This window comes from Talpa europaea, assembly GCF_964194135.1.
Source record: "Talpa europaea genome assembly, chromosome: 4".
In the NCBI taxonomy this organism is placed as follows: Eukaryota; Metazoa; Chordata; class Mammalia; order Eulipotyphla; family Talpidae; genus Talpa; species Talpa europaea.
In genome coordinates, this window is record NC_140070.1 from 46,383,907 (window position 1) to 46,455,661 (window position 71,755).

The window sequence follows — 71,755 nt, forward strand, 5'->3', positions numbered from 1 at the left end:
AGGAGTCTGTAGACAGGGATGTCCTTTCCTAGTTATTTGGAGGCGACTATTTAGTATGTCATAATTTAACAGTCTTTTTAATCAACAGCCACATTAAGAAACTCAGCCCTCTATTATTTTGCCTTTGAAAGGACTGATTGATGGCCATTTCAAAAATTTGCCGATCACTTATTCTACGTGCAGGATACTTTTTAATCAGGAGGAACCAAGAGGGGAAGTAAGGAGGAAGCTGCTTTCTATCAAAGTAGTCACAGAACTATGAAGGCTGCCTTTGGGGCACACACCCCTTCTGTGCAGAGGCAGCCAAGCCTGGAAACTGCCCCTGTCCCTTGGACAAGCTGTTTGGAGAAAGCTCACCAGTGATCACTGGATTCCAGATGGCTGTGGGATGAGCTAGCCTCACCCCCAGAATCTTTTCCCAGCCAGTCTTTTCTGAATCCTCAGTGACACAGCCAAATGCACACCTTTGTGGCAGACCTGGATATATCCTGCACAGATTTCCCTTCAAGAGAAAACTTGCTGATTGCCTGCAAGGAGAGCAGGGACTGCCTTAGCTTTTATGCATTGTTGGGTTTGATTAGCTAATATTTTTGTGGAGGATTTCTACCTCTATGTTTATGAGAGATATTAGTCTGTTTTTTTTCTTTCCTTGTAATGTTTTTGTGTGGTTTTGGTATTAAGGTAATGCTGGCCTCAGAATGAGGACATAATCTCTCTGCTTCTATCTACTGAAAGAGATTGTAGAGAATTCATATGATTTTTTTTTTCCTTAAATGTTTGCCATAATTCACCATCTGGACCTGGCTTTCTGTGTAGAATGTTATTAAATATTGATTCTATTTCTTTAACAGATATAAGCCTATTCAAATCACCCATTCCTTCTTGTGTGAGTTTTGGTAGATTGTTGTCTTTCAAGAAATTGGACCACTTCACATAAAGTTATCAGATTTGTGGGCATAGAGTTATTCAGTGTATTCCTTGATTATCCATGGTATCTGTAGTCCCCTGGTTTATTTCTGATATTAGTATTTTTTGTCCTCTCTCTTTTTTTTTCTTAGCCTGTCTAGATAGAGGCTTATTGGTTTTATTGATCCTTTCAAAGAACCAGCTTTTGATTTTGTTGACTTTCCACTACTGATTTCCTGTTTTAATTTCATTGATTTTGTTCTAATTTTTATTTCTTTTCTTTTGTTTACTTTGCATTTACTTTGTTCTTCTTTTTCTAGCTTCTTAAAGTGGGAGCTTATTGATTTTAGATCTGTCTTTTTTCCCTAGTAAGTGCATTCAATACTATAAATGTCCCTCTAAGCACAACTTTCACTGCACCCGGCAAATTTTGGTAAGTTGTGTTTTCATTTTCATGTAGTTCAAAATATTTTAAAATTTCCCTTGAGATTTCCTTTTTGACCCATGTATTAGTTAGAAATGTGTTTTTGAGATCCAAGTTTTTTTGGATTTTCCAACGATCTTTCTGTTATTGACTACTAGTCTATGTCTATTGTAGACAGAGAGCACGTTCCATTCTTTTAAATTGATTGAGGAATATATTTTGGCCCAGAATATTATGGAACTTGATGACTATTCCACGTGAGTTTGGGAAGATTGTGTACTCTGTTGTCAGTAGTCTAAAAATGTCAATTATATACAGTTGATTGGTGGTACTGTCCTTACTGATTCTCTGCCTATAGGTTTATTTCCCCACCTTGCCACTAAAACCATGAGGGATTTTTTTCCTCTTTTGCTCAGATGTTCACCGTGAGAACCAGGTATAGATCCAGGAACTAAAACTAAAATGTGGGGTCTCCCTGATGAGTGGATCCCCTTGGAGTTTTCAACTCTCAAAGTTGTTCACACTGAGCCTCCACCAATCCATCAGTTACAGTTCAGGTTTTTCTACCCAGATATTGGTTCCCATGGAGATTTCTCCACAATGAGTTGTGAGTCTATGTATTTGCCTGTTTGTGTCTCTAGTTTTGTGGGTTGAAACCTCACTTCTCTTACAGACCTAACAAGAATTTTTAATTTTTCAGTTGGTCCACCTTTTGACATGTTCAGAATGGAGTAATGCCTTCTGAGCTTCTTGAATGCTAGACTTAAAACCAGAAGTCTGCCTTAGTTTTTTAACTGAGGCAAAGTTCTTCCTAGGCTGATCCCAGCCACTGACTGAGTAGAGTTGGTTCACAAGGGCCTGGCTGTTTCTGTACAACTCGGGACTCTTAGGTTGGCCAAGATGTGCATCACTGTCTGAGGTTCTCTCTGCCTAATCCTGCTTTCTTCCTCTTTATCTGTTATATATTAGCCTCTAATGTACTGTGTGCATTACCAAGCTGGTCTCAGCACCTTCTTCCTAGGGAATCCAGTTGGCACACTTGAAAAATGATCAATACTGTTGTAGGTTCCAGGACAATGGAGAAATCATCTGTGAGCTATGGATGTGGATAAACTGATATACCAGGTATAACTTGCTCAACTTCAGTCCAGACTTCACCACTCACCCTGTCACAAGTCCCTATGCGACTTACAGCCACCCTATATACTAGCATCTTTGACTGCAGACCTCAGCCTCTTGCCTTTTTAAGAGTCCAGAAAAAGGGAGAGACTATGAACTTCTTCCTGATTCCCTGTTAAGACCAGTTTTTGTTCGAATACCTAACTTTTTGACTAGTGCCTGCCTGATACAAATTTGTCTTCTGCAGAGATGCCATGCCTCTTTTGGAAGGCCTTCATGGATATCTTGTCTTAACATAACTAATAGTCCTGGTATACATACGGAAGAACGTAGAGAGTCATGAGTCAGTGGGGGGCTCTTGTCATCACGGGAAGCAATCATAACGGTGTATCTGAATTATAGCAAAGGCTGTGGTGATGGAGTGGACAAGGGTTTGAAAAGTAGGTCAGGTATGAGACAAGACATAATGGATCAGATTTCACCATTACAAAGAAAGAAGGAGTCACTCATGGCTGCCATGAACCTGACTTAGCTACCTGGGGATGGGGATGCATTTACTGCATTGGGGGCCAGAAAGGGATGTGTTTACTGCACTGGGGGCCAGGAGGGGATGCATTTACTGGGGGCCAGGAGGTGTTGGATGGGACTTGAGGGGAGAAAAGTGAGTTAGGTTCAGGCTTCGGGCTTTGGAAGGCCTGTGGATATCCAAGTGAGGTATTGCTGTTGCTTGACTTTTAATTTTCTTTATTTTTTCTTGCAAATCAGAGAAAAGCAGCATCCTGTCAGGCCTGGTGCTTCCCTCTGGTCCCTCTGCTGGGTTTTCTCCAGCCCCTTGCCCTCAGGCAAGAGAGAAGCCAGCAGCGCAGGCTGCTGGGGGCTGCAGGGCAGGCTCTTAACACAGCAGGGCCCTTCACATGTTCCACATCTGACAATCCCAGGTCTACCGCCTGCTAGCATCTGTTCACGAAGACACAGCATCACAAACTCTCTGGACTGGAAGGGACGTTAGAGGTCATCCCTTCCATTCCAGCCTCGGGGGTGGCGTTTTCAGTTTGTTCTAATGAGTCAAGTTCCTTCTTCTCTTAAGTGAGGGACTATTTCTTCTACTTCCTCTTACTATGTTGTTAAAGATAGGGTCCGCTGTTGGCCTTCTTCCTGAGGAAGCCTCTTGAGTCTTGTGTTTGTGGATGGAGCAGCAAGGGACAAGATGAGGGCAGATTTGGGGACAAAGTTCTTTTTGTCCTTCACACTATAAGCTATGGGAATGGTCTCCATGGTTACAGCAGCTTCTTAGAGGTATCTAGAATTTAATTTTCTGTATTCCCCTAAATGTCTAATTTATGAATAACCTGCTTAGGTAACCTGCTGGAAAGTTTCCACACGTCTGTGAATATCAAGAAATGTATATATTTATCCGAATTCCAAACAACAACTGAAAGGTAGACGGACACATTTTTGTTGCATTTTTTCCTTTTCATTAAAAACAGAAGTTAAGATTAACTTAAAAAATTTCAAGTTAAACAACATTCAATTAAACAAACAAACAAACATGGCCATTATGCCCTTCAAAGGCATGTGAGCCAGAGAGGGGCTGGAATTAACCTAATTATGTTTTCTTTAATGTTAAATAGCTATTTGCCTGACATTTCATTTGCATCTCACCATCACATTCAAATGACTGGGACATTGATTTTTTTTTTTTCTAGGGCTCTCTTTGAACATGAAAGTGTTTTTTCCTGTTTGTCCCCCCCTTGTGAGAGCGGTGATAAGAATGGATCGATAATTACATTGTTGGATAAAAATGAATATAAATTTTATTGAAAAACAACACCAGCAACAACGTGGGGAAAGCATACTCAGCAGCCACCACCGGCCCACACAACTCAATACACACGTTATGAAAAGTAATCACCTCTTAAGATTTCCAACTACTTCCCCAAATGAAAAGAAACTCTAGACCTCAGAGAAACTAATGTGGGACACAGATGCACACCCCCTTTGAGTACTTTGCCCATAGCAAAGGATGAGGCAAGTTCAGCCTGTGTTTGCTGTGGCTGATCCAGTGTAGTTCAAGGAGTAGTTGGTTTGGGGAGAACATAATCCTTCCGGTCAGCATGGCATCTAAACCCCTAGACCACTGGGAATACGTTCCTCCTTTCAAGTGTTTTGAGAAGAGGATTTCACAAACTTTTTTGGCAACTTGTCCCTCCTGCTTAACAACAGGAAATAGTTCTTTATGTCTATGGTAAATCCTTCATGCTTCAGTTAATCTATTTATTTCGTTTTAATCTCAGCAGGTTGTGTGTGAGGAATATGCCCTGGTGGGACAATGTAGCATATGGAAAACTCACAATGATCATAATCAGATTGAAAACAGAGTCCAGCTGTGTCGGTGGTGCTTCACAAACAAGCCAAAAAGAAGTTAATTACAGTTATGGTCAAAGACCACTTGCTTCTCCACCCCCTCACTCTCTCCGACTTTCCAGAACCACAGGGCTCTGCTTTTGGGCTCAGGCTGCCAATTCAGGACTTGCTAGCAAGAGATTTTGAGATTGATAAATTTCAACTCTTCATTGGCATAGTAATGAGTATTATCAAAGCTGTCCTGTCCATTTCTAGATCATGTTTCTGTTTTAAGAAGGGATTTCTGGGGCAAAATACTCCTAAATCGTATTATGTTCCATGCCTTGTCACCAGGCCAGGCAGTCCCCCAGGCTCGCCTCACAGTCCGTATGTGGCGAAGATGTTCTCTGTGTGCATACGAGGAAGTGCTGAGAAGTCACGAGAAAGCACCCGGTGAATGTAACTTAAACATCTCAGCAGCATTTTTCAAATTCTGCTAACAAAACCTGGGTGATAGATTCAGCCTCGCAGAGGTTTGCAGCACAGAAGATCCGCACTTTGGACACCAGGGGGCGCCCTTGCCATTCCACCGACCTGCAGGGCTCCACCACCAGGAAACAAAGATGGGGATTTGAATAAAAGACTTCAAAATACAACTCCGAATTTCTACCCTGAGCAGCATGCGTGTAAAAATTCATGAAGATTGGATTTCATTTCATATATTTTTACTTCAGTGGAAATAAATGCAGGTGATTTTCTGACTGTGCCCACAGCTGTCCTTACAAAGGGGGTGCCTGGTTAAACAAGAGGGAGGGACTCTGGGAGGCTCTGCAGATGCTTGGAGAGACTGGTCTCTGTCGCTGTGCTCGGGACAGCTCCTATTTTGCAGAGTGGCATCCTCTGCACACTCCACAATGAATTGATTAATTATATAGGCATCTAAAAAGATGCCTGTCATTCTCGGCAGGACTAGAGTGGCTGCCAGCCCTGGGCCTGTGAGTGACATGAGTTATAGAAGGCGCTTATTATTTTGATGAAACACATTTCTTTCAGTCCATGAAATCAAAGGTGTGAGAAAAGGTTGCTTTGAGGGTGTGGAAACTCCCCTTGTTTCCCTGTTGTGCACAGCAGTTTGACCGCTGGGACTTTTGTGCATTTTCCAGGCTTAATGGGATGGATGTCTGGGGGCCAGTCTGCTAGAGGGCGCTGGTGCAGGCAGGGCTGCTCAGCCCCCCTATGGCTTGCAGCCTCCCAGCCCCACCTGGGGGACTATGGACACCGTATTAAATTGCTGGGGGCCAGGTGCATGCTGGGTGGTACAGGGGAGCTTCTAGGGAGGAGACCTAAAGGGATGCTGGACTGATGTGCCGAGAGAGAGGCTGAGGAGGTAAAGCTGCTGCCACCACCCCGAGGTCTGGCAGGGACAGGGCTCCTTGGTTTCCCTCTGTGGTCCGTGTCTACTGTGATGCCTGGTGCTGCAGGTGCCCCTTGAACATTGTTTGAATACGTGATGTGCGGGTGAAGGCAGAGCAGGCTGTGAGGGTCCCCGGCCGGTTCTGTCTGTAGCTGAGCCTGGAGGCATTTGTAGCAGCCATGAGGGAACGTGCTGGGCAGGGCGGGCTCTCGGGGATGACAGAGACAGCAGAGGTAGAGAAGCCTGGAAGTCACCAGGATCCACCTCGAAGAGTGGTCGGGATGGTGTTGCGGAGGCCATGCTGGGCCTCTCCATCCTTCCCTCCTGGCTGCTCTCGCTGAGCCAGCCCATCTGCTGTTGCCATGGCAACACTGACCGGAGGTGCTGCTGAGGGCCAGCTGGGCAGCCAAGGCTTCTCAGACCTGAGCAAGCAAGAGGTTCTGAACTGTCCCCACAGAAGGTGGGGCGCAGGAGCCCTCTCATCTCAGAGGAAGGGAGGAAGAGAGATGAAATAGGTTCAAGCCCAAAACCTGCTCCCAGGGCAGGCCCAGGACCCCCATCTGCGGATTTGCTCTTGGGGGCCAGCAGAGCTTTAGTATCGCGGGAATCCCCTCAGCACTAAAGCATTTGCACTACTCCTCGCCTCACCTCGATCTTTGGGCATGGTGACTGACACGGCTCCTCAAAGGCCTGCTAAGGTTTTCTGGGTAGGGTGCAGGCAGGGGCCTGAGACTTGGAAGGTCACCCCCAGGCCTTAGACTGAGGTAACTGAGCTACAGGCTCCTCTGAGGGCACAGTCAGAGGTTGCACACCTTTAGAATCGGGTTGCAGGAGTACTAAGGTGTACTTCCTCCCCAGCCTCCCATCCAGGGCATCCCAGAGTGGGCACTGGCTGCTCTTTGCTTTGGAGTCATGTCCTGTTTGCCATCCCCAGTAACAAAGTCTGTGGAGGCCATCTGCGCTAGCAATTGGGGGTTGGCTGGCTTCCTCTCACACCTTTCATCTTGAAGAGCAAGAAGCGACTAATGAAGTGGCAGCAGGAATGCAGAAGATGGTTAGGTCTGCAAAAATTGATGGTCCCACCTTCCCTGGGGTCCAGGAGTTGGTGAGAAACACTTGGATGCCATGTGAAAGGGACCGATGACGCAAGATGACTCAGCCTTGCAAATCAGGTCCCTGTTGGGCTTGAGGGAGCGGAGGATAAGGGTCCTCATCATGCGAAAAGCTTTCAGCCGGGACAATCTCTCTGTTTTCCCACATCAACCCTATGACAACCACAACAGCATTAATATGAGAAGGGGAGCATCTGGGCAGTGGGGTACAGTTTACAATACCTTGGATTTAAATAGCACCTTTTTCTTCTAAAGGGCCTTTGCCTCTGTCCCCTCGGCCAGTGCCACTGAGAGAAGCCATCAGAACACAGCTCCCATGACAGGGCAGGGAGACTGAGGCAGAGGCATAGAAGAGATTTCATGCAGACTCAGTGGTGTCCAGGGCCCTCTGCACTTCCCTCGGGCCCTCCCTGTGCAGGGTTGGCCGTGGGCCTCTGGGGGGTGCGTCTGGGCCAGGCCCTCACTGGGTGTTCACTTTGTACTTCAGGATGTAGGAGTAGAAGTTGTGGTTGGCGTTCTCCAGCACCATGACGTAGACCTCCTGGCAGCCGGCTGTGTTGCAGCTGCCCTCCCAGTAGCCGTCGCGGTTCAGGGTCAGTGGCCACGTATCCTGCCCCTTCACCAGGGCCTTGGCGATGCCATGCAACTTCAATTTGAATGGGACATTTCGGTTGGCAGGAAGCACGCCCGACAGAGGCTCCAGCAGCTCATTGTCCTGCCCCCAGTTGCCGAAGCTCTCGGGGAACACGGGCCAGTTCACCTTGGTATTGGTGCAGCACAGGAGATAATTGAAGACAAAGATGTAGTTGCCTGGTTCCTGCCTCTTCTTGACAAAGATCTTGAGTGCAAACTTGCCGGCATGGGGCAGCTGGACTTTCAGCTCTGTCCGCTTCTCCCGGTGCAGCTGGAAGATGTAGCGCCGCTGCGTCTCCTCGGTGAAGGGCCCATCATCCCCATGCAGGGACGCCAGGACGCTGATGCCCTCCTCTACACTGAAGCTGACGGAGCAGCGCCCGTCCCTGGTGTGGATGATGGGGTCAGGGTGGGAGGGCTTCACGATGCCCATCTGCTCGGAGAACCAGCTGGGGCCCACGGGCTGGTGCAGCTCTGCTGGCAGCTGTACACCGAAGTCCACATAGTTGCACTTGAGTGTGTACTCCAGCACTGAGCTGTAGATGTCGGAGTTGCCTTTGGCGAAGATTTGCAGCTTGTGGGTGCCCATGGCCGGAGGATACACTTCCAGCTTCATCCCGTTCTTCCTGAGGCTCAGCAGACCGTGCTCCTGCTTACCATTGAGCATAAACATGAAGAGCGTTGGGGTGCAGCTCTCGATGGTGACCGTGGCCTTCCCATTCACTGTGGAGAGAAGGCCAAGGTCAGGCAAGAGAAGTCCAGCGTGTGCTGGTCAATGTTTGACAACTGGTTTTCCAAAGGGAAAACCCCGACTTGTAGCATCTGCCCATTTCTGTGGTGTAAATACTTTCACCACAATTGATTTTAAGCAAGTAACATGACACCACTGGACATTATATAAGCCGGTTGCAGCACACTGCTGTCCCTGCCCCATTCAGGAAGTTTGCCTCATGTGAGTTAAAATCTGGGTGGGGGGGTTCCCAAGAAAAAAAAATCTGTTCCCAGCTGCACACACTCACCCTACCTACCTGATTCCAGTTAGTGAAGGCTGCATGGAAGTGCAACCTGATCCCAGACCCAGGGAGATGGAGGGTCAAGGTGCAAGGAGGACCTATGGCCCAGGCTGGAGAGCATCTCTGTGATGCTTCCTCCAGGTTGCAAGTGTTGCTTTTGCTGCTCTCTCTAGCATCTGCTCATTAGTGCTGATAGCTGTCGTGTCAACACATTACCTGAAAAGTCAGTTGGGATCTCTTCACTCCTAGAGACTGTGATCAGGCATGGGGCTGCTCCTCACGCCCCGACTCCCCACTCCCCTGCCACACTTCTCACATTGGCTTGTCTTGGCCACTATTCTAGGAAGAAGGGCCAGTGAGTGCAGAGGAGGGTCTGTTACAGCCATACACTCATGCCTCCCCTCCCCACCCCGCCTCTAACTTAGCCTGGTATTTTCATCTTCTTCTGTTCCTCTATCCTGGTCATTGTTTTCTGGGGACAGTCGGTCAGTTCTCTGGTCTTCGTAACCCATGAGCTCTCCCACAGAGAAATGGCTTCTCTGAGAACCTTACTGCGCCTTCCTCTCAGAAACTGATCACCTGCTTCCAATGCCAGCTGCCCTCCCTGCCTCAGCATGGAGGTGCACAAGGAGTGTCAGGCTGTCTGCTCCATGCTTACCAGTAAGTAACCTTTCTCCTGTCTGGGGCCCAAGGCTTTTGCTGGGGAGGCAGACAACCGTACCTGGGCTCTAAGACAGATGCACCTGAGACTTCCCACCTAGTCTGCTGATTTCCATACTCCAGGCTGCCCAGCTACTGCATTGGGGGCAGCTCCCTACAGGGGAATGAGATTTCCCCATGTGGGCAAGGATCAGGGATGCAAGTTAGCTAGCCCAGCCCCTCCCTTCTGCCTTCTTCTGGGTTCCTCCATTTGAAAACTTTCCCTGCCTGCTCAGGTATAGCCAGCTCCTCTCCTGCCTTCTGCTACCTGCTGTGGTCTCTGCCATCCATCTACCTTTGAAACTGGGCCTCTGACTCTGCTCTCCCAAGTCTGCAGAATCCAGGCTGCTGGCCATGTCTTTCTGGACATCATCTCCGCCCCTGTGTCCACCACTTGTTTAGTCTTCACAGTGGCTGTCTTCCTTCCCTTTTTTTAACACAAGTTGTGGGGTTCTTTGTGCTTATGTGCTACGTTCTTCATCTACACTCTCTCCCCCCTGCTGTCAGTCACCACGGGACACCGGTCCCCTGTAACCTCCAAAGGAAAGTGATCAAGAACAACAGACATGTTATATTTTCTTGCTTGAAACCCTCCCTCCACTGAATCAAGCTGGTTCTGTGGGCAAAACTGTCTCCCCCATCAGTGCTCATGGTCCTGTCCTGTTCCATCATCATCAGAGTTGTTATGAGGTCCCCAAGCAATTCACCTGTGGTGCGTGAAGTGCTGCCCAGGGCCTCCACATGGCCACCAAGTCTCCTGTGGAAACAGCCCCCAGCACTCCCAGCTCATTCTGTAGGTCACCATCAAGCTGGAGAGCAGTGGAGAGGCCTCCAGGCCCTCCTCGCTGGGGCCTCACATCCTCTAGGGGCACAGCCCTCCCATCCCTCTACTACTTCCCTGAACCCAGGTAAGATGTCAACTGAATGTTTTGATTGCAAAGAAGCCTTTCCCAGTGCCTGGCTGAGACTGCACCCTGGAAGCTGCTCTCTTTATTCTGTGTCTTTTTTGGGGAACTTAGCAACGCTGCAGTGAGTGAGTGATAGTAATGTCTGCTCTCTCTGCTGTCCTGTGGGTCCTGGGAGAAGGGGCCCACATGTCCCCAGTCCTGCCATGTCCCAGGTCTGGCTCTGATGCCTGGCCCTGGGGTTTCTTAAAAAAGCAGAGCTGAATGGCTGAGAAGACTTAAAGGGCTGCAACCCCTGGGAAACTCTGTAACCTCTTCTGTCCCCCACTTCTTGCCCATTCTGACCTCTCTTCCCTTTCAATGACTTTCACATCCTCTTTCTTCCCTCTTCTACTTCTTTCCCATCCCCACTCTTAACTAGCCCCAGCAGAGAACTATTCTCTATTTATCATGAGTATGGAGTCAGATTCTCAATTACTGTATATTAAGAAACCTGGTGTTTACATTTTATGTCTCTTGAAAAGGCAAACAACTGATGGCCTGGTTCATTCTTCCCTGGGGTTCCATGTCCCTCCCACCCCCGACAGCACAGACTGAGGTACAGCCCATGGAAGCCCAGGAAACACAGGCCCAAAGACAGCAACCTCAAGCTGTTATTTCAGTAGCAGGTGCCACCAGGTATTTGTAGTTATTGAAAAATATGTGAGAGCTCAGCACCCTAGTTAAGGAAACCTTTGTCAGCTGAAGCCATAAGTCAGCTGCAAGTACTGCGGGGGCACCTGTGTCCCCACCACCCGCCAAGTTGGCTGGGGCTCCCGCTGGTTCTGGGCCCACTCTCAGACCACCCTGTGCTAACAGCCAATGTGAGCTCAGGCCTTCCATCCTGCAAGCACAGGCCCCCCGAGACTGAGGCAGGGTGCATAGGCAGTTCTTGGCTGAAGAGCGGGGGTGCACAGTTCTAGCTATGCTGAGGCCTGCAGCATGAGTCTGCAGAAGACATAGCCAGCTGGTGGTAGACCTGCCAGCCCCATGGCCACAGTTCTGGACCCTGGAGTCTGGTCTCCCACATCTCATAGAGTGTGAACATATTGTGCCTGCTGCCCCCGTGGACAAAGAGAGAGAAAGTGTCAGTCCAGACTCTCCATGAGATAGTCCAGCGTGGTGCTCTGTACCCCCAGCTTCAGGGTACAGACTGGTCCTCTCTCTCTCCTGGAGAGCAGCAAGTATCCGTAGCTGACAAAAGGGGTTTCAGGAGGCCGGGCTGTGCTCCCAGGAGTCCGGCCCTTGTTTAGGGGTCCTGGAGCTCAGAGATTGGAAGGCTTTCTGTGCCCTTCCTGAAACATGTCTCTCTCCTGTTCTCTCCCAGCTGCCAGACCCAGCTCTGCCATCATCCCCCACAACAAAGCCTCCCAGCACCCTCTGTCCTGGGAGGTCCTTACTGTTACCTCACTAACTGGTTAGACCACTGACTCACAGACACCAGCCCTGCTGGGCCCCCTGATGCTCTCCGCAGGAAGCTGGGGAGAACACCACAGGCTAGTGAGCTTCCGTTGGGCACCTGAGCTGGGAGTTTGGTGGAGCCGGACTGAGGCTGTCCTGTCATTGCTGTGAGAACTGTGTGCGCTGAGCCTCACTTGCTTGGACTTTCAGGCCTAGCTCCCTGATGGGCTGGGCTGTAGGTGCAGCCCCCTGGAATGAGGGAAACTCGTGGACTTCCTAGGTATCCCTTTCTTGGTTTATGCTGGTGCAAGTGGGCTCTTGTCCCTGCAAATGTGACCTATGGCTACATTCCACCTGAGAGCCTGATGACCTTGTCTGCCTCAGCAACCCCCACAGGCCCACATACACGGCCTACACCAAGTCCCCCGGCCCTGGGGGGCCCCACGGGCTGTTCCCGTGGACTCAGACTCCCAGAGGCCCACAGGGGGCTGCCTGGCCTGCGGAAGCTCCATGGTTACCTGTTCTGATCATGGGCATATCCGGGTGGGCACTCAGCATCCCCTTGTTGTAGAATTCACTTTTGTGATACATGTTGTTCTCAAATTGCCTCAGGGATTGAGGAGGCTTTAGCAGTTGCCAGTTCTTGTTGTCTGGGAAGTGGTCCTCGATGAACAGTGCGGGATGGGTGAGGAAGTAGAATTCATTATAGCTAGAGCAGAGGAGGAGCTGGTCAATAATCATGTGAGGTGGTAGGTGGACCCCAGCTCTGCAGAGGGGCAGGTGGGACTCATTGGGGCAGTTTGGGGCTTTCTTTTGCCTAATACTCCCAATAGCAGGGCCCAGTTGATACCACAAACGGGAAAGTCACCATCTCCAATTCTAATGTGGGTACTGGAGACTCCCTTTCAGCATCTGCTTCTAGAAATAGGAGCCTGGGCAGGATATCTGAGGCCCCTTCTAAGACAAAGCCTGCAAGTATGTCCAGGTGGGAGTGGGAAGTACAGAGTGGAGAGGACAGAAGGCAAGGAGGGAGGGGGCTTGTCTTCACTACCTCCATCCACCCACACCTGGGCAGCTGTGTGGATGGGAGGCCCTTCTGTGGTCTCTGGGGGCAAGTTAGGCTGTCTGGGGGGCAGTGATGGGGATTGAGAATGAGGAGACTCGTCAGATTGAGGAGGTTTGCTCAGCTTCAGGCAAGCAGTGCCCAAAGCTGACAGAGACCAAGGAGGTGAGCAAGGGCAGAGGCCTGCGTGCAGGTGTCTGCCACACCCATGTTTTTGTCTTGTGTAGGGGACTGTCAGGGTTTAAACTGCAGAATTCAGAGACAATGCTCTTGTTTTGTTTTGTTTTTTTGAATAAAAGGAATCTGGACTGTGGATGGACATTATGGTCTAGGACAAATGTCATGCCCTTAAGTTAAGGCCAGAACTTGGGGACAGAGATGCTCCATCCCCTGCATCATCAGCCTGCCCCACTATGGCCCAGAGTGACTCTACAAACCAACAGAGACCTCTGTCTCAAAACCACAACCCTTCCTCAGGGATCTGACATGGCCACACTTAGCCCAGAGAGGAGGAGGTACCCAGGGATCTGGGGAAAGCAGCAGGAGAGATTCTGCTCTCTGTGCATGGTACACAGTAACATATAGAACCTGGGCCAAAGGCCTGAAGGGAACCTACAGACAATTAAAGGGTTTCTCAGTCCTGCCTTCTGGGCAAATGCTAGAGGCTTTTAGCACTTGGGTAGAGGGAGAGATAGGGAGCCAGAGGAGGAATTTAGTCAGTGGGGGCAGAGGGGCAAGATGATAAAAGGATCTGGGCCTTTATAATTGGTCTGGAGCTAGCTCACTTCAGAGCTGGAGGAAAGGGTGGGGTGGCACCAGCAGGTTGAGGCCACCCTGCCTCTTCTTCCCCTCCTGCCTGGTGTTCTTCAACTGCTATCTCTTTTAACCTTGAACACCCCATTTCCACCCACCTGACACCCAGCAGAACTGAGCCTTGTACTTACAGGAAGGTGAATTTGGAAGTGGTAGAGTCCACCAGGCCACTGCCCCAGGTGCTGTCCAAGAGGTGCCATCTCCCCTCCAGGAACACTGCGTTCCAGGCATGGTCAAACTCCCCAGAGAAGCTCTGCCCTGTCTGGTAGCCGAAGCCCTTGGAGTAGCCGGCCACAGTCATGCATTGCACTCCAGCGATCCTGCGGGTGGCACGGGGGTCAGAGAGGTGGTCCTGTGGGGGCCTGTCTCTCACATCAGCCTGTCACCCAGGCCTCATCAAGTCTGCTATCCATCAGTCCTTTCGTGTTTCTCCTCTTCCCTACATTTCACACAGTCATATATAGGCAGCCTGAGGTTTTGTATATCCAGGGCTGGACACAGGGCTGACCGGTCCTGCCAGTGGACAGGCTGCTGTCCCTGTCGTCTGCTTCTCCCTGGAGACTGTACAGGTCACTCCTGCCACGACTCTCCCCAGAGCCTGCATGTGTGTTCTGGGAGCAGTTCTTCAGGAACATGTGGGGGCGCCAGGAGGACTGCCTTGAGAACAAGGAAACCGGCACGTGATGATGACCGGGAAGAGCCAGAGAGACTCTGAACACAGGACTGAGGAGAGGGGCCGAATGACAATGGCGGGGTCTCAGGGTACAGAAGAAAGCTAAGCCTTACTCCCTGTGCTATGTCTTGCACAAAGACAGCTGTAAGGGAACTCCTGGGGCAGGCCAATTGGTGCCTCCAGTCCTGACCCGGGGAGGACTGGCCATTGCATTTGACCAGCTGGGCCACTGGGGTATAGTAGGGCCATTTGTGGACTGATGGCCCTGACCTCTCTCCCGAGTCCCTGGGAGCTGTGCTTTGGGAGGGAAATGTTGGCCAGTCAACCTGAGCTTTTGGGTCCCTTGGCAATATGCCTCTTTCCCCAACATACTGCAACTGCTCACAGCCTGGGCAAGGGGAATGAAATCAAGTGACACTCTGGACACTTGTAGCTGATCTCCTGAGGCCCAGACCTGGACTATGGCCATGACCCCAAGACCTAAGCAAGAGACCTAAGTGACCTGTCAGGGCCTTTGTGTGAAATAGAAAAAGGTGCCCCTTTTTCAACACACTTCTCTATCCCTGGTGGAAGATGGGCGCAATAAAAAACACAAGTCTATGTTATCCAGGATGGGCCGGTAGGTGGGGCCCTCTGAGCGCTGCGGCCTGCTCAACCCTCTGCAGCACTGACCCCAGGCTCCCATGCTCCACTACATGCCAGCCTGCATGCCAGATGTGGGCCAGGCCTGGGCCAGGGAGGTGGCTTCCGGGGCCCGGGATATCTTCCAAGGGCGAGGTCTGTCTGCAGCCTGTGCTGCTCAAGATAAGAGGGTTGTGGAGTCTTTCAGGGTAATGGGTGAAATGACCACACCTACACTCTAGGAGCATATGTTTGTGTGTGTGGAATTTTTCCTCTAAAATAGATATTTAACAAATAGCAGAATATTGGGTTAAGTATTGCTTATCCATATTGTTGAAATGAGGCAAAGTATGGAGCCTGCAGGAGACCAGACTCTAGTTCCTGCTGCTTCAAGTGCACCTGATGACCTCATCATGGGCTGAGTGTTGCGGCCACATCTGTCTTCACCTCCCTCCCCTGCAGGTGCTGGCAGCTGCAGGCGCTGCAGTCTCAGCACACCCAAGAGCCCCTGCCTCACTCTGTAGGCCACAGAGGAGGGCAGTGAGGGATGCAGGGCTGAGGGATCTGAGCTCAGGATGGGGACATCAGATGCATTTCTAATCTTACAGAAAACAGCCAACACAGAGGCAGGGTTGGCCAGAAGCAGGTGTGGGGGTAAGGGGTGGGTGGCCCTTCAGGAGGAGATAGGATTCCATATACTCAGAGAGAAGAAGAGAAGAAACTTGAAAAATATTTAGTGAGGTAAGAAATGCTCCTGATGCAGTGTTAATCAACGAGAGCCTATAAAACTACCATCAGCACAATCCCTCTGTGTGTGTGTGCGCGCGCGTGCGCGTGCAAGCACATGTGCACGGAGAATGAGAGATGGGGAGGGCAGAGCGAAGGAGACAATACAAAAGTCACCTGGTCTCTTGGTAATGGGGTTATGGATGATTTACATGTTCTTATTTAAACGTCTCTTTATTTCTAAATTTTCAATAATGATTATGTGTTACTTTTAGAATTGGAAGAAAAAATCCATGACTACTACTTGAAATTACATTCTTTGGTGAGTTATCTTTCTTCCTCGCCCGGAACGTCTGTGCACGGCCACGTGAGTGTGGTGTGGAGCAGGAGGAGGGCCTGGGGACGACGGTGTTTAGAGACCAGCCTGTGTCTCAGGAGGCTGAGCTCACCCAGCGGAGCTGTGCACCCCGGACATGCTGCGCGCTCCAGTGGCCTCTGCTCATGGCCGCCTGGACTCCAGGGAGGAAGGAGAAGCCCTGAATGACCGCCATGGGGCTGCCAGTCACTGTGGTGAGATGGAGCAGGTGTGGATGTGGGCAGCGAGGCTGGTTTGGACTCTGACTGAGTGTCCTCACAGGAGAGGCTGTCTCCCCGCGCGCGGGTGTGAGTGTGGAGAGTCCTCCCACTGAGGGGATGAAGTAGAGATGAGATCTGAGGACCAAGTAAGGGAGTGGGAGTGACGGGCCTCTCCCCCAGACCTGAAAAGGGCTGAAGGAGGGATGTGGTTGATTTCTAGAATGCTTGGGGCTGCAGTGGCTGGGCCGGGGTCTGAGCTGGCAGGTGAGGGTCCACTCCCAGCCGTAATGGTCACCTCCTGTGTGACCTTGCCAGCTCATCCTGGGCAAAAGAAAAGGTTGGAATTAAGTGATCTCTAGGGGCTGATCCTCTGCTGACAGACTGATGGGAAGCTGGGAGGGCTGTGGGAAATGCCTGGGGCAGAATAAGGATGAAAAACTAAGCTCAGCTATAAGCTTATGCCAAGTTTGACAATGATACGAGGATATTTTATTACCTGGCAGTAATGTGCAAGATGAATTGGACAAAGAAGTCATAATGTAAAGCATTATTGTTAACAAGCCATAATTCTCATGCAAAATAGTGGGACTAGTAATTCCAGCCACTGGTTCTCATTAGGATGGCCCACAACCACTCCATGTCTTCAAAAGATCACTGCATCTATGTGTAAAACACTGCACCAGGTGCCAGGGAATGAAATATAATGTAATGTAATATAACATAATATAAACTATAACATAGTGAAATATAATCTAAAAATAAAGCTCTCTGGCAGCCCTAAATGCTCATAGTTGGAAGCAGGGGCAGATATGAGAATTGTTATTTAAATGCTAGTGTGAGCTGGGGAGCCCAAAAGAGCAGGAATTTGTTGGAAAGAGCTGGCAGAGTGCTGAAGAGTGGTAGAGGGTGAGAAACATTTCCAGTTCCCAGTGAACTCTGACCAGCCCTCCTAGAACCCAAAAGATCACCGAGGAGATATAGCTAATAACCTCAGAATTTTTATTTTCACTTCTGCAAGTCCCACAGTTGATGGTGTTATTGAGGAGGTGATGGACCCTGACAGAGACTATCATTTCATACAGGGAGGGCCCAGGCCCTACCCCGGGATCTTCAGTGTTGTTTAAGCTGCCCACTGCCAAGCCCAGTGTGTTGGCCACAGTGGATTTCCCCAATTTTAATGATCTTGCCCAGGAGATCCGAGCCACGTAGGGGAGAAGGGAGGGAGGAGGAATGCTAGTTGGAGGAAAGGCAAGAAACATGCTTCCTTGCGCATTTTGTTGAAAACACTGAGATTTCGCTTAGCGAAATTAGGAAATGTGGTTCCATTAACTTGAAGTCCAGCAATCACTGTAACTGAACAAGAATCTGTGAATTAGAAGTTTTGGGTCATTGTTCCTAAAACTTGGGTTCTAAGGAATGGTAATACTATTGTAACAGAGGCAAATTGTAAATTGGTAAAAAGATATGTTTTCTATCCTGTAGCAGGACAAGCATAGCCACGACTCAATGTCTCACCGTCTATGTGGTTGATTTCTTATATGTTTGACTGTGATTTTTCTTACACTTCTGTTAAAAGCCCTCATTTCCCTTTTTCTTATTCCTCCCTGAGGCAAGGTCAGTGACTGTAGTGGTAATAATGATTTTCACTCTAAGGACCTGATTAGAGCCCCTTGAGGTGTGACTTCAGAGTCTCCTCTCCATGACAGGTGAGGAGTCAGCGTTTCAGAGAGGGAAGTTGACTTGCCTGGGGACACACAGCCAGCTAGTGGTCAAAGCAGCATCGGGATACAGTTGTCCTATGGCACAGCCAGGAGGCCTTGCCTTACACTGGCCTTTTTTTTTTTTTTAAACCAAGATTTGTCTTAATTTATAAATTCATGGGTGGTATAGAAAGTGAAATTAAAGGATTTAATTTAATTTGCTATAGTGACATGATTCATCTTTTTTGAGCCTTATCCTTTGGTATCTGTTCCAATGAGGGGAGCTTATAAATCAAACATGGACATAATTTAGGTTATTCAGTGCACCTGCTTCTCCCAGAGGGTTAGCCAGTCACTGCTCGGCTTTGGAGGCTTTGGAGTCAGGTGGTATTTCAGGGTTGTTTGGGACATCACACTGAGCAGAAGCATGCCACTGCGCTTCTCTCTGTGACAACTGCAGTGTAGATGGAAAACTGACATCTGATCGGTGACAATCAATCCCCTCGGCATCAAAGCCTGAGACTGGTAATAAGCTCCTGGCTTTATAAAAAGTGCTGGTTGGTGGAAAATCTGCTAGTTGGTGGTGTGAGAGCTGTGATAACAAGGGGAAGGAGTGGATTGGCAGTTGGCTCAATGGCCGGAATCTGGGGAATTAAGCTTGGGCCCTGCAAGGAAATTAAGCAGAATTCATTAAGGCTATGGGCAATCGAGGCAAAAAGGAGAGACCTTAATGCTTGATGAATGTCAGAAAGAAACTGGACCAGCAGTTATAAGCAGTGGCACTAAAAACAACACTCATGTTGGTAACTTAAAAAAGACACGGAGGAAATGAATGTTGATGCAAAAATATCTGAATTCCCCACCAAATTACTTTATTAAATCAGTCTTTAATGAGACCATTGCAGGAGAAGGAATGGACTAGCAGAAGTGATGATGGCTGTTTGGGTACAATTCTTGCTAAGAGGCGACTTTGACAACTAAGCAGGGATAAATCAGCAAGTGTGGATTACATGTCTTCAGTCATTAAGGAATCAGTTACTGAATTTACAAAACCTTTGGCAGTTATTTTAAAGGTAAGGGGAATTAGTAAAGTGAGGCATGGATGAGGTTACTGATCTTTAAAGCAAAATCTAAAGGAATTCAGGGAACAGTGAGCATTCCCAGCAATGTGATGAGTCTTCCACCTGGTAACCATCAGGTTAGACCCTAACTTTAAATGATGCAAAATGTTGGGATGTTTTTAATAATCAGCTGCAGGTCAGAATATGGCTGTTGTTTAGCATCTGGACCAGGCCAACCAGCTGACACTTTCACTCAAGCCAAGTGCCAATTTTCTGAGTCTATGTGGGTCTGTAGGAAAAACCCACAGAGCAAAAACACTCCAATAGTCAAGAAAGACTGGGAAAGTTAAACAACAAAAAAACACCCACAGTAGGATAAGCAAGCCCAGAACCGCATGTTCTCATTTAGTCCTACGGTACTGCCAGTAGGCAATGCAGTCCCCAGTTGCAGATGGGAAAACTGAGGCCCCCAGAGATTAGGTGCCTCCAAAAGAAGCAAAAGCAGTACGCAGTAAATTACAGACTGGGAAATAAGGACAGAAGTCTTTCTGGCTTTACCTCTGGCATTCCTTCTATGCCATACTACAAAATTTCTATTGGGTCCAGAGAATATACTGTATGATTCAAACCTCCCAGTATTTTCAAATTTGCAAATTAAAATAAAAATAATTACATTCTGTCCTACTGTGTGCAGGATTCTAGGATGGGATCACAGGGTAAAGAGAGGGAGGGGCTAATGATGCAGAAGCTCAAATGGCACAAATTTAAGCTCAAATGGCACAGGTAAATTTCTAAGTGACAGAACAGTCTGGAAAGAATATAACAAAATGTTAAGTGTTACCTCTAAGAGGTTGGATTCAAAGTAAATTAATTTTCTTCTTTTCTGCTTCTGTGCATTTCCTAAATCATCTACATTGAATAAGTATTTTTTAAGTTAGAAAAATTAAGAAAAAAAAGCATAAGGCAGGACATGAACTGGTGTATCAGGTATGCTGGTGACATCAAGGGATGGTGTGGTGGGCTGACATTTGGGTGTCTAAGATGAGCCCCTCCCAGAGGCCTGTCAAGATAGCAGGGAGTCAGCCAGCCAGCCATCTGGGAGGGAGATTGTAGGGTAAGGAAAAATGTCAGGCTTTTCTGCCCTCCCGCCATCAGGATAGATGATGGATCCTTGCGGTCCTGAATGCATGCCTGATGGCGGGCACCTGGAATAGGGTGTGGGCATAGGTAGATGGGATTCACCTGGGCTGAGACTGGGTTCTTAAGGGCAGCGTCACGTGGACGCCAGCAGAAGCCGAAAGAGAAGCTGAGAGAGAAGCAGAGCCATGAGAAGAGCAGAGAGAATATGAGAGAAGGCCGGAGAGCCCAGATAGAGTGAAGACTTGCTGGGGGCTGGGAGGCCTGCCAGCCTCCTGGCCCCCCATTACTCCTGCCTGCTGTATACCTGGTAAACCGCAATAAAAGCCTGCAAAAAGCCACTGAGGACTCTCTAGGACACCTTCTTTACCCGGTCTGCTGGATCATAGAAAACCTGCTCAGTGTCCTGTTCCTGACTCTACAGAGATTTTTAGCACCTCCTCCCTGACCCCCAGGGCTAACTATTTTCTAGGGAGCCCAACAGACCTCAGGATATAGGAAGCTGCAGGGTCTATGGGGCTCTGCCAGACCTGAGTCTCTCTGGAGGTCACCTACGGCCAGCGATGACGTCTCCAAACAGAAGTGGTTTCTTACCAATCCATTCCCTGCTGAACCCTAGCAACCTGGCCAGGTATTCACTCCCAGAGCAATAAAAATGCCCAAGGGCTCCAAGAGAAAAGCTGCTTCCCAGTTTTATTCAGCTTTTCCAACTGACAAATCTTTTCACATCTGAGATCTTTTGTTTCCTGGGAGGGAGGGGCCCTGAGCCAGCCCTGAGGACAGCCTTTCGCAGTCCCCTTGGCATCAGCAGCCATTGTCCTCCTGTTCCCAGATCTGCCATTCTTCTAACCTTCAGCTGCACAGAGATGGGAGAAGGTGGAAAAAGGGCCTTTTATAACCAAATTATCTCTGCGCATTCATCTGCCATTATGTTAATGCATTGCGAAGCCCAGCAGATGGTACAAAGTCAATTATGCTGGTGTTAAAAAGGGAGAAATTGACCTTTTCAGGACTCACTTGGATTCCAGAGCAGTTTGCAAACTGAGATTTTAGGCCTGAGTTGGGGGAAGGCACCCAGAGCTTTGGGGTTGAAGGGGAGGAGAAGGTTTCTGTGAGGGTAATCAGCCCTAGGACTGCCTGCCTTTCACCCAGACCCAGCTCGTACCTGCACATTTTCTCGAATAGTCCGGCATAGCCATCACAATTGGTTTTCTGGGTCCGCAGGATTTCAGTGGGCTTGAAAGCCTGGCGGTCCTTCTCCTGGGCAGCTTCAATGTCGTACTCTGGAGGGCAGAGGAAGAGGCTGTGCGAAGCCAGCTACCACAAGGCGACCAAGGATGATGCAGAGAAGGGAGTCCACTTCAGCCTCCCTGCCCCTCGCCCCGAGCTGTGCTTCAGCATCATGGGGTCTGTCTCGCTCACATCTGGGAGAAACTAAACTAAACACTATTATGGGTTGGACAGAACTAGGGCCCAAGCTGAGATCTGGGAAAGATCACCTGTTTTTGCAGATGGTGAGAGGAAGAGCCAGACCTTTGCAGAGTGGACCGCTTGACTTTTCAGGCCTCTGAGAAAGGCCTAGGAGGGAAGAGGCCATGGCAGTAGTTGGGGGTTGTATATGCAGGCCTGGGGGGTGGGGTGGGTGCTCTGTCCCCATAACAGCACTGCAAACAGCTCTAGTGAAGCTGCTCACTCTCCCCTACTGGGTCTCTGAGGTGGAGGCCTCAATGACTCACAGGGGGAGCCCTGAGCTATGGTCAAATCTTGCCCTAGTGAATGTTCTCTCACAGCCTGTTACCTCAAAAACAAGAGGGCCTGAAGCCAGAATCACTGTGGTCATTGAGGATAGGGATGGGGGTGGGGAAGAAAAAAGGGAGGAGAAAAGTCTTACCAAGTATTTTCTTTCTGGTTTGGCCCACTTAAGGCCTAGGCTGAGCTGCTGAGCTTGGGTGGGAGGAGGGAACCCTCAGGCCCTATGGTCAGATGCTCCACCTGTGTCAGGAGAGCTTATCCTCTAAGCTGTCTCCCTAACTGATGCTTTAGGGGGGCAAAGGAGAAGCCCAGTGGCAGCAGGAGGGCCCTGTGGGTTGCTACTGCACAGGTGATCCCTAGGAGTCCACCCCACCAGATGGCTCCTCCAGCAGCCACAAGGGGCCTCACCACCTTTGGCACATGGCTTCACCTGGTGAGACCCCCATGACTGGCTGTCCTGTGGAGAGCTGTGGGCATCTGCACAGGCCCAGGCCCCCTGAGGTGGCTCTGAGAACCTGGAGACTAGCATGAGGCTCATGGCTGAGGTCTCTGGAAGGAATGAGGGGCAGGAAAGGAGAGCTGCACTTTCTGGCACTGGTCCTTTAAGAAACCACTAGTATTACAATAACTTTTCAGATAACTGTGACTCCTCCCCAACCAATGGTTATCCTTCTTGGAAGTGATCTTCTGTCCTGGGTTTTCATCGCAGTGGAACAGGTTTCCTGGAAGCCAGAACTAGGGAAAGGTTGCATTCAGTTCTGGGTGAAGGCCTCAGCTCTGGCTACTTGCTCTGGGTACACGGCCACATGAGGGCCCCTATCCAACAACCCTCATGGAGGCTGTTAGTACCCAGTGAGTTTGACCCTCCTTGGTTAGTCTTCAGTTATTCAATCCAGCCATCTGGAACTCTGTCCCTCCTCCCTCTACCCCATTCCTTAAATATACTAGGGGTTCACTTAATACCAGAGTTGCTCCTCTAGGAACAGGAGCCACAGGGAGTGGCATCAAGGACAAACACAGCCACAGGTGGACCACAGGTGGGCCTACCTATGTGGTGGCAGATCCAGATCCAGATGGCGCGTACCCTCTCCAGTTCACTGTGGGCCTCCTGGAGCAGGTCGCTCACCAGTTCATCCAGGCCACTCTTGACTATAACCTGGGAGGGAGACGTGTACTTTGTCAGGCCTGCAGGAGGGCATGTGGAACCCAGTGCCTGCCACTTGCAGCCAGGGCTGCGTTTCATCCAGACAGAGAAGGAAGAGAGTCCAGAGGGGCAAAGGCTGGGCTAAGGGCAATCATTATCTGCAGGATTTTGGTGGGCTTGTCTGGGGAACTGGACAGGGTAGGCATACTGACTTGCTGAATCACTAGTTCTGGAGACACCATTTCTTTCTCCGTGATTCTAGTGATTGGCCAGGTAAGCATCTGGGTGGCCATAGTAGACCCTAGTCATGATTAATACTATCCAAAGCAATGTATAGATTTAACACAATTCCTATCAAAATTCTAGTAGCTTTTTTTTTGCAGAAATGGTGAAGTCAATCCTCAAATTCACATAGAATTGCCAGGAACCTACAATAGCCAAAGGAATTTTGAAAAAAAAAAAAAAAAAAACAAAGTTGGAGGAGTCACACTTATTAATTTCAAAACTTATCACAAAGTTGCAGTAATGAAAACAGTGTGGCACAGACATAAGGATCATATGGACCAGTGGAATAGACTTGAGAGTCTAGACACAAACTTTCATGTCTATAGTCAACTGGCTTTTTTTTTTTTAAGATTTATTTATTTATTTATGCATACAAGAACTGGGCTACAGGCCAGAGGTGTGTGTGTGTGTGGGGGGGGGGTGGGTGAAAGGATTCACCAGGCACAGAGTAGGGAACAGAATAGGCAGATTGACAGAAATACACTGCTGAGGGGAGCAGCGGGCGAGTCAGGAGAGGTCTGCTGCACCGTGTCTTCAGCTCCCTGGCTGGGGATTGAACTTGCACTGCAGTGGCTGCAGATAGCTTCGTAGATTGTATCTTAACCCCTTGTACCACCAGGGAGGCCCCATAGAGTCAACTGGCTTTTGACAAGGGACCAAATTCTTTCAATAGGAAAAAAATAGTCTCTTTAAATATGGTGCTGAACAACTGGATTTCCATAAGCAAAAGAATGAAGTTGGGTCCCTAAATCACACCTTACACAAAAATTAACTCAAAAGGGATAAATAACCTAAATAAGAACTTAAATCATAAAACTCATAGAAGAAACCAGAGGTAAATTGTGATGGCCTTGATTTGCCAATAGTTTCTTAGATATGATACCAAAGAACAAGGTACAAAAACAAAAATAGATGAATTACACTTGTTAACATGAAAAACAAACAAACAAACAAACAAACAAAAACTTCTGGCACCAACGGACAATATTAAGAAAGTGAAAAAATAGCTTACAGAATAGGAGAAAATACTCACAAGTCAGATATCTGATAGTGTTAATGGCCAGAATATATAAAGAACTCCTACAACTCAACAACAAAAAGATAATCAGTCCAAATTTAAAATGGCCAAATGATTTGAATAGACATTTCTCCAAAGGTATAAAAATGGCCAACAGGCATAAGAAAAGATGCTCTATTTCATGAGTCACTAGGAAAACACAAATCAAAATCACAAAGAAATATTACCTTATACCCACTCTGATGACTATAAAAACAAAGATGGGCAATAATAAGTGTTAGTAACAATGCAGAGAAATTGGAACCCTTATACATTGCTGATGGTAATGTAAAATGGTCAGCTGCTATGAAAGAGTTTGGTGGGTCCTCAAAAAGTTAAATACAGAATTACCATATGATCTAATTCCAATTCCAGGAAAATACCCCAAAGAGCTGAAAACAAGGACTCAAACAGATACTTGCTCATCAATGCTCATTGGAGCATTATTCGCAATAGCTAAAAGGAGGATTCAACCCACATGTCTACTACAAATGAATGGATAAACAAGATATGGTTTATCCACACAATGGATTATCCATCCACTCACAAGTTCAACGAGCAACATTCCTGAGCACCTAGTCTATGCCAACCACAAGGTGGTCTTCCTAAGCCTGTAGATGACCTCTCTGCTCACCGGCCTGGGGTGGCTCACCGTGACTTTAGTCCCAGTCCAGCTCCTTGTACCTTGCTATAAGATTCTGCAGTGAGGTTCCTGCCTGGCTCCCACAACCCTTGTATCCTGAGTGCTTCAGCTCTTGGAGCTGACCCTTCTCACCCCCACCCCAGATATGCCCAGGCCCAGAGGTACAAGAGTGTGGCAGCTCACATGCTCCAGGGGTGAGCACAAGCGTGGCTTGGTCACAGTGGGTACTGACCATCTGCATCCATGGTCCCCCCCTTCATCCTCTCATTTCCCTCCTTCATGGGCTGGGGGCTGGCATGGCTAAGCAGCAGCAATGTCCAGATTGGCAGGGGGAGGGCAGGACAGGGCTGGCCAATGGGGTCCTTCAAGGGGGCAGTCCCAGAGTGTGCAGCCTGGGTTGGAAGTGTCAGGATGGTGGGTGGAGTGGGTATGGGGTGGCCTTTCATCCTGGACAGGGATTTGCTGCCTTGGACCTTCTGTCCCTCATCCATACACTGGAAAGTCCCTCCAGGCCCTCTATCCATGGGATTCAGGATACATTCAAAAGGGGCCTAGGGAGAAGCTTTGCTACCTTGGCTCATGGAACTCTAAGCCACCTTAGAGGGGGGCTAGGGAGAGGTTTGTAGGGAGAGGAGGTCTTTGGCAGAAGGGCTGGCTTTCCTACCTGAGAGGCATAGGAATCCAGTTTTTCAAAGTGCCGCAAGTCCAGGGGCATGGATTTCAGGCCGGATCGATCCCAAGGGTAGGCTGGAAACACAGGGAGGCTCAGTTAGCTGCTGAGCCCTGCTGATGAGGAAACTTGACACACTTTCGCTGGCTTTTTGAGAAGCTGTGTCTGCTTCACTTTGGGCACCATTCCCCAAACCTAAACTCATGTTCCCACGAGCTGTATCTCCTAGAAAGATTCTTTGCTGAATTAGTTTGGGAACTATGGTAACTCCTTTAGTCTTCTTGGAGACTCACAGGGAACATAAGCCTATTTGCAGATCCAAGAAGTCAGCAGTAAAGAAACTGGTTCCACCTCAATTAACCCAGTAGTCCCCAAATGAATTGATGGTGGAATACCCTTCTCTCCACCACGTAGTTTTCTGCAGATTCTGTTACATTTTCCAGGATTGAGTGCTCTGTGTGATGTGTGATGTGTCAGGCAATGCTCCTAATCTCTGCCGGGTCAAAAAGGGAGGGTCCCTGCTATGGCCACAGAGCCCAGCAGGGAGGTGTCACAGGGCACCCTGGGTAGAGGAGGGGAACATGGTGGGGCCAGGCCTTCTGAGAGAGGTGAGTCTGGCACCCAGGCAGGCTTCCTCCCTTGTTTACTGTCAGCTGGAGACCAGGGTGTTCTAAGAAAGCCAAGCTTATTCTGGCAGAAAGTGCCCCAGGTGTTGTGGGCAGACCCTGGAGGGAGTCTGAGTCCAGAGTCAGTTATCAAGGCCCAGCCTGTTTCATAGGAAGCCTGTACAGAGGACGGCTCTGTCAGCTGCTGTGGGGCTAACTCACCCCTGGTCAGACCCACAGATGGATGGCAGCAAGCCCCTATTGCTGCCCGGGAGAGAGCCTGGCCCCTGGCAGGTGCTGATATCAAGGATCCTGAGCCTGGTTGACCAAAACCAGGAAACAGGGTGAGAGGACAGGGTGGGGGTGATAGGAGGATGGGCTAAATGGGACTGATCCTCTGCTCAAGTGGACCCACCCACCTCTTAATCTGCAGTCTCAGGGGCCTCTGGAGCAAGTAAAGGGTGCTAGGGTGCCTCAGGGCAGGCAGGAGGCCTAGGCAGATCAGCGTGATACGGGGAAGAGTCTGGTAGGGCTGCACGAGGTCTGAGTTCTCCTCTTAGCTCATCTCCACCTCTCTGTGGGGTGCTGACAAGTCAGGGGCCTCAGGCACATGATAATGGCGCTGGTGGGAGAGGAAATGAGGTAGCTTGCTACACTAGAAGACCAGCGTCACTCTGTTTTCTGGGGGGTGTGGGGTGGGGGTCTTCTGTAGGCAATTGCAGGAGCAGGGGTGTGGAGCCTCTGCAGCTGCATTTGCTCATGTTCCTCAGGGCCCCCTGGACTGTGAGAAAAACTTGTTCAACTCGGTGCTACAGACCCAAGAGAAGTGTGAGAAGGTGGAGGGGTGTCACTAGTAGTTGGGTCTTAGTCACCTCTCCACCCTCTCTGGGTTGGCTCTGGATGACAGGCAGTGCCAGCTGGCTAGGGAACTGGCTACTGTCTGGCCACAGACACTAACTGAGGGAGGAGATCACTGTGTCTGGGGTTCCTGCTCAATCCCAGACTGGTGAAGGCCAACTCACCCTGCTCCGTCGCCCCTGCAGACACACTGCAGCAGCCCCCTTTAGCCCAAGCCACTGACTGGGCTTGTGCCATGTCCCGTGCACCCCGACACACCCAGGACCTGCAGCCTTTTCCTCCCCTGGGGAGCACCGGGTGTATGGTGGGCAGGCAGGCGGTACAGTCCAACCATGAGGCTGTGGTCTTACCCAGCAATCTAACGTTTTCTTTCTACTTTTTGTATTCCTCTATCAGAAGCAAGACATTTCCTGGATTCCACCACATCCTGTTGTTCTAAACAATCTCCTGCCGAAGTTTCCTTGAAGCCTGGCACCGCTGTGGCTCTCAGGCCAGGGTACGGGCTGGAACTTCTTACTGCCCATTACTTAGATCACCATCAGTCCTGATCCTGGGAGTTCTGAGTTTAGTCTGGCCCATTGGGAGGGGTAGGGACCCAGTAGCAGGCCCTGCTGAGCTTCCTACTTTTCTGGGCCCTCTCTTCTGCCAACACCCCACCCCGCAACCCCCCTCCCCGCGCTGCGCAGTAGAATCTGGTTCCTGCATTCTCTGACAAGGACTATCAGGGTGATGTAAGTGGATCTGAAGTGGACTTACACATTTAATAAGTTTCTGCTCAGCACATTTCTGTAAATGAGGCTGCTTCTGCCCCCATTTACAAGAGGATGGCATTGCTAAAAGGGGACTAAAATCTCTAGAGCAAGCTATACCCTTTCTTGGTTCTATTTTATAATATCTGAACATTAAAAATATTCCATAATGATTTATGCCTCATATGTTTACCTTCTGACCAGGTTATATAAGATCCAAATATGACTGCATAAATACATTTAAAATACCAGTGGCATTAACTAAATTATTCTAATTTTAAAGGAAAACAATGGGCAGCAGTGCCAAGCACGTAGCCTTAGATGCTGTGTGCTCTCCTCAGGGAGAAACTGAGACCCAGGGAAGGCAAGGGAGGGACAGAAGTACGATTTGAGCCCAGGCCATCCAGCAGGCCATTTGAGGTTTTCCTTTTTCTTCCTCTACCCTGCTCTGCTCATTCACACGCCTCCTAGCTTACAAGTGATTGACATTCCATTTAAAGTTAAAAAACACAATTCGAATTATCTTTTAATGTGTCCCTCAAGAGGCTGCCTTGCTATTATTGATGAGTTTCATGATTTCAGGATCAAGTCTGGTGTGTGAGCTTTTCACTTCTCCACCCGTGTCCATGGCAGGCATTGCCAATCAATCACAATCTGCTTCTCCGGCACAAGGGGTGGCTCTGTACCCGCAGCACAAAGCCCCAGGGAGCCATTTCCAGCTGACTGGTGCTGGCCCCTGAGCCTAAACCAATCTGTCCTCTGAGAGAACAGCCACAAGAAGGCCCTTCAACTTACCATGGGCATCCTTCCCTCCAGGCTGCCGGGGTCTTGTGTTCCCATTTTTATCGCCTTGTAAACCTACAATATCCCAAAGGTGAGAAGTAGACACACTTCAGAAGAAATAGAAATGCAAGCATGGATGATTACTTGTGGTGGCCCCTGCTTCTGACCCCTTCTCTTGACGATCCTTCGCACAGCGCTCTTCCTTCCATCCTCATCCACCACTGAACAGCTGCCAGAATTGCCTTGGACTTCCTGTGTGGCGGAGGGAGGACTGGGGACCAGGAAGGGGGTGATAAGAAAGAGAACTGAAGTCATTGAGAAAAGGCAGAACTTGCACCGGACATTTTGGGGTGTTTAGTGGGCCCGTCTGGAGCCTGCTGCTCTTGGCTGCCTCTGGAGTCTCCTGCCATCTTGAACACCATTGGGGATACTAAGAGCATTATCAGATTCACTGCTAAGTAGCTCCCAGATAAGAAGACGCTATGGAAAGCATGAAAATGGGCAGTTTTTATGGAGCTTGAAACCCAGACGTCAAATAATTATCAAATTATTCCTTGGATGGTTCAAGGGCAATTGCATCCTATCAATTCAGGACTGTTAAGGAAGGATGATTACCAATAGTTACTTAGTTATTAGGTTCCAGGGAAATAGGAAAGGAACTTTCCCCTTCCAGGTTGGGAAGATGTTCTCTCAGATGGAGCTGGGGGGCTGGGGGTGGGGAATGTTAAGGCAGGCTGTTTGATGTCATTGAAGGCCAATGTAAGCTGTCAATCAGTGGACATTTTCAAATATATATAGGCCATTCTGAGAAACACTGGTGCTTTAGTTTCTTGATTCTACATTTTGATTCCATCTACATTCTTTGATAGAGTGATGGGGGTTCAAAATAGAAGCTAGCTTTATTATGTACTTCTATACCTGGTTTGTGCTTTATACTCACTATCACATTTAATCTCACAATAATCCTATGAGGAATACTGAATTATTTCCCACCACTCAGAGACAAGGGAATTGAGGGTAAAAGAGAAGTTAAGACACTAGAGCTGAGATCTGAGTGCAGTCAATAGTCCTGCAGGGCTACCCTCTGTACACCTCACTGCTGTCTTGATATCCTGCCTGTGGGACCAGGCAGACCCGGTGGGCCTGCCGAAGCTCACTGAGTGGGCATGGAAGGAAACTGAACCCTGGCTATTCTGCAGACTCTGTATTTTGGACTGTATTTTTTCCAGGACTCTGTTATCCACAAGATGGACAAATACAGGAAGAGGACGAGAGGGGAGTGGAGGAGACAGGGTGGGCCTGGGTCTATGTGCACTGCACAGAAGGTAGCCACGTGCACTGGTTATTGGGCACAAGTTTCAGAGGAATCTGAGTTCTGAACCTACTTCCTCGCTGGATGATTTAGGTAGTTATTTTACTCTGAGCCTCACTTTGCTAATTTGACAAGTAGGGATAATACTGGTCTATAGCAAAGGGTTAACAAGTTAAAGCGTTAGCACTATGTATGCCAACTTGCTAGGTAGTTCATAAATGGTAGCCAAAAGCAACAATAATACTTTTGTGATAAAAATCCTCTTCAGCAACACATCTTGGGTTGTTCACACCTAATCATAGAGACTTAAGGACAGTTGTTGTTGAGTGTGGAGAAGACAGTCCCCCAGAATGAAGGTTCCTGCCCCTGTCACTTTCCTGTAGAAGCTCGAGTCACTCATCTTCTTTCCTCAGAAGATGCCAGGACTGGACTGGGCTCTGCCCAATAGCAGCCTTCAATCCTCCCTGCCAGCCCTCCACATGCGAATGGCCCTGTACATACGTACATTTAGCCAAGGAGAACTTCTTAAGCAGCTGAGGCATGGTGTCTCGAGGGTGGACCTCCACAGTCAGCTGTGTCCCTGCAAAGGAACAGGAAGTGATATGCTCAGGCAGATGCTGTTAGGAGAGGACGCAATGCCTCATGACAGATGTTTGAACAGCAAAACACAGTTGGCCTTAAAACTTTCTTTTGAATATGCAAGTAAATAGTATTTAAAAATAAGAAAACCATAAGCAGACAGATTTGGGCAAGATGGAGTAAACACATTCCACTTGTCTCTCCCACTGAATGAAACTATAAATCTTGGAAAGAATCATGGGGTAATTTATCTGAGAACTCTGTAAAGCAAATGATGGAAGGCAAATTGGGGAAGATTAGAATTTAAAACATCAACAATTTGGCAATGTGTTTTCCATTTCCTTCCTATTTACCTAGACTGGACTTAAGGCAGCGCCCACCCCAGAAGTGAACAATGGGTGAGGAAAAGTGCTCTAAGGGAAGCCCTTTCTTCAGGACTGTGGCGTGAGAGAGGGAAACTAGAAGAGTCAGAGAGAGTGAGGAAATCCATGCATTTACCACACCCTTCTACCTTTTTTTCTTTTATCTTCCAATTGAGCACCTAGAGAATTCTGTTGGTAGCAATGCAGCAGGATTCTTATGGCCAGGGATGTACCTAAATCTTTGAGGGATCATAACTAGAAATGTTGAGATCCCAAGAGTGTGGAAGCAAGTACTTGTTCTCTCTCTCTCTCTCTCTCTCTCTCTCTCTCTCTCCCCCCTCTCTTCTTCCCTCCCTCTTTCTCTCTCATGCATTGGTTGATTGGCTTCTAATGCTATCAGTTGTGAGAACTACCTGGCAGAGTTGGGAAATGAAAGCTCCAGATTTTGGGCCAGTGAACAGGGAAGTGGGTTGTGAAGGGGAAAGAGTTCAAGAAAGATATCCCAAAAAGTTATGGGTAAACTTTTATGGTCATTTCTGAGTTGTGCATGCGTGTATCCTATCCTAAACATCACATCATGGTCATTAAGAACAGAACTATGGAGTAGACCAATGCCCAAACTGGCCACTGGGTGGTGCATGTGTAAGGTAGATAAGCACTGTAAAATCTACAACCCCAAATTACTTGGCATAGGAAGACCCAGAAAAATCTTAACTTGAAAAAGATAAACAACATATGCTAGCCCCACGATGACATTGAATTTGGAATTGTCTGTCAAAGACTTTAAAACAGCTGTGATAGCCATACTATAAAAAGAGAGGGCAAATAGTCTTGAAATAAGTGGAAAGACACAAAGTATCAGCATGAGTTTGATCCCCTGCCTGGGAGCTCACCCACATGGTGCAGCAGACCATTCCTGTACAGACCTCTCCTTTCTTGCTTGCTGCTCCTCTCAGCAGTGTATTTCAGTAGATCCACCTGTTCTGCTCCCCACTCTATTTCTGGTGAATCCTCTTGCCCCCCATACCTCTGGCCTACACCCCAATTTTTGTATGTAAAATAAAAATAAATCTTTTTTTTTAAAAGAAAAGAACAGTACAGACCAACATCCTAATGAACATAAACTCAAACATCCTCAATATTAGAAAACTAAACCCAAAAATATAGTAAAAATTAATATACCACCACCACCAAAGATTTATTTTGGGAATGCAAGGTTGGTTCAACATTTGAAAGTCAATGAATGTAATTTACCATGTTATCAGGCTAAATAAGAAAATTCACATGGTCATGAAGAGTGATTTGGAAAACTTAACATCTATTGCTAAATTTATGACAAAACCTCTCAAGAAACTAGGAAGAGAACTTCTTTAATCTGAAAATGGACATCTAAAAATGGATAACCAAAGCCTGCTGTCAACAGCATATTTAGTGATGAAAAATAGAATGCTTACTCCCTAGGATTGGAAGAAGGCATTAGCTACATTCTCACTATTCTGAACAAACATTACACAGTGCAGTAAGAGAAATAAACAAAAGTCATATCAATGGGAAAGAAAGAAATAAAACTCTCATTTATCACAGATGACATATCTATCTACATAGAAAATCCCAAGTAATCTACAAAAGAAATTCCTAGAAATAATAAGTGATTTGGTATGATTCAATATTGTCAAGTTGGCAATTCTCCCTAAATTGATCTATAGATTTTAATGCAATTTTAATTAAACTCTTTGAGGCATTTTTGTAGATTGTTAGGCATAGACAAGATTGCTAAAAATTTCAATGGATGGGCTTCCCCGGTGGCGCAGCGGTTGAGCGCTGGGTTGCGAAGCTGCCCGTGGCCTCTGCGGTGCCGGTTCGATCCCTGGCTGCTCCCCGGCCACTGGAGGAGGGTCCCACATGGCGCGCAGACCTCTCCTGCCGCCCGCTGCTCCCCTCAGCAGTGTACTTCGGTCCTTCTGCCTGCTCTGCTCCCCTCTCTGGCTCTGGTGAATTCTCTCACCCTCCTGCGCTTCTGACTGTACCCAGTACATGTATAAGCGAAAACAAACAAACAAATAAATAAATAAAACATGCCTCTATTAAAAAAAAAATTCAATGGAAAGATGCAAAAACTAGTTTAACCCACCCAATTTTGAAAAAGTTGGAGGACTCCAACTATCTATTTTTAAGATGTACTGTAAAACTATAATAATCACAATAGTGTGATATTGGCAAAGGGATAGATACATGGATCAATGGAGCATAATAAGGTGTTAAGAAATAGACCTACACAAATTTGACAAACTGACATTTTTACAAACTGGCCAAGAAAATTCAATTAGGAAATAGGTATATGAACAGATATTTCAGCAAAGAAGAGATTACAGATGGCAAATAAGAAAATGAAAAGGTGTTCAAAATGATTAGCCATTAGGAAAATGAAAACTAAAATCACAATGGGATATCATACCTATCAGAGCAATAATAAAAAACAGTGATAATCCTATACACTGGCAAGGTATAGAATAAACTGTAGAGAAACTGCATATCATACACTGCTGGTAGGATTGTAAAATGGGACAGTCACCCAGGAAAATAGTTCAGCAGTTTCTTATAAAACAAAATGTGTACTCAACATACAACACAACAATTGCACTCTTGGACTTTTATCCCAGAGAAATGAAAACTTATGTTTATATAGAAATCTGTACACAAACATTTATAGAAGTGCTATTCATTATCACCCAAAACTGGAAAAAAGTCTAAATGTGCTTCAATGGGTGAATAGATAAACACCTGACAGTACATCCATATCAAGGAGTCCTTCTCACAATACAAAAAATTCTTAGGAGTGACAGAAGAATCTGACTACAAGAAGTCCATGCAACAGAATTACATGATAATAGGACTTCTCTGTATTCTGACAATGGTGCAAATCACATGAATTTGGGCATGTTTATATCTAAAACTCATAGAACTACATACCAGAAAATCCAATTTTGTTCTATATTAATTTAAAGTAAAATTAAAGTTAAAAAAATAGTAACTGGACAAAAAGCCCAAGAAGAATTAAGCTTGAATGATAAAGACATAAAACAGAAAGTGAAAGTCCAAGACAGGATTATAGTACACACACTTTGGGTAACCTTCTCTCATAAGTCTTTACACGTCAGTGAATATTGTCCTATGTCATCCTTTTAAATGGCTATATAGTGCTCTATTCTACAGATGGTATATAATCCATATAAGGAAAACCGTTATGTTCCATATTTAACTTCTCAAATGTTTAGTTATTATAGGACTATTATCTTATGACTTTTCTGACACACACTTATCTTTACACACATTTCAAATTGGTTCATTTAAGCTCTTAAAATGATCAAAGGGTATGAGAATTTCTAAAGATTTTTATTAGAGATTGGCAAACTTTTTACATAAATGATTTTATCAGCTTATGTTCTCTTGCACTATTGGTGCAAGAGAAACATTTCTCTTTTCTTTTTTTTTTTTTAAAGATTTATTTATTTATTTATACAAGCACTGGGTACAGTCAGAAGCGTGGGAGGGTGAGAGAATTCACCAGAGCCAGAGCAGGGAGCAGAGCAGGCAGACTGACAAAGTACACTGCTGAGGGGAGCAGCAGGTGGCTGGAGAGGTCTGTGTGCCATGTGGGACCCTTGCTCTGCAGCTGGGGATCCAACCGGTGCTTCAGAGGCTGCGGGCAGCTTCACAGGCCAGTGTTCAACCGCTGTGCCACCGGGGAGGCCCAAGAGAAACATTTTTCTTATTTTTGCCTTGCTGAATTGCAAACTTAGTCATGATACTTTGCACTTCCTCTCAGTGAGAGATTTATTTCCTGAATTTGGACTGACCTTAGGACTTGATTTGGCCAATTAGTATGTACAGAGGTACTAGTGTATAAGATCTGAGCCTTGTTTATGCAACTTCTACTGTCATTCTTGGGATTCTAGCCATGACTGCCATGTGAATGAGCCTATGCTGGTCTGCTGGAGGATGAGAGACTATATGGAGCAGAGTAGAGTCATCTCTGGTGAGGCCATCCTAAAGCAGCTGCTCTCCAGCCAGCTCACCAACTGACCATAAACACGTAAGCAGGACCAGCCAAGACCTGAGATCAGCTGGCTGTATCACACAAGAATATCCAGCTAAACTGTAGTTTCATGAGCTGGTAAATGCTTATTGTTTTTAGCCACTGAGTTTTAATATAAAAATAGACCACAAATATACTCATTGATATTTGGTTTTTATCAGTTCCTTCCATTTGTCTCAACGAATATCTCATTGTTATTTTATGCATTCCTTTAATTTTTTAATGCACTATTTTTAATGTATTTATTTGCCATTTGTAATTTTATTTTGTGAATTGTCTGTTTTTCTACTGGTGAATTTTTTTCTTTATTCATTTTGTAAGAGCTTCTTTGATTAACCCTTGGCTTGCTGAATATGTTGCACCAGTTTGCCACACAATGACAATACTGGCTTTCTTGTGTAGCTCATAAACTTGCTCTGCAGACCAAAAAGCGTAACTCTTAATTTTAAAAGATACAAGGAAACCCCCAAGGCATCAATTTGAAGGGATTAACATTCATTTTGAAGTGTGGTTTGTAGCACATTCATTGTCAAAGAAAATCAGACTGTAACTTTATAACTAAGACTTTGAACACTTTAGAGTTCAAAGTATAATTGAGTTCTGGCCTGGGATCCAGTGCCATCAGCAGCAAATACCTCCTGTAGGCCTCCCCATGAGGCACAAGGCGTGGGTTTTTCATGTTCTCTACCTGAATCTGAGATTTTTTTCCAAAGAGGGTGTCAAGCTGTACTTGGCTGCAAGAATCCTTGTAAAAAAAGAATCTGAGATCCATTTTCCTCTTTTGTATCTCAGTACAAAATGCTCTTCTAAGAAGTCCTGCAACAAAGAAGTTTATTTAACCCAGTACTACTTTGTCCAACGCAATTTGGAAAATCTGACTGGAACAATATCCATAAGCTTAGAGAATCTAAAAAACCAAGCAGCTGGTTGATTTGAGCTCAACAACTACCCTCTTACCCAAACTTCTTATAACATCCAGTTATGAGAACCACTCCTGATTCAGTCATGTCTCTTTGTCAATGAATGAGTGAGCTGAAAAATTATGGTTAAAGCCCTTTCAAGGGTGGGGGTTGAGGTGGCCTCATACTTGGAACATGACCCTGCCCTGGAAACTCCACCCATCACCATTTGTAATCCCTTCTCTCTGTCCTCTTTTCTTTCCCCACTTGGATAGGGGCCAATGTCCATCATTCTTGTGACTCCCACTTCCTGGCTCTATTGCAAAGCTCTTGGGCTTTTCAACCCTGCCACTGCCATCAGTATGGGAGTCTGATTCCTGCTGTCCAATACAGGCACTCCTAGGAGCAACCTGATTCAGGGCCTGGGCCCTGGCCTGCTGTCCCAAAGTGGGCAGCATTCACAGTGTGACCCCATGTTTCCCAAAGGTGTCAGTGGTGAGACTTTGTCGACTACAATATTTACATACTTCATTAAACAAAACACTTAATTTAAGAAAAAAAATCAGATTAATCTCTAATGATAAAGAGTGGAACATTATTTGGAACAAAGTTTAAAGTAAGATCTAAAGTGGTAAGTACAGTCAGATAAAAATCATACTGCTCTTAAAAGTTGTGAGCAAACCCTAAGGAGGCCTTTTCTCAGACTTCAGTTATGGGGCTCTCTCAGGTCACCCCTTCCCAGATCTACTAGTTATCACTCAAATGACATTTCTGAGCTACAGCTTTGACTGTCTTAAATGTATTCGTGACTGTTTTCTGCTGCCCTTGAGAAGTGACTCCCTGGCCTTTTCCCTAGATTGAAAGATTCTGCTTCTATCTCCCTAGACTTGCAGGAGTGGAGATGCAGCAGGCAGTGTGTGCACTGCCTTAGGGCTACCTTTACACCTGACACTCTCCAGGTCTTCAGGTTTAAATCAGGATTTGTCTAAAGTCCTAATTTGTTCAGAATACCTAATGCAGAGATGGCAAACAGATTCGTGTTGTTCATTAACTCTGACTGATTGGAAGTGGCTGCCTGGAGTGTTGATCAATTAATAAAAAGTGCCAGGCCTGTGTGTGTGTGTGTGTGTGTGTGTGTGTGTGTGAATGTGCACACATATGGGATGTATGAGTGGGACCAGGACCTCTGGGATTCAGGTCAGACACTTGCCATCACTTACTTCAGGTGTTTCTTCACTCCAGAACTGGCTGCCTCATTTACAACCTGAGATCTTTGCCTTGGAATTTTTCCCCGCAGTAGCTGAGAATCAGGAAATCTCAGCTCAAGCTGCTGAAATTAAAAAATATCCCTGAAACAAGTCCTAGTGAACTGTTCAGTAGAGTTGTGCTGTATGGTTTCTGCCCAGGATGTGGTACTCAGTGTTAATGCAGGAGGTGATGTGTTTTGACATTCCAGGAATAGCCTGTGGGATGGTGACAGGGAACGGTCCAGCTCTGTTAAACCCTCACAGGTCCTGTCAAATGCAGCGTGGAAGCCCCACTCTGCTTGAGGGACAACATGACGATTGAGTGTGCCAGAGCTCAGGGCTGAGGTCCCGGGGCACTGGTGGGGGTGTGTGATGAAGGTGTCCTTTGCAGCCCTGACTGACCTCAGCTTCCACTGGGCTCTTGGAAACACAGGACCACTTGTGATCCCTTCTGCAGAATGGAGCACCACAGTCATGTCCCAGGTGGGGAAATGTGGTATTGACCCTATTGGGTGCATATGAAAAAAGGAACAGTGTCTGCATAGGGATTAGTGCTGAAGACTTGGAAGCATGGAAACCTCAACAGAGAACTGACTACTCAAGAATGGCTTTGAGGTCGAAGTTACAGCAGCCCCAGTAGTTGCTCTCCTCTTACTCAATCCACACCCATTATAGTTTAATCTTCTGAAGTCTTTCACAGGAAGATACAAAATTCTTAAACCCCCAAATCTCAAAGATCTTATCACCTATCACACAACATCTAATATTGAATGGTAAGCTGAGGAGGTGGAGGAGGAGGAGGGGGAAATTAGACCATCTGAATGACAAGTTCTGACCGCCATTTTGGATTTCTTGTAGTGGGTGTTGATCTAAGCTGCACCACCAGATTCATGCCTGCCCTCTGTGGAGGAAGATGGTGTGGTGCAAAGCTTAGCATTTGGGCTTTGGAGGCTCATAGACGGGGGTTTAACAACAAGGCCTGGCATATCCTAGCTGCGTAAATTCAGGCATCTTACTAAAACCTCTCTGGGTCCCAATTTCCCCATACATGAAAGGGGGATATACCTACCACAGAAGGTGGTTTGGGGAATTAAATGAGGTGAGAAACAGAAGGGGCTTAGGCCAATGTGTTCACACACCGAGTGTTCCCTGGGCCGCTGCTATCAGTGTGATTAAAAGAATTACGACTGTCAAACTGAGGCTAACAGAGGGTGAGAAGGTGGGGAGGGGCCAGGACAAAGAGGGGCGGAAGCACATCGGATGATGGTGGTAGATATGATGGTGGGTGTGGTGTGGCAACAACACGCAAAGAGAGAGGTCCTGTACTTCTAAAACACACATTACACTGTAAACTCCAAAAAAATTTTTGACACTGTTCTCTCAAAAAAAATTTTTTTTCTTCAAGAAAACCTCTTAGGGGAGCTAATGTTCACAGCACAGAGCTTATTGGCCGAGCAGGAACGTGGCACATGGAGTAGTGATGTTCCTGGGTTCTGTTATCCAAAATAGCAGCCACATGGTTGCTTGGCGGAGGGGGCAACCTCAGCAAGGTCAAATCTGAATTGTTCATGTTTTTTCCCCAAACTGCTCCTCCTAAATCTGCCCCATGACATCCTTGGTCCCAAATCTTCTCTCTCTTATGCCCCAAATTCATACCAAGGAAAACCTCTCTGGCCTGGAGTATCACAATGCCTCCTAAGGGGTCTTCTTGCATGCTCCCTTGCCTTCTCCTGTTTGTTGGAGGCTGTTCTGTAGAAAACCATGGAGTGGTTTCCCATCACACTCAGACTTGAGGCCAGCAAGCTTTGTAGGCACTGTGAGATCAGCCCTGTGTCTCTGTGACTCACCCCTACTCCCCCAACCTCACCCACGCCCCTCCAGCCACAGTGACTGGCTTCCTGGCCTTGGAACAACCTGGGTGTACTCCTGCCCTCACCCCCAGTTATCCCTCTGTTGGATGTTCTTCCTCAGGAGTGCATGTGGCTAACTCCCTTACCTCCTGCCTCACTCAATGTCACCTTCTCGTGGAGACCTTTCTCAATGACTCTACTTTTTATGGATACAATGCTATTTATTGTTTTTAAAAAACAATATATAGGCATAGAAAAACTTCAAAAGAATACATAAGAAAACTGGTAAGAGAGAGAGAGAGAGATAGACTCATGCCATTCACAGCAACATGGATGGAGCTAGAAGGAATTATGCTCAGTGAAATAAGCCAGAAGGAAAAAAAAAATATTGGATTGTTTCACTTATAACAGGAATATAGGGGAACCAAATAAGACATCAGTGTTAAAAAAATAATAACAGTACAAAACACAACAAAGCAAAAATGGACAATTATAAATCAGAGACATCCTACAGGGGAGGAGGAGGGAGAGGAATCAGAGGGAGGGAGGGAGGAGCATGGAGGACTGAGGACACAGGTGCATTGGTGAAGGAAACTCTATGGGGACTACACCTGAGGGGGTGGGAGGAAGCAAACATTTTTTAAAAATGAACAATGATGTAAAAAGTAAATTAAAAAAAAACACAAAATAAAGCCACAATCAAAAAAAAAAAAGAAAAAGAAAAAGAAAACTGATAACAATGGATACTTCTAAAGGTTGAAAATTGGTATTTGCAAAAATAGGACAAGAGGGAAATGTTTTTTATTTCATTGTTTTAAATCTTTTTAAGAATGGTAATATATTTTTGAAACTAATTTGCCAGTCATGTACATGTCTGTATAACTTTGGGGTTATATTTTTACCCCTCCATACGTGCACATGCTTCACTCACCCTCACCAAGCCCCTGTGCCATGTCCTTTCCACCTTCCCCATCCTATCCTCCCTCCCCTGTGCCCTCTGGCAACCAGTGTTTTCTTCACTAAGTCTAAGAATTGTTTTTGGCCTCCCCAGTGGCACAGCGGGTTGAGTGCCATGCTGCACTCTGCAGCACTTGTTCAATTCCCCGCTGGCCAGGGAGATTCCTACATGGCGCGGCAGAACTCTCTTGCCTCGCCCGCTGCTCCCCTCAGCAGTGCTTTCGGCCCCTCTGCCTGTTCTGTTCCCCGCTCTGTCTCTGGTGAATGCTTTCACCCTCCTGTGCTTCTGACCTGTACCCCCGTTCTTGTATAAATAAATAAATAAGAAATAAGTAAGTAAATAAATAAATAAATCTTTAAAAAAATTGTTTTTGTTCTGTGTTGCCAGTGTTTATTTTTTATTCTTTCTATTTCACATATAAGCGAAACCATCCGATACCTGTCTTTCACTTTCTGACTTATTTCATTTAGCATAATCACCTCAAGATCCATCCATTTTGTCCAAAAAAGCATTATTTCCTTTTTAAATAGCTGTGTCTTACTCCATTGAATATATATACCACAATTTCCACAGTGGAATATATACTCTATTTTATTTTATTTTTATTTTATTTTTTTAAAAGATTTATTTTTATACAAGAACTGGGGTACAGGCTAGAGGTGGAGGAGGGTGAGAGAATTCACCAGAGACAGAGCAGGGAACAGAACAGGCAGAAGGACCAAAGTACACTGCTGAGGGGAGCAGTGGGTGAGTCAGGAGAGGTCTGGGCGCCATGTGGGAATTTCCCTGGCCGGCCGGGAATTGAACCAGCGCTGCAGAGCTGTAGACAGTTTCACAACGCTGTGCTCAACCTGCTGTGCCACCAGGGAGGCCCTATACTTTATTTTTAACTGTCCCTTGTTGGAGGCAGAATAACAGCCCATAGAGATATCCATGTCCTGGTCCCAGAAACCTGTGAATGTCAGGGGGTCTTGCCATGTGATTAAGGACTTTGAAGTCAGAAGAAAATCCTAGATTGTTTTGGTGGACCCAATGTAAACACAAGCGTTCCTTTAAAACAGAGGTGGAGGGAAATTTGATTATTTATATGGAGGAAATACAATGGGAGAATGGAAGTTGAGGTTGGAGTGGTCCCACAAGTCAAGGAATGCCAGATGCCTCTAGAAGCTAGACGAGGCAAGGAGCAGATTCTCACTAGAGTCTCCAGAAAGAAACAGACCACCCAACACTTTGCCTTTATCAAAACTGATTTGGGGCTTGTGTAGACTCTGAAACTGTTTAAGAAATCTGGGCCTCCCTGGTGGGTAGGGGTTATGTCTCAGCGCTATGACCTCTATGGACTGAGTTTGATCCCCTGCCAGGGAGCTAACCCACCTGTGGCTCAGCACTGCTTGCCCACTGCTCCCCTCAGCAGTGTATTTCAGTAGATCCACCTGTTCTGCTCCCTACTCTGTCTCTGGTGAAGACTCTCAACCCCCCTCCCGCATACCTCTGGCCGACACCCAAGTTCTTCTATGCAAAAAAAAAAATAAAAAAAAGTAAATCTGTGGAAAGCCTCCAAGCGTGTGATAATTCCTTACAGCATTTACAGGAAACTAACACACTGTGCACGCACCTCCCAAGCTCTCTCCAGCTTCTCCCTTGTGGCCTTATCTGACACACTGTATTTTACTTGTTAGCATTGTCTGCCTCCTTATGAGGGTGTCAGCTCCAGGACGGCAGGAGCCTTTGTTTTGTTGTCTGCTGGGTCCCCAGTGCTTGCCCTCAGGAGAGCAGGGAGGTAGCATGTGGGTGTCACACACACAGAGTGTGCTGTGACGGGTAAAGCTGTGGTGAATGCCAGGCCAACCCACCTGGGACTCGGCAGGTGGTGCAGTGTTGGTGTCTTCAGGAGCAGACCCCAGATTCCCCAGTGTCAGCTTTCTTGTGTGTGAACAGGGGTAACCACGGAACCCCCCTCACAAATGTGGCCAGAACTAAGTGAGGTAAGTGGTCACTAATCCACTCGCATTTCAGTGGGTACCGTTTATTTTCACTGTGTGGCGAGCTAGTTCAAGAAGCAGAGGGGATGGGGTGGGGGAGGTGTCCTGTACTGCTCCACAGGTCCTGCTGGGTCCTCTGAGTGGGCTCCTGGCTTGTCCTGGAGTCCTATTCCCAGGAATTCTGGCCTAAAAGATGCTAGCCCAGATTGTAGGGCGAGCCAGCTGCCTCCTACTGGTACCCATGCTGACAGGCCTGCCTTCGCCGCTGCCAGTGCCTTTCCTGGATGCTGGATAGCTTGCATTTCAGAGAGCAATTCTCTCAGAGGCTCTGAATCATTCTGGGCCTTCAGAGGCCTCCTACTTCAGGGAGCCATCACTACCCCCTGGAAGTGATCAGATAATTTCATTATAGGTTTGGACTTCACCTTTGAGAGTACTGGTGGTTGAAATCTTAGGGCTGAGACTATGAGAACTCTCAAACACCAGTGTCTTAAACAGAGAGCAGGAAACCGAGACAGGAGAGGGAGGGTAACCTGGCCTTTCTTCCAGCCCTGACCGGGGAGCCCTCCTGCTCCATGCAAGCCATATGGGAAGCTTGTCTACAAGAGGGTTATGAAAGCAGAACTATGGGAAGGTTAGTGGCTGAGGCCTTGGTAGTGGTTGGGGGGACCAATTACTGCAGCTCTGACTCTTGCTGGCCTTGTAACTTGGGACACATGATAATCTTGCCAAGCCTCAGTTTACTCATGTGTAAAATGAGACCAGTGAAAGTACTGATCGAACCGAACTGTTGGGAGCTTGATTTACAGGAGACTAATCATGTCTCTGGCTTGGCAGTGTGCCTGGCACATCAATAAATAATGGCAACAGTCATGACATGGGAGTGATGATGACACCAGTGGGTTCCATGGACCAGAGATTTATTTCTCCATCACAAGACGCCATAACATCTCCCATTGCTTCCTGTTGGCGAAGGGGAGAGGGAGAGGGTATGCCAACATCCACAGAGCAGAGTGGACTCTGTTTCCCAGTCAGTGCTCTGTACCCACTATCTCTGGCTGGGCAGGAGTCCAGCACACAGGGACTGGGGGAGGTCCCGCGTGCTAGCAAGACTCTTACCTTGGTTGTCGTAGGAAGTGATGACCTGTGTCTGCTGAGGGTACTGCTTCTCTGCTAGGTTTCCTATTTAAGAAAGAGAGAGGGACCAGCAGTGACCACTGGGACCACAAGGGAATTTCCTGGGCAGAGCAGACAGCTGTGTGTGTCTGCAGGAAAGGCATGCTGGCAGGGCCCAGCTCATCCCAGGCCTGGCGTAACACCTGCACACCCTCGTGCACCCCCTCACCCCTCCAAGAGCACAGTCACAGACCAGAACACAGAGGCAAATGTGTGCCCATGTCACACACTCTCACACCTCTCAGCAGGAGCAAGCCAGCACAGCCTGGGGTTCTTACCACCTCCTGTGGGCTAAATGACCACTGTCCTGGACTTTGGTGGTGTCCCCAGGCACAGTCCCCAAAGCACACAGGGATCCCTCACTATCTCTCCACATTTCTGTGGAGTGGGCTGTGAGGGCCCTATGCCAACTTTATAGCTGAAGGGCTGGACTGCTAGGGAAGGTGAGACCTGGGACTCACCTTCCCCTGCTTGGTAGCTCAGCCTCCTGCCTCCTTTGGCGAATGGAGATAAAAAGCCTGGTACAAACCAGCCTAGGAGTTAGAGGGCCTAGCAGTTTGGTTCTGTTTCACAAACATTTGCAGGGCACCTACTATGTTAACTCTTCCCAAATACTAGAGTATGTCCCTTAGTGTGGTCAGGATATCATGGAAGAGATGCCAGTTTCTGCCTCAGGCCATGAAGGGGGCACCACAGGCTTACTGACGTTTCCTACAGGAAGTGCTGCCTTTCTTGCCTCTCTCCTTTTTTTTTTTTTTTAAAAAAAAAGATTTATTTTTGATTTATACAACAGCTGGGGTACAGGCCAGAGGTATGGGAGGGTGAGAGGATTCACCAGAGACAAAGTGGGGAACAGAGGAGGCAGACTGACTGAAATACACTGCTGAGGGGAGCAGTGGGCGAGGCAGGAGAGGTCTGCCACACCATATGGGTATCTCCCTGGCCGGCCAGGAATTGAACCTGCACTGCAGAGGCTGCAGGCAGCTTCACAGTGCTGTGCTCAACCCTCTGCACCACCGGGGAGGCCCATTTTTTGCCTTTCTTTCTAGCTGCTGCAGTGGTCTGGTCTTGCTGAGGCTGCCCTTGAACCCCTGCTTCAGGAAGGCATAGGGAGTAGTTGGGCAAAGTCCAGGGTGCTGGCAGCAGGAGGCCACCACCCTGACCTGCCATCTTCTCCCCTGGTTTCCCACTGGTCTGCAGAAAGGCTCTTGGGCTTTTCCCTGGAAGTGACCACTGGGGACATTCCCTGGGTCTGGAAAGAAGATAAACTCTGGGCCAATGGTCTGGCCAGTTTCCATTTAGCCTCCTTTGTGCACCTACCCAGATCTGCCACTCCATGGGCCCCATGCCAAAACGAGTCAAGGTGGGTGGGTGGACTTGTGACCCACCGGCCGGGTCTTGCCCTGAAGGAGCCTGCCTGCTCGAGCCTTTTCCTATGTGCAACCCCCTCAATCCCCCAGGCCAGAGTTGGTCAGTCAGCTGGCTAAGGGCCAGGCTCACTGAATGTGCCAACCCAGGGTGATGCATCTGCTGGGCCAGAGTCCCAGGCCAGATTCGAACGAGAACAGGGAGGCTGCCTCCTGCAGGCACAGCTGGCCTCATCTCTGCTCGTCCGGCTGAGGGAGGAAACAGGATCTGGGAAGGGAATCCTCAAGGAGGGTGATTGGCTGGCATAGCTGCTGTGGGGTATTTATAGTCAGGGCTGCACCACTGCTTTCCTTGTAGCCTTGGGGCTTCAGTGCCTGTGCTGCTAGGCAGACTTTGGCCACCACCAAGGAGAGCAGCCAATCACAGCAGGGGAAGCCCGTTGCCAGGCAAGCTGGGGTGGCTCGGCCCAAACACCTGTTGCTTGGAAAAGTTTGGAGCACTGCAGGCTCCCCCCAACCTGCCAACACCCCAGCCCAAGGAAAACACAGAGCAGCAAGAGGGGGGAAATGTGCCCTTTCAGATCAATCTCATGTTTGGCCACATTTGCAAACTGTCCACCAGCACAAGCCATGGTTGCTTCCGGCTCAGGTGAAAGCCATCCACTTTCCAGGGCTCGGTGCCTTGGGCTCCAGCAATGCAAGTACATACCCAGAATCTCACCCGCAGGAAACACAGAAAGAAGCTATCAGTTTAATTTCTGCACGCATTCCAATATGCCAAATGGAAAACAAATTTTTACTTCAAGTTACATCAATCGGTGGAGTAGTGGAACCATAATCTTTCCCCAGCCCCGGGCCTCTATAAGCCTCTCACCAGCCCCAGGTTACCTAAAACTCTCAGTTCTCGGGTGGTTTTCCCAGAACTGCTTTAATCATCCTCTTTATCAGCTGACACATTGTGCTGAGATCCACACCATGTCCTTCAGCGGAGTCCTAAAAGTCTTACCATAGTTACTGTGTCGCTTTGGGTTTTGTTGTATTTTTCCATTAAATGTTTCCCCAAACCAGGAACTCTGAAGATGGTAAAAACTATATTAACTATATTTTAATCCTCTCCTGATGTAATACATGCAAAGAAGCCAGAAAACAGATTTCAGGCAACACAGCCAAGGTGCAATGCTGCGTCTCTTCCTCCCACTGTGACCTGCTTGCCCCTTACCCATGGGCACATGATTGAGCATGGGCTGCTGTGCATTGCCAGGGCTGCCAGCTCTCTGCAGGTCTGATTCTTGCTATAATTCTCATTAGCTGGCAGCACTGGTTCACCAACTTGGTATCCACGTCAGTAGAGCTAGAGCTGGCACGTTACCACGAAATGGCCCTGATAGCCCAGTGAAGGCAGCCATCCTGCCATGTGTGCCCACCAGCTAGGACATGGAGGGGTGGCTGTGGGGGTTTCCTGAGGATGACTCAGACTTATGCACAGGACAGGGAACATAGGCAAGCTCTTTACCTGGAGGGTATTGGGACTCTACTGCATGATGATAACGATCATTTGAACATAACCCCACGAGGGCAGGGCTTCTTGACTTTCTCATTCTCTATCCCATCCCCAACATTAGAACCCTGCCTGGCACAAAGTGGGCACTATGGACCTTGAGTGAGGGGATAGCTGAATATATTTCCTTTCTGAACTTCATCTTTCCTTTTGTTAGTCAGAACAATGGCGGAACAAGGTCTTGTTCAATTGCAGTTCTATCCCCCCATTTATGGGGGTCTTAGTTCCCTTACAATTGCATCTGATGCTAGTCATCTGACTCTGCGTTTCACATAGCTGGGGTCTGACCAAGCTCCCTATTGGGGTTTTTGGGAGTGAAATCGCATCTCACAAACCAACAGTGCAATTTCGCTGATGTTTGTCCCTGGAAGCTGAGTTAGTGAGTCCTTGAAAGGCATAGAATGAGGCCCAGTATAGTCAGGGCCATAAACACACGGCATTGACAGTGACATCCTGGGCCTGCAGGGCATCAGATGCCTGGCACTAGAGAGAGAAGGTGTTGGAAGCTGACTTCTCTCAGATCTTATTGTATTCTGGGTCCCAGGCCAAGAGAGAGCCACAGATGCCTTGACTGGCATCTCCCTAGACCTTGAGTAATGCTGTCCCAAGGCAGGCTACTCTCCTCTCTGTTTGGAAAAATTTTCAAAAATGGATCCCCTGCAGGTCCTGAACCTGAACAGGAACACTTAAACCTCATTATCCCAAATGAGGTAAAGTGCTTCCCTGCAGCTCAGCCAGCAAACAAGTGAGGGCTCAAGTTTGTGATGTTGCCCCTTTACCCCACATCTTCCAGGAAATCAGGGGGCCTGGTGCCAGGAAAAACTTTTCAGGGTCATAGTGACCCCAGAGCCTTGGCTGTTTCATGAGCAGTTAATCACTTTCTGAGTGGTTAGATGTCTAGAGTCTTAAAGCCAGTGAAAATTAATCCTTCTCATAATTTTCTAATGATATAATCCCAGAGATTAGAAGAAAAATAAAAGAGAATTTACCTAGCAGGCCGTTTCCTTCTAATTTCTGCCATCCCCGGATTCCATTACCGACACCTTTGAGTCCTATGAAATAACAAGGACGGTGTGAGGCTCTCTGTGGTGGATAGAATTATGTGTCAGCTGCAGACATATCTGGGTTAATGTGGGACTGGTTGAGATTGGCCCTTTTAAGATCCAGGGATTGCTGCCTATGAATGAGGCAATGTGGGGAATTAATGCAACCCTCAATAGACACACACACACACACACACACACACATTTTATATATATATATATATATATATATGAAATGAAATATTTAAAAAATATATAATATACATATAAAATGAAACATATATATATATAATGAAACATTTTAAAAGTATTAAAACAGTAGTTTTTAAGAGTGATGGGGTTAGTTATCAGGATCATCCAGGGAGAACTTTTGCAATGTTAGATGGCCATTTTCACTTCTGCATCTCCACTGCATAATATAGAAGTATTATTGTAGAAGATATTCACCATTCATTTTGCCTGTCTGTTTCTGTAATGAATCTCCTACTTTAGAGTCTTGAGATACAGTAGGGAGTGGGCAAAGACTGCCTGTCCCTATGCGAACTAAAAGTGATAGTTGCTGGCTTTCCCAGACTCCCTTGCAGCTAGAGCATGAACATGGATGGGCTTGGGTATGACTGATCAGATGACCCTGCATCTGATTCTGTCCAGGTACCTGGTGATGCAAGTGGAGGGGAATGGAGTATCCCTCCTCCTCTTTGTCTTCCTCCTCCTTCCCCTTTACCCCCACTATAGGTCGAAATCGTGCTACAAGATCGAGTTTCTGACACAGAATAGGCAAACATCCAAGCAATGGAAGCAACTGTAATAAAATAAATTTCCTGACGTAGAAGGAGCATCTAGTGCTCCTTGATTGCAGCGGGGTTTTCTCACGAGGTCAGTTCTGCTGTGCAGTGTATGGTGCTGTTTCTGGAAGCTCTGTCTCCAGTCCTTTCAACCACTCAGAAGTCCCCCATTCCTTCTTAACACTCTTCTTTTGTGCAGAGTTCTCCAGTCAGTGTCTGGGGCATAACACTGGGCACACACTTGTGGAATACACACATCACACAGACCTCAGGGATAACAGCTGAGACTTTGAAACTTTTAGACTTGGTGCAGTTACTTTTAGGTTACCTCCTCCACTGCCAGAGGAATGCCTGAGGGGAGTTGTGGGGGCTCATAGCACTTTTTTTTTTTTTTTTTAGAAGTCCTACTCTGTGAAAATGCTAGAGAATCCTAGAGGAAAGGGGAGAGACTTATCACTTGGCCTCTAGCCTGGTGTCCTAGCTTGTATATATGCACCTTGCTTCTTTGTCCCTTTGACTTTTTTCTGCTACAGGGGCACAGAGAAGAGTGTCACATCTTCATTCAGTCCTCTGCACTGAGACCATTACTGAGCTTTGCTCTTTTCTGACATGGCACTCAGGCCCTCCTTTGCAAAATCAGGGAAAATTCATTCCCTAGCTGAGGACCTGGAGTGGGGAGGAGACAGGAGAAGACACTTAGAAATGGGTAGGGTGTGTTTAGATCTTGGAACAAGGTACTCTTGTTCAGCGTTTTACCTGCATAGGCTGTGTCCCATGAAGAGGGTCTACCAGCTGGCTTAGCAGGGGTCTCCTGCTGGAGCTCACAGCTCTGCCCGCCTCCAAGGCTGTGCACTCCCTCCCCCTCTCTCTGTTCCAGGCAGAACAGAATGGTTATGAATAAGTGACATAGATCTCTTCACTACTCTGGTGTCTCTGAGAGACCTCTATCAGTAAAATTTTGAGAAAAATAGCAGAAAGGGCCCAGTAAGTGGGGTCTTCTTTCCTGCATCACGGTCATGAGTGTGAAGCCTCATGTTGGTCTGGAGTCACATAGGCCCATTGCTAGGTGTCAGGCGCCTCTTGCTTCAATCCCAACTCTGGCATTTCCAGGGCTTCTATGTGTTCTTCACCTTCTCCTTCTAGTGTCAAAGTCTATAGGAGTGATGTGATTAGAAGGGGAGTGTTTGCTGGGCCTCGTGGGGAGGTCCTCTGGTCTTGTCACACGCTAGGGAAGATTTTCTGACTACAGTGTGTATAGCTGAGCAGCTGCCTTTCTATCAGAGGGCTAATGGCCTCTGCTAATTTCCCCTTCCTCTGAGAGCAGCTCTGAGAACTAAAGAGCCTAAACAATGCCTGAGACTGGAGTACCTGTGAATGCTCCCAGCTCTCCAGAATCGATTTCTTTTGCCTGCGTGCCTCCCCTAGAGGTCACCAGGAGCTATAGGGCAGCTCCAATCTGTGTGTCTGGGGGGGGACAAAGCTAACCACCACGCCATTGCTTCACCAGGCCAGGTGGAAGGTGGATGGTCAAGGCACACAGGGGCTCTGGGGACAGAAGAGCTAGGAGACAGGCTCCAAGGAGCTTCAGAGCTGACAGGCAGGCAGAAGTCATTTCAACGTGGCCTATCAAGCACTGTTGCCAAAGAACTGGTGCACAGTCAGCCTAGTGCACCCTCACATCATCCTCCTTCAGGTCTCCGCCAGGCTTTACTCATATACCCAGGTTCCCCAAGTTGCTGGATTTCTGAGGGACTGGCTTCACTTCTATTACTATCCATCTGTACTCTGGAGAATACAGAGGCCAGCCACCAGCTTGTCCCTACCATTCTATAAACACTTTATTTTACCAGGCTCCCCCACCCCCCACCCCCTTAAGAAAGTGGTGGGACAAATAAAATCAATGCTAAGTGAAAGCAGGGAGAGCAGATTTCAAGCCTAGCCTTCCGCAAAGGCATGTGTGCCTTTACACTTTTTACACTTTCTATCCTAGGAGGCTGTGAGAAAGCTCTAGAAAGGGGAAACTGAGCCCATGAGTTGTGCAAGTGCACCAAAGGAGCCCCCCATCTCAAAAGTCTGACTCAGTAAGCAAATTCCTCTAGGTCCTCTGTGCCCTGCAGTGTGTCCTGTGGGGAGCAGCCCAAGCTAGGCAGAGGTCAGGCCCGAGGCTCTGGAACCCCTTCCTACAGTGCATCTTCCAACCTTAATCAGCACCCATCAAAGAGGTGGCTAGGGAGAAACTGGCGCCCGGGGGTGGCGGAATCACCCACAGGCCTGGACTGAGTCAACCCAGGGCAATCACCGGGCTGCGCGTTGCTACGGGACGCCAGAGCCACAGCTAGGAGACAGGCAGCGGTGGGGAGAGGGTCGGTCTCTCTGACCTCCTTTGGGGGCGCCCGCGCCCCTTGGCGGGCGGGCTCTGGGGTGAGGAGGTCGAGGTGCGATGGAGGCCTGGGTGCCCGGGGGCCTGAGGGGCCGGGGCGGGCGTGCGTTACCTCCTCGGCGCTGCGGCAACGTGCCCGCGTCTGCCTGCTGGTCGGAGTGCGCGCCCTGGGCAGCGCGCCGCTTCTCCGAGTGCACGATTAGCAGCATGTCGATGGATACGGCGTTGCTGTCCTTCTTCAGCTCCATGGCTCCGCCTCGCTCCCGGCCGGCTCTCCGCGGCCGCTCGCAAGGCTGCCTGCGCTGCAAATGGCCCCGTGCGCGCTGCGGCCGGGTGCGGGAGACTCTGAGGGCGCAGGAGAGGGCGCTCCCCCGCCGCCGAGTCGTTGGGCGCCGCGTTTCGCTGACTCTGCCAAACACGCCATTAGGGCCTGCCTGGGAGGGCGCTACCCGACCGAAGCGGCTGTAAGTCACCTTTGAAAGGAAATCCCCAGCCAAGTCCTGACCTGCACCGAGGCCACAGTCCGCAGAGGCCGCTGGCTCCAGAGCCACCCTCTCTGGCGCTCTGCCTCCTGCCCCGTGCGCTTGAAGCCTCTCGACCGCAGCTCCAAGACTATTCTCGGGTTGACTTGGCGCGGCCTCATTCCTGCGATCTCTGAGGTGGGGACAGAGGGACAGAAGCAGGCCCCCTCCTAAAACCAGGACCAATACAGAAGTCACACGGTGCTGTCAACAGCGAAAGTTGGTTCAGGAAAAAGAAAAACATCCAGGGGGCTCCAGATTGAATGAAAGGTGTGGAGAAGTTGACCAAGTCTTGGTTTGGGCCCCATTCAATTCCTGGGTGGTTTTACGTATGGATAACTTCCCCTGTAAGAGGGAGATGGGTCGGGTGTTGGATCAGGACCCCACATCCTCCCATATGGCCCGTGCAAATTTGGAACATGTCCACTGGGCATCAGCCTAACAGCCTTTCTGGCCTGAAATGAAAATCTTAACATCTCTGTTTTATTTTTTTTTTTTTTGTTTTTTTTTTTTTCTAGAAACCTGGCTCCTGCCTGGTGGGGAGAGAGCAGGGCAGGAGGAGGCTGGGGTTCAGGGAGCAGCCTGCCTGTTGTGGTCTGGGAGCTGGACTTGAGTGCCCATCTATTTTTAGTGGGGCCTGGCCTGCTCAAAGGCAGTGGCAGGACCTTTGGCTCTAGGTTTTAGGAGTGTTTACAGCGGCATCTGCCTGGTAGCCCTGGGCAGGATGGACCCACCCTGCTGGGACCAGAGCTCCTAATCTGAATTTCCACCAGTAGTAATTACTGTACACATGGCCACACATGGCCTTTGCTCTGGGCTTCTCATGATGAAGTGTAGTGATCTTACCTTGCACATGGTCCCTGAGAGTGTAGACTTCCCCATTGGAAGCAGACTGTTTGGCATATGCCTGGGTTCCAGTCTCTGTTCTGCCGCTACTGCCCATGTGACCTTGGAGAAGCCATTTCCTTTTCATTATCTCGCTAGTATCATGGGCTTAATACAAATTCTCCCAGGACTGTGGTGAGACAGACAAGCATGTGGGGTGCCCAGCACATAACAAGTGGTCTGCAGTGATAGCTGCCATTAATACCTCACTTGAAGGGTGAGAAAAAGGAGAGCTGAGGTGACCGGTCAGTAATGGAGCAGGGGGTCACACAAGTAACTGCGCCTTCAGACTCTGAGGATCTTTCCCACTGAATGTGGCTCATAGTTTTGTTGCCTATAAACTGCTACTTCAGTGCATCACCACAGGCCCCTTGCCCACAGGGCATCTGTTGAAAAGAGAGGAAACTGGCTTCTGATATTGTTGAGCTGGAGTCCCTAGAGAGCTGGATTGCATGGCTGGTGGAGGTGGGTGACTCCAAAGGCTTCCGTCAGTCCTGTGTGTATGCACACACGTGCGCACTCACACACACACATCTACATACATACTCACTACATGATTTGGAGACAGGTTAAGCCTTGCAGCTTTCTAGATGACTGGAAAGAAAGAACTATGGATAATTCGAAGCTTCTGGGGTCTTCGAGATTGCTCTAGTTGTTCTCCAGTGTGCCCAGTGTGCCCCCACCTGATCTGGGACAATGTAGCCTAACTCTTTTGAGGATGCAGATCCCAGCAGAAGCTCCAGAGCATTCCTTGTTGCAGGAGAGGCCTGTGCATGGTAGAATATGCAGCAGCATTCCTGGCACCTACTAGGTGCCAGTAGAATCCACTTCCCAAGTGTGATAATCTAGGATGTCTCCAAATATTGACATATGTTTCCTGGGGGACAAAATTGCAGCGAGAACACTGCTTTTGAGCAAAACCATGAAATAGGGACCATGTCACCTTGACTGCTCTGGGAAATGCTACTTATCCAGGGGCCCCCCACCAATGACCACCATGTAGCTGCTGACTTCATGGGGCCTGCAGAGCTGCTCCCTGCCAGAAGCATGGATGGAAAGATCTGATGCTCTCTGACCCCCAACCGCCCTCATCCCTGGCTACTGCTGACCCATTCCTTATCCTTGCTATTTGCTTTAGGCTGAGAGAGAGATACCCTGGGGAAGGTGTGTGACTAGGGGCATTTGGATATATCTGGAAGGGGGAGGAGAGCAGGAGAGAAAACTAAGACCAGGGAATATCATTCAGAAGGTCTGTCCTTTCTCAAACCTCCCTCCAGTGTTCTCACAACGGAGGACAATGGACAGTGGACACTGATCGGCCTTCAACCTGTGATTCACATCACATGCAGCTTCCTACAGACCCATCTCATTTTCTCTCCCTGCCATCCCACACGTGCTGCTGTCACAGCCCTGTCCCTGCCTCCCCAGACCTAGTGGCCTTTGCTCAGCCTACTGGCACCTCCATTCTACCACCATCTGAAACAATGTATGGTTTCAAGGCCCACTGTATTTTTGTGTAACAATTATTCTATACCCTTGTCTGAGGCTCTGACAAGCCACAGGATATCTCCATTCTTGAGCAAAACTTTAATTATTTTAATCAAGATGAGTTGGAAATTTCAGACACTGAAAGAGAGCAGTTAAAATGACTGAATCGTCACCTTTATCCACCATCACATGGAATGCTCAGACATGTCCTGGTGTCACCCAGACTGCTTCCCCCCCTTTGCTTAAAGTTAGGATTTGTCAGCTGTCTGAGCCATCTGAGCCTTGCCCTGACATTACAGCCTTGAAGGTGGGGGGCGGGTGGCAGGTGAGGCTTGCTCCCAGCGGAGGAGGTCTCGCCAGCACAAGCAGGGTGTGTGGTCTGACTCATATTCACTGTTTTTCCTCAGAAATATTAGTTCTTCAGGAAACACCAGTCATAACTCTTTTATCTCTTGAGATCCCAAGAAGTTTCCTTCTTTATAGGGACATAATAGGCCAGGCAATATGTGAAAGACCTTTAGCAAAAGATTTGTTCATAAGACATGTTTTTCCCCTCTGGTGCAGTGGAAAGGGGCGTCCAGAGAGTGGAACAACTTGGTGAAAAGCAACAGACAAGACCAGTCTTGTGATCCGCCACTTCTCAAGGTGGGCAGTGGTTGCTGGGGGTCCAGACATCTTTTCCAGATTCCTTTTTGAACCTGGAAATCTGTGGGCTTCCTAGGGTAACTTGGACAGTCTTGGCTTGCTCCTATGTTTGAGCCATTTTTATTGCTGTCATCTCTTCTGGAAAACCTCTGGACCTCCCTGCCAAGTAGAGTCCTGCCATCCTTCAAGGCCTGACACTGGCCCTCACCTCCACCCTGAGGACTTCAGATCTTGCCACCTTAGTTTGGGGAGTCCTGCAGAATGCTGAGTCTTTGTGTGCCTCTCTTTCCATCTTTCTGACTATCTTAGTGGTTATTAGGACCTGGATGGTTATCCCAGCACGGGTCCCATACTCATCAAATTTAGAGAACCTGCCAATGGGAACTGAGTTATGCCAGGCCAATGTATGTTCCCAGACTTCACCTCTTAGCAGGGTGACCTTGGGCAATATGCTTAACCTCTCTGAGCCTCAGTTTTCCTCATCTGTCAAATGGGGATTAAATAAACAAATTATTTAGCATAGTTATAGCTGTGACAACTTCTATTCTGTCTGAACCCCTTTCTCGGTCCTGCTCTGAGGAGGATCTCATGGATGTGGTTTTACAACTGGGGAGAGGGAACTGGGGGCATCCCTGATGCTCCCACTCTGGTGGAGTAGGAAATTGTCTTCCCTCCTGTGTCAGTGTTCTGCTATTACAGAGAAATTCAGTGAGCTGCAGAATCTATTTCTCACAGATGGGCAATCAGCTGTACAGAGGCACCTCCATCAGCAGGAGGCATGACTCAGCCACTCCCACTGCCCTCTGAGCTCTTCGAAGTTAGTGGGATGGGGTTTTGTATAATCTCTGTTTTATAGATAAGACTGAGGCTTAGAGATCCAAGGTGTCCTACCCACAGATGTGGCTAAGAGGTGACACCTCAGTCCTTCACATCCTCCTCTATATGACTCCAAAGCCCATGTGCTGACACCCCCTCCATTGGCCAGTGCCCAAGACCAGCACAGGCCTGTGTGCTGAGCTATTAGTGCCCAGGCCAAGGGGAAGAGCAGCCATCAGCCTGCAGGAGGGTGCCCTCAACATTCACAATGAATACACCTTGATCCAGGGGCCCAAGACCTCTGTTATATCTTGTGGAAAATTCTTTGAGCTTAAGCCCTGAGCTAGGTCTTTGGGGACAGATTTCCTAGATCTTTGGAATCATTGGGGAAGACTATTGCTTCTCGGCCTTTTGGCTAAGATCAGGTATATTTGGGGAAGACTGGTGGCGGAGGCAGTTGTCAAAATTTGGTGACCAGAAGCATCTAGCAACTGTCAGGAACAGTGAGGTGGCCCTGCCAGGGAGGCAGAGATTTGCCATTTTCAGAGACATTTAAAGAAATTTTGTGTTGTAAAAAGCTCCTTAATATTCTGTGTTGAGGATATTTAAGCTGCCAAGAGGACTTTTTGATTTTGCTGAACAATGCTGTCCAGCACAGCCGCAGCTGGTACTTGAGATCCCACTGTGTGCAGTGGTGCTCTGTACAGAGCCAGAATACCACTGCGATGGGCTGAGAGTGGAAGTACAGGGGAGAGCCTTCCTAGGGACAGGGATCCAGGAAGGCTTCCAGGTAGAGGTGACACTTAAACAATGTCTTTAGGGATGAATGAGTAGGAGCAAGTCACAAAAGGTTTTTCCAGGTAGAGAAGCAGCCTGGGTGGAGGAGGGCAGCAGGGGGAGCTGGAGGGGAGAGAAGATGATATGTTGCAGGGCAGTTTGGTTGGAGCTGCTGTGCAGGGACAAGCATTCAGGGGGCAGTTGAAGGGCAGCCAGAACAAACTGCTGTGGGTGGGGCTCTTGCTGCCTACCTGAGAAGGAGAGGAGGAAGCAGTTCTGATGGTTACTGTGAGCACCAACAAAACCATCGCCACCAGAGGCTGGTTCCAGAGGGTTCTAGGCAGGGGAGGCAATGCTGTGAAAAGAAGAGTTGGATACCACGCATGTGCTGAATGAGAAAGGGGCTCTAAGGTCTACTGGCCAGTGCCCAAGTGAGGTGGGGACCTGGGCTCTGAGGGAAAGCACAGGCAGTGCTGGTGCTGGTTGGACAGCAGGTGATGTGTGGGGCTTGGGCTCCAGATGGAAGACCAGGCCCAGCTGCGTCCTGTGACACAGGTGACCACAGGCAGAGTGGGACTGGGGTCCTCCCTCTACAGGGGCGTCAGTGAAATAAGCTGCTTGGCCAAACTCATGCTCCTTGTTGAAAATTTAGAAACCGCAAAAGCTTATTTAAAGAAGAATATAAAACCAACCACCCACATTCCACCATCTAGAGATAATCACTTTCAAATCTTGTTATTTAGCATTTCCTTCCATTAGAAACCATTATATATAATTGTGTGTATAACTTTAATTATATACATGTACATATATGTATGTATATGTATATGTATACATACACACATGTATATATATATATATATATAATCGAGGTTTAGAGATCCAAGGTGACCTACCCACAGATATCTGTAACAGATGACACCCTAATCCTTGACACCCCCTCTGTATGACTCCAAAAGCTCACATGCTTGCATATATATATATATATAAATAGATGTATACATAATTTTTTAAAAAATTGGATCACAACCACATACAGATCGGTGTCATGATGTTTTTCTGACTCAATACATGTAATGAATAGTCTACTAAAAACTCTTCAAAACCCCATTTAAAAGTCTGCCTCATTATTCATTCTATTGCTGGACCAGGTCCATTATTCCATTTTCTTCTTGTAAGATTTTTAGTTTGTTTTGCATTTTCCACTTTTATAAATAATGTGATGATAAATATCTGTGTGCTTATACCTTTGACCACATATCTAGTTATTTCCTTAGAACAGATTCCTGGAAGTGGAATTACTGAGTCAAAGGTTACGACTATTTTAAGGCTTGAGATATATAAAATGTCAAATTACTTTCCAGAAAGATTGTGCCTATTTACAATCTCATTAGCTGTGTATCAACCTGCCTTTTACCCTCATAATTGTTGAATACCATGAGGCAAAACTTTGCCATAATATAATTGATAACATGGCAATCCATGTATCCAATCCAATTCTAATTTTAATTTTTACCCCTGAAATCGGGTAATATTTTTCACATAAATTCCCGAGTATGTGTGAGAAGTTTTTGGTTTGCATAATTAGTTCCTTTTCTTCTACTGAAATGACACAAACATTTACATGTTAGCTCGAAAGAAGAAATCTCTCCCAAATGACCTCAAATCTTTCCTAATCCACAGCAAAGTCGATGGTAAAGTTGTCCTACCTGTGATCACATTAGCTCTCGGAGGTTCAGGTTGGTCTTACTCATTCTTGAGTCCCCCTCCACTAATCCCCACCTCCACAAAGTGTCTCCTTGTGTGTTGCACACAGGAAGTGCTCCATAAATGTTTGAATCAAATTGGACTGAATTAATGCTCTCAGCACGAGCTTTCTTTAGCCTGGAGGTATAACAGCCTTCCAGAGATTTGTAGCGCTGGCGCTTCTGTGTCTTTCTCTCAGACCTTCAGGGAATGGAGGCGAAGGAGGTTAAATGAGGACAAGCAGCTCTAAAGGCACCTTCCCCCGCTGTTGACAAAGCCATCTGGAGCACGAATTTGGGGGGAGAGCTTGGTTCTGACAGTGCTGCTTGGGGCCCACCCTGCCCCCATCTGGACCCACAAGCCCCACTCTTGGTGAACAGTTTCATTCTCAACCTTCCCAGTTCGTCTCTCCCTCATCGGCCCGTCAGCCATTCCTGGTTTCAGCATTTCTGCTCATAACTCCGTCTTTAACTTTCCCTATTTTTCTGTTCATGGCTTATTATACCCCCATCTTCTTGCATACAATGATGTGCAAATGCAGGAAGTACTGCGTTCCAAATTCCAAGTCGTTTAAATTTTGGAGTCTTTATACACTGTGGCATTCTTGGCCTTTTCCTGTGGATGGAGATGATGAAAATCAATTTGTCTCTCACCACCACCTCCCAAATATCTCAGGCCATGCCAACAGAGGTATCCAGTGGCACATGAAAGCCCATGCAGAGATTACCTCTTGAGCTTCGCCAAGTGTTTATTGCTGAGCTATTGAAATGCCCCTCGCCTATTCCTCGATCCGCCTCTCTCTGCAGTGGAAACAGGGTCCTCACACCTACTTCCTGCTGCCGAGCTTGCTCCCTGGCAGTCACTGACTTTCTGTACAGAGTCCTGCAATTTTACTCGTGTGAACTCATGCAGTCCTCTCAAAAGCCCCAGGCTGAGCTGATGCCTTTATGGCCATTTAGCTGACAAAGAAACAGAGGATCAAAAAACTGTCATGGATTTGTCCCAGCCAGTCAACACTGGCTTCTAGATGGGCCCAGTGCCCTCACCAAGCCCAGCATGCTTGCTGCTTTGCATGTTTTAATGAAAAGGGGGTGGGGCCATCTTTTCCAGCAGCAAGCTGAGATTTGGGCCAGCTACTTGCTGGGCCCAGGGCAGTGGCCCCGGGGGCGCATGTCACTGGAGAGAGACATGGAGAGAGAGAGAGCCCTTTCCTGGGTGCTGGGAGGCTGTCTAGTGAGGTGATGAGGAGGGCCACAGAAAACAGCTTTGGCATATGAGAGCAAGCACAGATGAAGTCAGAAGTCATGACTGTAGACCCCTGGGACAAGCAGGAGGAGGTTGATGTCCATCTGCCCCAAGAGGGACAGGCCCAGTGGCCAGGATTCCAGGGGGCACAGGGAACCAGATTTTAGTGTCACTGCAGACTCCAGCCTTGCCTGTCCCTGGGACGGTCATTCTAATAGGAGTGGTGGGTATTTTTAGTCTCACGTGTGCAGGCACAGGACAGCGTGAGCTGGACGGGAACAGCTAATAAGCCATGGTCCTTATTAAGTCAGGAAGGATGAACTGAGGGGAGGCAGGGAGCCTGCTGGAACTTTTGCACATCTTCATTTCCAGAGAACTCTTTTTCCATAATTCACAGAGAAAGATTGAGGTCAGGGTGATTGTGCACAGCCCCAGCTGCAGAAACCTGAAAGTGGGGCATGTTCACCCCCTGTGACTGCTGGTCCCCTCCCCAGAGTCCGCTCTGCCTTTTGGGCCAGGAGGCTGGACGGGAAGGCGGGTTAGCTTTGGGGCTTGGTTGTCATTACTCCTGGAGTGGGGAGATCTTCAAAACAAAATATATTAGAAGCCGGTTGCCACTGTGATCCCTGTTCCCTCTGTGATCCTTGAAGCCTCGGGAGATCAGCTATCTCCCTGATTTCCCAGATGAGGAAATAAATGGGGGTTCAGGGAGGTGTGGACACTTGTGCAAGGCTACCCAGTTGGAAGTGACAGAACTGGGGTTCAAACTCGATGTCCTAGGTCAAGGTTTACCATTGTTTCCCAAACACATTCCACTCTCCCCCAAACCACAGTCCCCCTAGCCTAAAACTCATTACCTATTTTTTTTAGCCACACACATTTGTTCTGTGCCAACTCTGCATCAGGGACTATCACTGGAATGAGGCTGCGAGGACGATACAGTTGTTGTTCTCAAGAGCTCTCGACTTAGTGAGGGCAACAGAGATGCGACCTCAGCAGAACCGCGGTTGGCCGGCATGCAAGCTTGCCATGTGGGAGAGGCAGACTGGGAAAGGAAATTGGCAGGTTCCCAGCGTTTGGTGTTGAGCATGAGGACAGTCAAAGCTCTATTAGTACAGTCAGTCCTCCTTCTTATTGCAGCTTCCAAGGGTAGGGCTGGCCAGGGAGGGCAAGTGTGCCCTCAGCCCTTTTCCAGTCCGGTGGCTTGGAGCATTGTGATCTTGGAGCCTGGGGCAGGACTCACTGAGGGCTTGGCAAGGCAAAGTTGGAATGAAGGCAGTGCCCACCCCACCCCCCAGCCCCCGCTGCTATCAGTCACCCCCTTCCCACTCTGAACACCCCCCACCTTTATGATTTGAGGGCAGTGGAAGACAGAGTGGAAACAGATTTGGGACAAAAACATGGAAGTGTTTTTATCCTTGTACCTCCCTTCTCCAGTCTAAAGCCAGCCATGGCACATGTCTCTGCCCATCTGTTTATCCATAAATCCATCCTCTGACATGCTCTTTTATACCCATCCATCCACGCATCCATCCGCATTCATCCATCCATCTCGCTGGGCCATTTGTTCATCTGTCCCTACATCTCCACCTGGACAGTACTCCTCGAGCCATCTGCCAACACCATCCTCTAGCCCTGCCCTCGGCCACGTTCCTTCCAGCTGCTCATTCATCTTTTCAGCCATTCGAGTCCCATCCTCAGCCAATGACCAATTCCCTTATCCTACCTGGAACCAGGCAATGTCCAGGCCTTCTGCCTGGTGGTGCAGGGCGCAGAGATGCAAGCGTCCTTGGGGTTGACTTAAGAGACACTGTAGACCGGCTTAGGAAGGAAACAGTGGAAACCAAGAGGGTCCAGAGAGAATAGGACTGAGGAGAAAGTGGGACGAAGAGCTGAAGAAGGAAAGAGTAAGATGCTTAGACTCACTTTGGGAAAGATACAAAAGAAAGGAAGAAAGAAATTTTGGAAGGAAAGAGGGAGGGATAAAGGAAAAATACGCTTTGCTACCAAGTCCATCTTGGACACCCTGAGGTAGATGATTTTTCACTAGTCTTACTTAACTATCCTAATAACTTTTTGAGGTAGTTGCCTGCATTTTTAGGGGTGAGGAAACGGGGTTCAGAGAAAGGCAGTTGTATACCATGAATAAGACATTAAGAGCAGTGCTAAGCTAGTGTGGTTGCTAATACGGAGATCAGAATCAGAGCTTGAAGTGAACAGGCCCAAGACAATTGAAAAGCATGCTACTTGACATCTAACTTCCTGCCTGTGTTGCCTGAAGGTGTGTGTGTGTGTGTGTGTGTGTGTGTGTGTGTGTGTAGGAACCACAAAGTTGATTGGCTCCTATAGAGCCCAGTGAATAAAAGGAGCTTGTGGGGGCAGGCAGAGCTATTGGAGTCTGATGCCCAGCCACATCAGAATTGGAGCATCCTTTGGTGGCTGCACCAGATCCAGCGTCCTCCTGGAAGATTCCTGGCCCTGGACTCTGACCAGAATGCACCAAGCCCTCTCCAGCCTCACCTGCAGGCACTCACACAGCCAGCTCAATGTCCAGCTTAGCTTTGCTTTTCTGGCTTAAGTTCTCCACTGGGGCTTGTAAAGACTCAACAAAGCTCCAGGGAGGGGAGATCAACATCACCTCCTGTCTGTCAGGGATCAGCTGGTGCTCCACGGGCCCCATATTTAGGCCCCTCTGGCACCCTTGCAGTGCACAGTTTTGTGCTGATACAGTATATTTTTTAAAGATTTATTTCCTTATACATACAAGAATTGGGGTGTAGGCCAGAGGTACGGGGGCAGGGGTGGGGGGCAGTGAGAGGATTCACCAGAGACAGAGTGAGAAATAGAACAGGCAGACTGACTGAAATACACTGCTGAGGGGAGCAGCAGGCGAGACAGGAGAGGTCTGCTGCACCATGTGGGTAGCTTCCTGGCTGGGGATCGAACTCATGCTGCAGTGGCTGCAATAGCCTCATAGTGCTGAGACTTGACCCCTTGTGCCACCAGGAGGTCCCTGCACTGATTCATTATTCCTGGCACTTCTTAGATCCACAGTCAATTCTCATTGTTGAAAACCACCAAACTATTCCCTAATTATCGATCTCTGAGGACCATTGACTGACAACCTCTGTCCCAAGTCTGGAGTGATCCCAAGTGGTTGCCCATGAGACCTGAGCAACCCAGAGCTCTAGTGACAACTCAGGATGAGGTCTGTGTGGGTGAAGTTGTCCTGCAGCTTCCAAAATAGATAGAGGCCTTTTAACAGTTACAGAGCTTGTTGGCTGGGGGTGGGGAAGTTGGGAGAGGGTGGTGGTGGTAGAGATTCTGGAATTATGTAACTTACTCACTTGAGCCATGGTGCTTCCTACAGACGTGCAGGTCTTCTGTTCTCTGAAATCCATCTATCTGTTGAGAAACTGCTTTGGCCTTGCCTCTGCCTATCTTGGAGAGAAGTTTGGGGGGAATGGGGGTGCAGGTGCCAGGGATCGGTGCTAGGTCCGGGGGATCAACCCCTGGCACACAGGGTCTCAGAGCAGCTGGAAAGAGGACATGTGTGAGGAGAGTGACTGCTCCAGGCCTGAGTTCACTCAGCTGTCCTTCCTTCCCAGATCTCCCCACGGCATGGTTGGGCCTCCCACCTGCCAGCTCAGCTGTCCTCCTTGCTCACCATGTAATCCCTGCCAGGAAGAGAGGGGGGAAACATGAGCCAGGCCATCTCCCACTGCATCCTGCCATCCTGCCCTCCCTCCAGCCAGGAGGGAGGGCGGGGGTGGGGTGGGGTGGGGGGAGGATCGGGGACAGGGAAGGGCAGGGATTGGGAGAGTTCCCAGGTTCAGCTGCCTCTGAGCTGCTGCACGGTGGGATGAGACGGGGACTGGGAGGTGGTGGAGGTGGGTCCTGGGTGACTGCAAACCATTACTCAGCCTTCCCTCTGGAGCTGCAGGCACTTGTGCATGTGCATGTGCTCGCCCAGTGCAGGTGCTGCTCTGCTCTCCTCTGGTGCCTGAACACCCGCTGGGCCTGTTGAGTTCAGCACAGCCTCCCCTGCCTCGCTGGGCTTTGCCTCCTCCTTCCTGGGCCAGGGAGGGCCCTGCTGGGTGTTTTTATGTTCGTCTTCAAAGGCCACTTCTGAACTAGGGCATCTAAGTCCCAAGTGAGAGCCTCAGTCTCCTCATCTGTAAGCCAGCAGCACCGATCATGCTCACTTCCCATGGGAGAAGGCAACCTGAGATTTTGCAGAGCGTGGCCCACACAGCTGGCAGCGGAGTGTGACCCCTCACAATAGTGCCCAGGCACAATCACACAGACCTGCCACCACAGCTTCTTACCTCACTCTCAGGGGTGCCGGTGGTGCACGGGACAGGAGGAGAAGGGGAGAAATAGGCCCGCACATGCACCTTGATGGGGTGGGGTCTCAGGCTTGTCAGGGTGGTGGCAAGTGTCCCGCGTCTATGTGGAAGCCCTTCTGCGGGAATTGGACTTTGTGTTCTTAGAGCAGCCTAGTTCCTGCAAATGATGGGCGTTCCTTTAAGGGAATCCTCTGTGTGTGAGTATGTGTACACTTGTGTAGCGGGGCCGCTTTGAGTCCTCACTGGCACTGTGGGACCTTGGAAGAGTCTTATCACAATGAGTGTGTAAGTTCCTTTCTCAGGTGATGGTGCTGAATCCAGCAGCTGGCAGGCACCACACTGGCCCCTCCAGTGCAAAGGTTTTCTGCATGTTCCCTTAGGGTCTGCTCCAGAGATGAAAAGAGGGGAAGGTGGGGGCAGAGGACAGGGGAACCCTGGCCTCTCACCAGACACTGACACTGCAGATTTAGGTAGGGCAGGGCTGGCTTCAGGTTAGCAGCATGAGACTGCTCCTGGCCTCAGCTTGTAGGTCTGGGAGGAATCAGGCTGGGGGCTATAGGGCAACTCCAAACAGCCACACTTCTCCCCCATGGTGGGAGGGGGCTGGCGATCATGCCGCTCAGTGAGAGAGGTTGGGCTGCCTGATTACTTGGAGGTCCCCTTCTTTCCGGTGCATCCTCTGGACCTGGGAGAAGCCTCCTGTGTGCAAGGCTTCTCACCACCAAGTTCCTTTGAGGCCGGGCCTCTGGCCCCTGCAGTGGCTATTGCGCAAGCAAAGCAGAGAGCTTGGCCTCTCACAGGGTTACCCGAGGCAGGCTGGGTCCTGGGCTGGGCCAGGCCCTGAATCACAGTGATGACAGCGACCTGTTTGTGGCAGAACAGTTTGCACTCCCCAGGTGGTCGCTGAAAAGCTGCCACTGAGGGAGGAGTCTGTGATGACATGGGCCTCTGGCCAAGGCCTGACAGCCATCTGTTCTCAGCCACCAGCCTGGAGGCCTCCAGGGAGGAAGAAGACAGGGACAGAAACAGAGCAAGCAACAGGGGACAGAGAGAGAGAGAAAGAACCACAGAAAGGCAGAAAGGGAAGTATCTACAGAAGGGAGAGCTAGAGAAAAAGAGAGATATAGAGGGGCAGACAGGCAGAAAGAGAAAAAGATATAGGGAGAGGAAAAAGACAAGCAGTCATAGAGAGAGAGAGTGAATGATAGGAACAGAAGAGAAAAGAGGACAACTGAGTGGGGGAGTAGGAGAGACACTAGAAAGAGTCAGAACTGATCAGGGAGAGACAGAGAGGCCAAAACATTCCTGTGGACAGATAAAGAAAGGGGTACATCTTGGGTGGTTGGGGTTGGAGTGAGGATAGACAGACAAGATGCTTCTGGTCAGACTTCTGGTGGAAGGAGAACCCCTCATGGCTGCAGAGACTTTCAGCTTTAGCACTTTAGAGGGAAGAGACATCCTGAGTCCAGGGTCCTGACAGTGGGTCTCAGATGACAGAAGGGAGCAGAATCATTGCAAGGCACATTCAAGTTTGGGTGCTGGGCTACTCTGAGTCCAATTTTCTGGTCAAGGGGCAGCGAGGAATTTGCATTTCTATCAAACTATTCTTGGGACTCTGGTTAGACAGTGTTGAAGTAATGTCTTGGCTTCCTCCTCCACCCACTTTTTCAGCCCTGACACTTGTGGTCACGCATCACAAGGGTCTAGAAGTGTAGTAATGACCAGGGATTCTTGTCCAGCTTGCTCTTTAGCTGGTTTGCATGGATGGCTAACCCAGGCTGTTGACAGGCTGCTATCTGTTCTGATTGATCTGTTCCTGTGTGTTCTGGATCATTAAATATTTTGCATAAAACCAAAGATGCCCCAGGCCAACTGTGACTCAGTTCATATAACTTATCAATGAGACGGATGGTGATTTCAGTCATGAGAAATCTCTTTAGTCATTGTTCCATGGTTTCTGGAAGACTAAAATGCCTGGGTAATTGGATCAAAGATCTTAAATAAAAATAGAGCCAGTGCATGTAAAAAGAGATGGAATTTGGGGCTGGTACATAATCAAGGTTTCCAACTATTCACAACTAGATAATCCAAATAAAATATGGGTATTGAGGATTTCTGAGTGATTTTTTGCAGTTTTGCAAGTTGTTGCCTCTAATATGAATACACACCTCCAAAAATTACACACAGCCCCTTTGTATACAGAATTTAAATTTGGGTAAAAAAGCAGTTGTTAACAGATTTGATAGGAGCACTTGGGGAATGTTCTGGATGATCTTAGAAGGCCATAATCTGAGTCTACATAGAACAGAGTGAGGACTGCTAGCGAAAATTAGACAGTGTTTCATTGCTGAAAGCTTCTTTTAAAAAATCAACCATGGAAAAGAGATGGTGCTGTTGAAAAGAGCAGTGAGGTCCCACCTTTCCCACTAGAGAGTTGTGAAGTTGACAACACAACTTTGCTAGGGGCGAATGCACTGCTCATAGCTGACTGGTAGAAATAGAAATGGTTACAATAAATTAAAAGAGCAATTTGGCAACATCTAATAAATTTGAAATGTGCATCTAGCTCATACCATATACAAAGCTATTACAGCAGGGTCCGTAAAGCTTACAAACCGGAGCGTCCATGGTAAGGATGGTTGTGAGAATCGTGGTGTCCTCCCACACTGGACTGCTCTGCAGCACTGTCCGTGGGTGGACAAGATCAACATGGTAATGTATGGGTCAATATTTACTATGCAAAACTGAATGAATATACTAGGGTTGGGTGGCTATCATAGTGCCTTACACATAGTTTTAAAACATGCACCCATTATGTATTGTCAAAGGTACGTGGATAACAGAAGTTTTTAAAATGAATAGCACGTGCCACTTGAGGATAATGAGAGAGCCCATTGAAGTGAGATTTTTGCAGATCAGTTATTCCTCTGCTACAGTTTACTTTCTTTAAAAAGAGATCTGAGGGTCTCCCTGGTGGCGCAAAGGGTTAAGACACAACATATGAAGCTTTCGGCAGCCACTGCAGCACCACTTCAATCCCTCACCAGGGAGCTATCCATATGGCACAACAGACCTCTCCTGCCTCACCCGCTGCTCCCCTCAGCAGTGTATTTCAGTCAGTCTGCCTGTTCTGTTCCCCACTCTGTCTCTGGTGTATCCTCTCACCACCCACGCCTCTGGCCTGTACCCTAGTTCTTCTATGCATAAATAAATCTTTAAAAAAATTAAAAAAAAATAAAAAGAGATCTGAAGCAAACATAGAGAAAGTGTTATTGTTCACTCCCAGTGGTGGGCATATGGGTATTTGTTACACATACCCATATACCTGTTCTCTTTAGGACAGGAAAAAAAGCCAGGAAATTCATACTTAGGTGATTTTGTTGTTGTGCGAACATTGTAAAGCATGGCGGCTCACACTTTGACAATGGAGCCCACTGCACCCTGGGCCAGATGGCAGAGCCTATTGGGACCACTGCCATCTCTGCTGTCTGCTGTGGATCATGTCTTTAAGCCACAAATGACTGTACTTTTCTCCGTATTTGAAATATTTCATAGTGAAAATAACAAATGTGAAAAGAAGAAGCAAAACCCAGAGTTCTGAATTCACAGAGGTATTTAAATAGAAGTTGTGCAAGTATCTACTGGGGAAAGTAAATAGATATTTCTTGTACCTGCTGTTTTGGGGTGGTCTTAGATGTCCCAGAAATTAGATAAAAGGGTTTGAGCCCTTGCTCTCACGAATTGTGAAGCATCACAAGTGATGGGTGTCCCAGCTCTCAGTGGCATTTTTTCCTCATCTGTGAAACTGGGCTCCGTGAGCTGAGGGAGGTGTATGCATGGAGGTGGGGCCAGGGAAGTGGAGTGGCCAGAGGTGTTCCTCGGAACCTCCATGGACTGGTTGTCAAGTTGAGTGATGCTTAAACAAGTGTGTATGGTGGGGTGGCTAAACAATTTTTGAAAATGATGCCTCTTGTTTCTTTAAGGACCACAGAACCCCTTCTTTATAAAAGAAAGTGCACTAATTATCACTGGGAACTGGATTGAATCTGTATTATCACCCTGTGCAGCCAGTGTGTCATCTCTCTGTTCTCCTGCTTTGCAAGGTGAGTGATAATAGCAGTCTCTGCCTCTATGGGTTACTCTAAGGACTAAAGGAGATTTCACGTATAAAAGGCTTAGCACAGATCCTATCTGGCCCCAGGGAAGCCATCAGCTAATAGTAACTCTTAATGTCACCATTGTTCCTTCTGTGTTTAAGTCTAAAGACATCTACCAAGAAGGCTTTTGCTAACTGAGACCCAGAAATATTTATGGGGCCTCCCCTGGTGGTGCAGTAGTTGAGCACTGGGCTGCGAAGTTGCCCACAGCCTCTGCAGCGCCGGTTCGATCCTTGGCCTCCGGGAGAGAGTCCCACATGGCGTGCAGACCTCTCCTGTTGCTCCCGCTGCTCCCCTCAGCAGTGTATTTCAGTCAGTCTGCCTGTTCTGTTCCCCGCTCTGGCTCTGGTGAATTCTGTCACCCTCCTGTGCTTCTGACTGTACCCAATGCTTGTATAAATAGATAAATAACTAAATATTTAAAAAAAAGAGATATATTTATGGCTTGAAAATAACATCCGTCTTTTTCTAAGCCCTCTATTTCATCTCTTTTGCACATGTCCCCTGTTAGATGACACCAATCTTACTTCTACCAACGACCTGCAGACTTTTCCATAGGCTCCCCAGACTTTCCCTCTTGTGGGACAACCTCTTCACCTGAGTTAATGAATCCATCCTTTAGTGGAAATCTATTAATTTAGTTACCTGAATTAATTTGTTAGGACTTTTATAACAAAGCGCCACTTATTTGGTGGCTTAAACAAAAGAAATTCATTTTCTTACAGTTTTGGAGGCTAGAACTGTGGTGTCAGCAGGGTTGATTTCCTCTGGAGCCTATCCCCATGGCTTCCAGGTGGTCATCTTCTTACTGTGTCCTCAGATGGGCTTCCTTTTCTGTACATGAGCAACCCTGGTGTTTCTCTTTGTGTTCAATTCCTTCTTTTCATAAGGACACAAGTCAGATCAGATTAGTGCCTATTTCATTGGGCTTATTTTATCTTAATTACCTCTTTAAAGTGCTTATCTGCAAATATAGTCCCAACTGGATGCTGAAGGGTTAGGATATCAATATATGAATTTTGTGGGGAACATAATTCAACCTATAAAACTAACATTCTGCTGTTTTATATCTGGTACCTGGTAAATCAAAGTCCCAGTGTTTCTTTTGGGGACCCCCCCTCACTGTGATTCCATGTTTTTATGGAATTGATTTATTGCCCAGACACAGACCTAAGTCAAAATGTCCTTGACTACAGTGATGTTCCCTTGACTACAGTGGGGACATCACATTACCTAATTTGGGTTAAGCTAGGCCCTGAGATTAGTTAAACTGTTGGGGTGAGATGTTCTCTCTTTTCTTATAAGACACAAACCTTGAGTTATATACCGCCATCTTGTTGCAGCAAGAGGCCAGATTCTCCTTAAGAAAATACAAACAGGCCAAATCCAGAAATATCTTAAAAGTCCCATATACCAAAAAAAAAAATTCCCATATACCATTAACCAGGAATGCAAGGTTGGGTCACATATGAAAAACAACCATATTAATAGGAAAAAGGGAAAAACACATGGTCATCATAACAGATACAAAAAACACTTTCATGAAACCCAATGCCCTTTCATGTTAAAAAACACTCAACAAGCTAGGATTATGAGGGAACTTCCTCAATTTGATAAAGGACATATATGACAAAACCCACAGATAACATACATAAACTTAATGGTAAAAGACTTAATGCTTTTCCCCTAAGATCTGGAAGAAATCAAAAATATCTACTTGTGTCACTTCTGCTCAACATTGCCCTGGAGGATCTTTCTAGGAAAACTGAGTAAGAAAAAAATTAAAAACATCCAGATTAGATAGGATATATACCAAAGATATAAACTTGTATATAGGGAAATCCTACAGAATCCATCAAAAAACTATTAGAGCTAATAAAGAGGTTAGCAGGATAACAGTTCACAAGCTTAATATTAAAAATCAACTTGTATTTCTATACACTAAAAGTGAACATACCAAAATAAAATCAAGAACACAATTTTACTCATGTAACATTAAAATTAATACGCTAGTTAAGAATAAACTTAAATAAGTGCAAGACTTGAAACCAAAAATTAGAAAACATCATTGAAAGAAATTAAAGAAGGCTTAAATAAATAGAAAGACATACCATGCTTGTAGACTGGAAGATTTAATATTGAGGTGGTAGTACTTCCCAAGTTGATTTATAGATTCAATGCAGTCCTTATCAAAATTCCAGCATTATTTGTGGGTGAAATTGGCAAATTGAGTCTAAAATTCATATGACAATCCAAGGGGTCCAGAATAGCCAAGACAATTTGAAAAAATAAGTACAAATTTGCAAAACTCATGCTTTCCAATTTCAAATTTACTGCAATGCTGCACTCGTCAATACTGAATAATCTAGTATAAGATTAGACATTTAGATCAATGGATTAGAACCGATAATCCAGAAATAAGTTCATACATCAATGGTCAACTGATGTTCAACAAGGGTGCCAAGATAATTAAATGGGGAAAGAATAATCTTTTCAATAAATGGTACTGGGATAACTGAATATCTACCTATAGAACAATGAAACTGAATGCCTACCTTATATGTTAAATGAAAATTAGCTCAAGGTGAGCCTCCCTGGTGGTGTAGGGGGTTAAGACACAACCTATGAAGCTATCTGCAGCCACTACAGCACCATTTCGATCCCTGACCAGGGAGCTACCCACACGGCGCAGCAGACCTCACCTGACTCACCCGCTGCTCACCTCAGCAGTGTATTTCAGTCAATCTGCCTGTTCTGCTCCCCACTTTGTCTCTGGTGAATCCTCTCACCCCCCAACACCTCTGGCCTGTACTCCAGTTCTTGTATACATAAATAAATAAATCTTTAAAAAAAAAAGAAAAGAAAGAAAATGAGCTCAAATTGTTTCATGGACTTAAATATTGGAGTTAAAACTTTTTAGTTTTAACTTCTATAGTTAAAACTTTATATATAGTTTTAACTTCCAAGAGTTTTATAACTCTTAGAAGACAACATGGGCATAAATGTTTAGGCACTGGGTTTACTTTATTAGTAAAGTATAAGCTGTTAAAAGAAAAAAATAGATAAATTGGAATTCTTCAAAATTAAAAATATTTGTGTTGCTAAGGACACTATCAAGAAAGTAAAAAGACAACTCACAAAATGGGAGAAAATACTTTTTCCCATTAATATATTAGCTAGAATATAATAAAGAATTCTTGAAAGTCTATTGTAAAGTGGAAACCCAATCAAATAATGGATTTGAATAGAAATTTCTCCAAAGAAGACACACAAAGATCATAAACACACAAAAGATACTCAGCATCACTTGTCATTCAGGGAGTGCAAATCAAAACTACAATGAGCTATCATTGCAGCTACCCATACCATACGGGTAGCTACAATAAACAAGATAGATGTGCTGATGCAGATGTGAGGAAATTTGAACCTCATACAATGAAGTGGTAATTTAAAATGTTATAGTTCCTTGGGACAACAGTTTGACAATTCCTCAAACAGTTAAGTGTAATGTCATTTAACTACAAAAGATAAAAATAGACTCAAAGTTAAAGGATGGAAAACAATCCCACAAGCAAATGGACCAAAAAGAAAGCAGGAACAGCTATACTTATATCAGATAAAAGAGATTTCAAACTCAAAAAGGTAAACAGAGACCCCAACGGTCACTACATTATGATCAAGGGGACAATACTTCAAGAAGAAATAACACTCATTAACATATACTCACCAAATGAAGGAGCACCAAAATATATCAGACAACTATTATCATCCTTGAAAATAAACATCAGAGAAAACACATATGTAGTAGGAGACTTCAACACACCACTATCAACAATGGATAGGTCAACTAGACAAAAATGAGTAAAGACACTAAAGCTCTCAATAAGGATCTAGAGCACTTGGGCTTAACAGACATCTATAGAACACTAAACACCCCAAAAATCTGAGTACACATTTTTCTCAAGTGCACATGGATCATTCTCCAGGATCGATCACATACTGGGACACAAGGCAAACATCAACAGATACACCAAGATTGAAATCATACCATCTTCTCTGACCATGAAGGCATCAAACTAGAAATAAACCATAAAAAGAAGGCAAGGAACTCTCCTACCTCATGGAGATTGAAACCCACACTACTGAAGACCATTGGACTAATGAGGAGATCAAAGAAGAAATTAAAAAATTCTTTGAGTTGAATGACAAGGAGGACACCAATTTCCTAAATGTATGGGATACAACAAAAGCAGTAATAAGAGGAAAATATATAGCAATAGAGGCTCACATGAAGAAACAAGAAAGAACTCAAAGAAATAACCTAATCTCAAAATTCAAAGAACTAGAAAAAGAACAACAACAAAAAACCCTTAAACCAGTAGAAGAAAAGAAATAATAAAAACCAAAGTAGAAATAAATGAAATCGAAACTAAAAATACAGTCCGAAAGATCAATGAAACCAAAAGCTGGTTCTTCGAAAAAATAAATAAAATAGACAAACCCCTAGCCAGTCTCACAATGGAAAAACGGGAAAAAGCACAAATAAACAGGATCACAAATAAACAGGATCACAAATAAAGAGGAGAAATCACAACGGACACAGCAGAA

The 71,755-nt window shown here is 47.3% G+C and overlaps 1 protein-coding gene across 3 annotated transcripts; it reads right to left on the bottom strand.

Moving 5' to 3' along the window:
• Positions 1-7,778: 7,778 nt before the first annotated feature.
• Positions 7,779-50,916, bottom strand: KY (kyphoscoliosis peptidase; the record flags this gene model as incomplete). Of its 3 annotated transcripts, XM_084231696.1 has the most annotated exons (11): positions 50,631-50,916; positions 47,300-47,362; positions 43,329-43,391; positions 30,742-30,816; positions 28,937-28,999; positions 25,924-26,006; positions 23,178-23,286; positions 21,544-21,661; positions 14,016-14,204; positions 12,527-12,717; positions 7,779-8,674 (listed from the first exon to the last, which is right to left on the bottom strand). In XM_084231696.1, exons 1-11 carry the CDS (start codon positions 50,764-50,766, stop codon positions 7,779-7,781), a joined length of 1,986 nt encoding a protein of 661 aa, XP_084087822.1. In that variant the 5' UTR covers positions 50,767-50,916. The 3 variants fall into 3 exon arrangements, with proteins under 3 accessions (XP_084087822.1, XP_084087824.1, XP_084087823.1); XM_084231698.1 differs by lacking the exon at positions 43,329-43,391; XM_084231697.1 differs by lacking the exon at positions 43,329-43,391 and having other exon boundaries at positions 30,727-30,816.
• Between the last annotated feature and the right edge of the window lie 20,839 nt (positions 50,917-71,755).